The 72,089-nt window shown below is 37.7% G+C and overlaps 2 protein-coding genes across 6 annotated transcripts; one reads left to right on the top strand and one right to left on the bottom strand.

The window, feature by feature from the left end:
• The first annotated feature begins 38,413 nt into the window (after positions 1–38,413).
• Positions 38,414–40,342, top strand: LOC113281756. Of its 2 annotated transcripts, none has more exons than XM_026530581.1 (6): positions 38,414–38,564; positions 38,723–38,820; positions 38,964–39,239; positions 39,314–39,722; positions 39,801–39,882; positions 39,966–40,342. In XM_026530581.1, exons 1-6 carry the CDS (start codon positions 38,539–38,541, stop codon positions 40,155–40,157), a joined length of 1,083 nt encoding a protein of 360 aa, XP_026386366.1. In that variant the 5' UTR covers positions 38,414–38,538; the 3' UTR covers positions 40,158–40,342. The 2 variants fall into 2 exon arrangements, with proteins under 2 accessions (XP_026386366.1, XP_026386367.1); XM_026530582.1 differs by having other exon boundaries at positions 38,464–38,564; positions 38,748–38,820.
• Positions 40,343–40,383: 41 nt separating this feature from the next.
• On the bottom strand, positions 40,384–44,721 carry LOC113281757 (EID1-like F-box protein 2). 4 transcript variants are annotated; one of them, XM_026530583.1, is made up of 5 exons: positions 44,441–44,721; positions 44,208–44,323; positions 44,040–44,104; positions 41,685–42,624; positions 40,384–40,765 (listed from the first exon to the last, which is right to left on the bottom strand). In XM_026530583.1, exon 4 carries the CDS (start codon positions 42,485–42,487, stop codon positions 41,732–41,734), a length of 756 nt encoding a protein of 251 aa, XP_026386368.1. In that variant the 5' UTR covers positions 42,488–42,624; positions 44,040–44,104; positions 44,208–44,323; positions 44,441–44,721; the 3' UTR covers positions 40,384–40,765; positions 41,685–41,731. The 4 variants fall into 4 exon arrangements, with proteins under 4 accessions (XP_026386368.1, XP_026386371.1, XP_026386369.1 ...); XM_026530585.1 differs by having other exon boundaries at positions 40,417–40,765; positions 41,712–42,624; XM_026530586.1 differs by lacking the exon at positions 44,040–44,104.
• Positions 44,722–72,089: the final 27,368 nt, after the last annotated feature.

Raw genomic sequence — 72,089 nt, 5'->3', positions numbered from 1 at the left:
AGTCTTCCTACCTCGGGATTCGGAAGAATCAACTAAGGAATAATCCTTTGAGGTATTTCCGAGACACTTGACATAGTTGAAAGCTTTAGGAGGCATTTTGGTATGCGTAAGAGATTCTGTCCTCAGACTCAGATTGCTACAAACACAACTTGTAAGGTCTTGAAGGTGTTTGCCTGCTCTGATACCAATTGAAAAAGCGGGGGTCTAACAACACCACCCAATATTTCACTTAGCAATCTGTATGGACAAACTCAAATATACTTTTAAGAGAATCAACAGACTCAATCAATTAAAGTATATCAAGAGTTATATCTCTCTCTTGTTTGATTTACTCAAGCAGAACTGCGAGTTCTAATCAAATACAAGGAATAACTCGGATGGTACCAAAGACCAATATCCGAGGATCAATCAATGACAATCAACAACCAAAGGTTGGATTACTCTAATTGATGATCTAACACACAACCTGTATTATTTCAATTATAAAGATAAAACAATATAATGCGGAAACTGAAATAACACAGACACCAGAAATTTTGTTAACGAGGAAACCGCAAATGCAGAAAAACCCCGGGACCTAGTCCAGATTGAACACAACTGTATTAAGCCGCTACAGACACTAGCTCTCCAAGCTAACTTCGGACTGGACTGTAGTTGAACCCCAATCAGTCTCCCACTGATCCAAGGTACAGTTGTACTCCCTACGCCTCTGATCCCAGCAGGATACTGCGCACTTGATTCCCTTAGCTGATCTCACCCACAACTAAGAGTTGCTACGACCCAAAGTCGAAGACTTGATGACAAACAAATCTGTCTCACACAGACAAGTCTATCGAAGGATTAATCTGTCTCCCACAGATAAACCCTAAAAGGTTTTGTTCCGTCTTTTGATAGTAATCAAGGTGAACAGAACCAATTGATAATCCGGTCTTATATTCCCGAAGAACAACCTAGAGTTATCAATCACCTCACAACAATCTTAATCGTATGGTAGCGAAAAAGATGTTGCGGAATCACAAACGATGAGACGAAGATGTTTTGATTACTTTTTATATCTTGCCTATCGGAGATATCAATCTCAAGCCAATCAATATGATTGTACTCGTACGATAGAAGATGCAAGATCAGATCACACAACTACGATAAAGTAGTATCGGTCTGGCTTCACAATCCCAATGAAGTCTTTAAGTCGTTAACCTGGTTTTAGAAGAAGAAAACCAAAGGTTAAAGGAGAAACGACTCTAGCACGCAAACTAGTATCACACGTAAGGTGTGGGGATTAGTTTTGCATTGATGCTAGATGTCCCCTTATATAGTCTTTCAAATCAGGGTTTGCCATTAAGTTACCTTGGTAACAAAGCAATCAATATCCACCGTTAGATGAAAACCTGATTTAGATTCAAGCTAATATTTCTCAACCGTTAGATCGAAAACTTAGCTTGTTACACACAATTGAAATGCACGCTTCTAGGTTTGTTAACCGTACCCAAACGTATGCACTTGTTGGTTCAATAATAGTTAACCAAAAGGTTAGCCATATGAGCATTTCATATCAACCATGTTCTTCTTCACCATAACTAGTTCACATGACTCAAATGAACTAGTTAGAGAGTTGTTCAATTGCAAGAATTCTTATGTAACTACACAAGACACAATTGAAGCAAAGATGATTTGATTCACTCGAATCGGTTCATGAACTTTTATAGCCACGGTTTGCAAACTGCATTCCTTAGTCTTTTTAAGTTTAAGTTCAGAAATCATCTTCAGATATATAACCTTCTTAAGTTCGCAGACTTGGTTCGCGGACTTAAGTTACCGGGCAGAGTTTACAAACTCCAGCAGAAATTCTCGGGATGAGAACTTCGCCGGTTCGCGGACTGGGTTCGGACTGAGTTCGCGGACTTAGCTTCACGCACTAGTTTGTCAACTCCAGCAGAAATTCTCGGGTTTGAGAACTTCGGCAGTTCGCGGACTGTTCGCGACTTGGCTCACGCCATTCTTCCGGTTCTCTTGATCAACAAAGTTCGCAAACTTTGGTTCAAGGAATAGGAATACATAATAAATGTTTCCACAACAATGCTTATGTCCACATTGGTTATGTAATCTAAACTCTCATTCCAATCATTGAAACATTCTTCGTCAAAGCAATTTTCAAAGTGATTGAAACATATCATGACTTTCGTCACTAGGTAAAGATAAACTTGGTCGAAGCGAAAAGCTTACCAACATATTTCGAGATATAGATAGGCGAGGTATACTCGGCTCGAAATACCAACTGTGTATAATCAAAGTCTATATATAGCATACGACTTTTTGTCTCAAGAAGTAGGAGATAGAATAGATAGACTTTTGAGTGATAGATAAGTTCAAGTCTTCACATACCTTTTTTTCGAGAAGTTCCACCGGTTCCTTGAGTAGTTCTTCTTCTTGTATGATGAATCGCCATGAAGTTCTTGACTAAGCTATAGTAGACTAGAAATCAAGACTTACAGTTTTGATCACTAACATTGGCAACCATGCTTGAGATAGCAACGCATGCGAGTTCGACCGAGCAATGCTCTAACAATCTCCCCCTTTGTCAATTTTAGTGACAAAATTATCAATACATATGGAATACAAAAAAGATAATGAAACTTTAGTATCTCCTATTCCACATGTCTAATCTTCAACGTTCCTCGAAATCTTCGTCATTTCCAAGTACTCCAATGATCTCAAAGGTTGTAAGTTTAGCATCACCGTTGTTGAAGATCCGTAGTTATAACAATGAGAAAACATAATTCTCAATCATTGTTATACAATGTCATAGTATTATTACACAGTGTCAAAGTTCAATTGTATCACAACTTCAACAATAATACTATGGTGATATGTATCACTCCCCCTTAGTCAATACTCCATCTCACATGGAAACCACTCCCCCTTACACAATGATCCGAAAACCATATGTATTTGTAGTGTGAACTACATATTAATTCTCCCCCTTTTGTCAATAAAATTGGCAAAGGTACAAGAACGGGATCATAATGAAATTTCCATAAGAGATTTTCATGACTAAAAGAAAAAATACATACCAACTAATTTAGATGCAATCATAAAGACGAAGCTAAATGCATTCACCAAGGAGTTTAAAGATACAAGCTAACCCCTCTAAAATTCCATAGCCGCACACCCCTCAAGTTATGACCATTAAGCACAAGTTCAAAAGAAATCTCCCATATTTGATGTCATTCCCGAGAGATCAACAACGAGCGACCTTAATTTCAAAAGAAAAGAAGGATTTTTATTGGACACTAAAACCATAAGAATGATTTTTATATCCAAAAACTCAATCAAATTAATCACAAGTAAACCCATGATTTAATTGGAATACGCAACCAAATTATACACAAAAAAATGATCAATTTAATTGATTATGCTCAACATAAGTAAACTTACAGAGCTACGACTAAGTTTAACCATAAGGAATGATTAGCTTAACCGTTCATATACTCAACACAAGAATAACTTATGGAGTAATAACTAAATAACCAAACAAGATGATTAATTTAGTTCATAATACTCGACATATAGTACCTTACGGAGCAACAACAAAGCCAATAAAAAATAATCAACTTGGTTGTTTGGTGCTCAACATAAGACACATTACGGAGCCTCACGGTATTACATAAAATATGGATCAGTAAAGATAAATACTGTGGAATACAAAAGAATTCATTCTATCTTCCATCACTATTCGCATAACGTCATTCAATAGACACAAGGATTCATTCTATCTTCCAAAATCTCAGGATTTCACAGAATTCTGCACTGAAATTCAACAAAAAAAAATAGTAAGTGGAAATTCAATGAAGGTTTTGTTTCTTAAACACGGAGAATTTATTTTGAAAGAACTAATGCAAAAATTAAACTAGGGCTTGTAAAACAAATTGAGGAATACTAAACATGTATCAACAGAACAGATGAAAATTGACTTCGTGAAGGAAGAATAGGAACCCAATTTGAATATAGAAGTTAGGGTTTCATCACTTCTTCCTCTATTCTTCTGCTTTAGTTGGTGAAGTTAGGCTTCTCTTATTCTTTCTTATGAATCCACACAGAGAAAACAACAATAAGATGTAAATCGATAGATATTTGTAGAAGACGTGAAGAACTGGAGATAAAGAGAGACTAACTAACATTGAAGGTCGCATGTTTGTTTGATTTGCAGGAGATGAAAAAAAACTTTTAGGTAAATCATTTCTTCCAGTTTCGCTTTGAGTTTCAGTAGATTAGGGTTTTTGCAAAGTTCTGCATCTTCAATATTCTTCACCTATCCACAGATAGTAGCGACTGCATCTCCAGAAACAAAAAACGTTATCCCCAATGTATAGATCTGAGATTACTTTGTGAAAATGAAAGAGAAACAATAAGAGAATCAAAAACAAATAGTTGAAATGATCTGAAATAACTATCCGTCTCTTCAATTTCCTGTTTCAATCGAACAAAAATGAAGGTAGAGGCGTTATAAGTTAGGGTTTTTTCTGCGAGGAAGGGGAAAAGTGATGAAAGAGATTGAAGAGAAAGGGATGAGCGAAAAAGTAAACAGAAATGAGAAGAGAAAAAAAAATCGAGTTTTATATAAAATATTTTGGACGGTGATTAAGATATTGTCATATTGTCATACGGATTCTTGAAATCTTTGGACGGTACATATTTAGTTTGGGATTGTCGCACGGATTAAGGGAAATGTGCTTCTCTTTATGCTAATACAAACTCATGTATTCTGTTATTTTATCAACCTACAACACGAAAAAAAATCCAAAAAAATATTAATAAATTTAGGACATTGTTATCGACATTCTGATATAAAAAAATCCAAAAAAATATATAAGAATGAAGCTGAAAATTAAGAAATGAATAATTGGCGTGTTTCTTTGTGCTTTTGTGCTTTCTCTTTGTGATTTCGGTTTGAATTTCGACTAGTTACATAGGTCATGAAGTAATTTCGATTAGTCATACAGGTCATGAAGTAGTTTTAGTTCACATTGGTAGACTCAGGTTATAAGGTTACTAAAGATGGACCACGAAGCTCCGGATGAGTTCTGACTTCAAACTTAGCATGATACATCATCGAAATCGATAAATATGAGGGTCAGTGTCGATTCGAACTTCAAATGTGGTATATCGACATACAAACTATGAACCAAAAACTATGAGAGGGTTTTGACTTCAAACTTAGCATGATACATCATAAAAATCGATAAATATGAAGCTCAATGTCGATTCGAACTTCAAACTCGGTATAATGGCATACAATATATGAACCAAGAAGCTCTGGATGGGTTCTGACTTCAAACTTACCAGGATACATCATCGAAATCAATAAGTATGAAGCTCAATATCGATTTGAACTTCAAATGTGGTGTAACGACATACAAACTATGAACTAAGAAGCTCTGAATGGGTTATGACTTCAAACTTAGGAGGATACATCATCGAAATCGATAAATATGAAGTTCAATATAGATTCAAACTTCAAATTCTGTATAATGGCATATAATCTATGAACCACGAAGCTCTGAGAGGGTTCTGACTTTAAACTTAGCATGATACATCATCGAAATCGATGAATATGAAGCTCGATGTCGATTCGAACTTCAAATTCGGTATAGCGACTTACAAACTATGGACTAAAAAGCTTTGAGAGGGTTCTGACTCCAAACTTATCATGATACATCATCAAAATCGATAAATATGAAGCTCGATGTCGATTCTGACGACTTCAAGAAGGAAAGTGGCACCGAGCTCGAAACTTTGCCGCGAGATGACTACTATAAGTCCGAAACTTCGTAAGAACGAATGAATCCAACCATTTATAGGTAAGATTCCATGAAATATTCTCTAAAACCTTAAACAAACCCTTTTCTGGAGACTTCGTGAAAAAAACTGGCTTTGAACTCGAAACCTAGCCGCGAGTTGACTACTATAAGTCGAAAACTTCGTAAGAACGATGATTCCAACCATATCCAGGGAAGATTCCTTTAGAATATCCCCCCAAACCTTAAACATATTCGTTTTCATCAACTTCGAGGCATGAACCTGCCTCTGAGATCGAAACCTGGTGGTAAGTGGACTACTATAAGTCGGAAACATCGTAAGAACGATGAATCCAACCATATACAGGAAAGATTCCTTTAGAATATTCCCCCAAACCTTAAACATATTCGTTTTCGTCAACTTCGAGGCATGCACTTGGCTCTGAGATTGAAACATGGCGGTAAGTGGACTACTATAAGTCGGAAACTTCGTAAGAACGATGAATCCAACCATATACATGAAAGATTCCTTTGGAATATGCCCCCAAACGTCAAAAATATTCGTTTTCATCAACTTCGACGCATGAACCTGGCTCTGAGCTCGAAACCTGACGGTTAGTGGACTACTATAAGTCGGAAACTTCGTAAGAACGATGAATCCAACCATATACATGAAAGATTCCTTTGGAATATTCCTCCAAACCTTAAACATATTCGTTTTCGTCAACTTCGAGGCATGAACCTGGCTGTGAGATTGAAACCTGGCGGTAAGTGAATAACTATAAGTCGGAAACTTCGTAAGAACGATGAATCCAACCATATGCATGAAAGATTCCTTTGGAATATTCCCCCAAACCTTAAACATATCCGTTTTCTTCAACTTCGAGGCATGAACCTGGCTCTGAGATCGAAACCTAGTGGTAAGTGGACTACTATAAGTCGGAAACATCGTAAGAACGATGAATCCAACCATATACAGGAAAGATTCCTTTGGAATATTCCCCCAAACCTTAAACATATTCGTTTTCGTCAACTTCGAGGCATGATCCTGGCTCTGAGATCGAAACTTGGCGGTAAGTGGACTACTATAAGTCGGAAACTTCGTAAGAACGATGAATCCAACCATATACATGAAAGATTTCTTTGGAATATTCCCCCAAACCTTAAACATATTCGTTTTCGTCAACTTTGAGGCATGAACCTGGCTCTGAGATTTAAACCTGGCGGTAAGTGGACTACTATAAGTCGGAAACTTCGTAAGAACGATGAATCTAACCATATACAGGAAAGATTCCTTTGGAATATTCCCCCAAACCTTAAACATTTCCGTTTTCGTCAACATCGAGGCATGAACCTGACTCTGAGATTGAAATCTTGCGGCAAGTGAACTACTATATATAAGCCGAAAAATTCATAAGAACGATGAATCCAACCATATACAGGAAAGATTCCTTCCGAATATTCCCCAAAACCTTAAACATATCCGTTTTCGTCAACTTTGAGGCATGAACCTGGCTTTGAGATCGAAACATGGAGGTAAGTAAACTACTATAAGTCAAAAACTTCCTAAGAACGATAAATCCAACCATATACATGAAAGATTCCTTTGGAATATTCTCCCAAACCTTAAACATATCCGTTTTCGTCAACTTCGAGGCATGAACCTGGCTCTGAGATCGAAAACTGGCGGTAAGTGGACTACTTTAAGCCGAAAACTTCATAAGAACGATAAATCCAACCATATACAGGAAAGATTCCTTTGGAATATTCCCCTAAACCTTAAACATATCCATTTTCGTCAACTTCGAGGCATGAACCTTGCTCTGAGATCGAAACCTGGCGATAAGTGGACTACTAATTTTTTTTGCAGAAGTGATAAATATTTTGCCGGAGTGAGAAATTTTTTGTAGAAGTGAGAAAAAATTGTCGTATCCTTACGACGACTTTTCTTAAGAGTTGTGGAAGGGGATGTAGAAAAACTTTCATCACAACCATCCATTTACATCTACAACTGTCCATTAATTTATTTATTTTTCATTAATACTTTATAATAATCTTGTTTTCCATATTACATCATATTTATTATTTCCTTATCCATTTCAATTTTTTTTTCCTTCACAGATCGAGCTGCAACTTGGCTTATGCGATGCCAATGCGTAAAAGTGCAGCTGAGGTTTTAGCCAATGTTTTCATCAACTAATAGATATGAAATAATATGCATTGTCATTGTAGAATGTATTTTATTGTTTATAGAGAAGAATGTATGTGATTTTTTACAGAGTAGGCTTCACGCTGTTTGCGGCTCAGTCACCTGAGCATTATTTTTGAACATTATATTTTGTTTTACAACTCTTAAAAAGGGTTGTCATAAAGTTAGTATATTAAAGAACCACAAACTTGACAGAATTTGTGATAGTGTAGGAATGGTTAGTGGTGTAGACTTCCATATGCAGGAGGCTGAGGATCAAATACCCCAACCTCATTTTTCAACATTTTATATTTTTACTTCAACAACTCTTATAAGTGTTGTTATACATTTTTATTAAAAAAACACAAAAAAGAAAAACTTTTGAAATGTAAGGATAGTTAATAAGTTAGACTTCCACGCAATAGGTTCATGTTCGAATCTCATCTCTAACTAGGGCTGTTCATGGTCAGTTTTGATTCGGTTTCTAGCCAAACCAAAACCGAAACCAATACTATTGGTTTCTAAAAATCTAAACCAAACCAATCCATTAACCATTGGTTTGGTTTCCAAATGGTTCCAGTTGGTTTCGGTTTGTCCCAGTGGTTTTTGGTTAACCAATAATTATGTCAAACCAAAAAAAAAAAACACAAATCTACAGATAAAAAAATCGTAGTTGCCGATAGTATTGGTTTACACAAATTTACAGACAAAAAAAAATACAAAAAATATCAAGAATAATTAAAGCTTACTCTAATTCTAGAGATCAAAATAAGATATATAATATATCTTAATTTAGTTATTGACAAATAAAAAAGAAGGAAGACGGGAAGAAAAAAGTCGAGTAGCAGTGGCTGTAGTTGGGGGTGGAGAAGGGAGGCGACTGAGAGAAGGAGAAAGAGAAAGAGGGAGAGTATCATAATGAAATATTAGATTTAGGGTTTCTATTTATCCTCTAAATCAATGGGTAGAATCTAATACTTGTAAATTAAAGGTAGAAACTAAGTTTAAAAATTAATCGATTTTCTAATGGTTTTTGGTTCGGTTTTAGAGGTCAAACCAAACCAAAACCAACACTATCGGTTTTCCACTTTCTACACCGTAACCAATCCATTAGTAAATGGTTCGGTTTGGTTTCTTCCTAATTGGTCTGGTTTGGTCCGGTTCCAGCGAAAAACCGAAACCATGTTCAGCCCTATCTCTAACACTATTTTTCATTATCATATTTTGGTGTTCTTCAACAACTCTTGTGAGAATTGTGATAGGCTAAGTCACTACCTTTATGGAACAAAGTTGTTATAGCTAAATGTCGTCACAACTCTTTTGCTTAAGGAGTTGTCGTTTGTTTTCTTAGCGCAATCCCTTGTTCCTAAGGGTTGGTAGTGATGATATACGACAACTCTTCCTTTGAAACCAGTTGTAAAATATAGGACTTTCTACAATGTTTAGCAAAGAGTTTTAAAACTCCAGTTGTAGATGTATATTTTTCCCGTAGTGTAACTGTTTGAAATCAAACTTGACAGAACTAATACCCTTCATCCAATCTACTCCTAACACCATGTCACATCCCCCCAAGGCTGGGACATGGCTTCACACTCAAACTTGTATCCTTGCATGCTCCATGAAAATCTAGGGAATCTAGCCTCACTGGTAAGTTTATTTCCATCTGCTACTTCTACATGAAAAGTTGTTGTAGGTTTTATAAGGGCACCACTGTACCTAGCCATTTCAGGGTCTACAAAAGTGTGTGTACTTCCACTATCCACCAATATGGTCATGGGTTTGTTATTTCTAGTTACACCCTGAATTCTGATAGTGTTTTGGGGTTTAATACCTGACAGGGCATGCAAAGATATCTCAACTTCCTCTTCCACTTCTTGTATTATTGGGGAGCTGACTGGTGAAGCTTCCTCAGATGTACCTTTATCCTCATCTTCCCCTACTAGAATATACAACTGATGCCTGATGCATTTGTGTCCAGTGGCATAAACTTCATCACAGTTGTAACATAACCCCCTGTCACGTCTCTCAGCATAAGTGAGCTTTCTAATGGGTGGTAGACTTGAGCTAGCCATACTCCTTGGAGAGGGAGAGCTTGTTTTTGGAGATGCCACAAAGCTTTTGCTGTTGTTTCTAATTGGAATGGAAATATGAGGAAACTTATATGCTGCTTTAGCTTTTTTTATGGTCTTCTCCAGTATGGCCTCTTGCATCCTAGCTAGGTACATGGCTTTCTTAAGGCTTGTTAGGGAAAACATTTGTACTGCTAGCCTTAATTCTTCCTTCAACCCACTCACATAACTGGATGTAAAATAGTCTTTAGTCGGGTGTTTATTCTTAGCAAGCATAAGAGCCTTCAGTTCTTCAAACAATTCCTGGTACTCCAGCACAGTTCCTTCTTAGCTCAACTTATGAATTCCCCAACTATGTCATCATGTCCCAACTCCTGAAATCGAAAATTGATATCGACAACAAATTCTTCCCATAAAATGGTGTCACTACCTTCTTGATAATCTTGGAACCATACATCATCTCTTCCATCCAAGTATAAAGAAGCTAACATAAATTTTTTCTCCTCATCCATAATATGCAGTTGGAAAAAAAAATTACACTTGTGAATCCAAGATCTAGGGTTATTGCCATCAAATCTAGGAAATTCAATTTTAGGCTTGTGGTGCTTAGTAAGTTGACTAAAGATCTGTCAATTACCTTGAGTGTCGTTACCTTCACCTTGTTTGTTTCGTGAATGAGCATCTTTAAGAGTTTGCAATAGTCCATTGCCAACTTTGAGTTTGCTGACGATTCTATCTTCCATGGATCGCATCTCAGTTAACGAGTTTGAAATGCTACCTTGGGTTTCATCAAACTTCTTAACAATTTCTTCATGACTCTTCATTAGTGCATTGAATTTCTTGTGAAGATCATCGAAGTCTTTCTGATTAACCATGGTTCACAAGTAACACAGATCGACTGCTCTGATACCAATTGTATGGACTAGCCTTACAAATTAGCTCAAAAACTAAGTGAATCCCTAAGGATCGAGAGTAGAAATGGAGGAACAGAGTTTAGAGAGAAGAATTTTTAGATTTACTTTTTCATGCCTTTCATCACCGCACAATTGAGGATAAGAAGGAAACACAAAACCCACTCATGCGACTCGCACGAGTAATGACTAACGGTCCGTACAATTCAAATGACCTAATGGGTGCCGATAACAAGTGGTCAGCCCTTAACAACTTATTCTCAAACATAACTAAGGCATAAATAAACTTGGGTTCTAACAATATGTTGTTTACGTCCGTGAACCTTGACTGTCCCATACTTGTTCAAAAGTTATCTCTATTACATGTCGGTATGAAAGTATTGATAAAAGATAGAATGAACTTTTGACTACAAAAGTTAAGCCTTTTATGTAATTATGCAAGTATTGATGAAAAAACGGATGAACTTTTGTTTACAAAGATTAAGTCTATTATATGTCATTGTGCAAATAGTGATGAAAAATAGAATGAATCTTTGTTTATTCCGTAGTCTTGGTCTTTCACTGATCCACATCTTTGTGCATATACTGTGTTGCTCCATAAGTTCTCTTATGTTGAGCATGACCAATTGAATTGATCATGTTCTTTGTAGTTAATTCAATTGATATTTTTGGATACAAATTCAGATTCTTATGTTATTTGTTAATGTCCAAAGAAATCCTTCTTTTCTTGTAAAAGTAAGGTCGCTCTTGTTGTTCTTTCGGGAATGACATTTTATGGGGGAGAGTTCCTAATTGAACTTGTGCTTAGTTGCCAAATCTTTGTGGGGAGTGCGGCTGTAGAATATTATAGGGGTTATCTTGTATGTTTATAAACTCCTTGATGAATGCATTTAGTTTCGGTTATATGAATTTGTATCCAGAAAACTCAATTAAATTAACCACAAAGGAACCTCAGTGATTAATTTAATCGGAAATGCTCAACATCAGAGAACTTACGGAGCCATACAGTACTTTCACATAGAAGTGGATCAGGGAACGATCAATACTGCGGAATATTCAAAATTTCATTCTATCTTTTATCAATATTTGCATAATGACATAATAGACTTGTTAGAGCATTGCTCGGTCGAACTCGCAAGCGTTGCTATCTCAAGCTTGTTTGTCAAGTTTAGTTGCTAAAACTATAAGTATTGATTTCTACTCTAGTTATAGCTAAGTCTCGGATTAGGATAGCAAGTGTAGTTGAGCTTTAGACTCCACGACGTTCATCGAAAGAAGACGAAGAACTACTCAAGGGAACTTATGGAACTTCATCGACAAAAGGTATGTGGAGACTTGAACTTATCTATCACTCAAAAGTCTATATACTCTATCTCCTATTTGATACAAAAGTCGTATTGCTATATAGACTTCAATTATACACATTTGTTATTTCGAGCCAAGTTTATCTCGCTTATCTATTTCTCGAAATATGTGTTGGTAAGCTTTCGTTTTGGCCAAGTTCATCTTTACTCGTGACGAAAGTCATGTTGATTATTTCAATAACTTGAAAATCGCTCTGATGAAAATAGTTTGTGGATAACAACTATTTTAACATCCTCTAAGAAAGTTTCAATGATTTAAATGAGAGTTTAGAACAAGCAACCATGTTTGGATATAAACATAGTGTGTTCTCACATTTGTGTAAAAGTCCAAAATCGGGAACCTAAAGTATGTGTACCCGTACGCGTACCGGCGGTTGTTGGAAATCCGGGTAAGTATGCGTACCCATACACATACTGGCGGAAGTTTAACGTCCATGAATTTCTGCTAGATTTTGGAAGTAAAAACAAACTTAATCCGGTCACTTAAGTATGCGTACCCGTTTGCATACCTAAGCAGGTTACTTTCTAAAATCGGTTTGTTCATGAACTTAAACATTTATATAATAAGGAATGCAATCGATTGTGACTTGTATACTACTATGAGATCTAAGCAATTGAATAACTCTCTAACTAGTTCATTTGAGTCATTTGAACTAGTTATGGTAAAGATGAATAAGGTTAATATGAAAGTGTTCATATGGCTAACTATTGGTTAACTATTGTTGAACCGACTAAGTGTACACGTTTAGGTACGGCTACTCAAACCTAAATGAAGGTACATTTCATTTGTGTATAACAAGCTGAGTTCGATCTAACGGTTGAAAGATATTAGCTTGAATCTAATCGGGTTTTCATCTAACGGTGAATATTGAATGCTTTGTTACCAAGGTAATTTAGATTGCAAACCCTGATTTGAAATCTATATAAAGGAGAACTCTAGCAACTAGGAAACCTAATCCCCACACCTCTTGTGTGATACTAGTTGCATAAGCTAGAGTCGGTTCTCCTTTAACCTTAGGTTTTTCACGAAACCTTGTAGGTTAACGACTTGAAGACTTCATTGGCATTGTCAATCCAGACTCCCAACTATTTTCTCTGTAGTTGCATGACCTGATCTTGTTGTTTTCTATCGTGTTCGAGTACAATCGTAAGATTGGCTTCAGATTTATATCTCTTTTAGGCAAGATACAAAAGTAGTCACATACACATTCGTCTCATCGTTTGTGATTCCACAATATTATGTTTCGCTAATCGATTAAGTTTATTGTGAGGTGATTGATAATACTAGGATGTTCTTCGGGAATATAAGTACGGGTTATCATATGGTCCCTGTTCACCTTGATTTATCAAAAGACGGAACAAAACTCGTAGGTATTTCGGTGGGAGAAAGATTTATCTATTCCTATAGACTTTTTTGTGTGAGACAAATTTGTTTATCAAGTTTTCGACTTTGGGTCGTAGAAACTCTTAGTTGTGGGTGAGATCAGCTAAGGGAATCAAGTGCGTAGTATCCTGCTGGGATCAGAGATGTAAGGAATGTGACTGTACCTTGATCAGTGTGAGATTGATTAGGGCTCAACTACATTCCCACCGAAGTTAGCTTTGTAGTTGGCTAGTGTATGCAACGGATTAATACAGTGTGGTGTTCAAATCTGGACTAGGTCCTGGGGTTTTTCTGCATTTGCGGTTTTCCTCGTTAACAAAATTCTGGTGTCTGTGTTATTTCTTTTCCGATTATATTTTGTTATATAATTGAAATATCACAGGTTATGTGTTGAATCGATCAATTAGTAAATCGAACCTTTGGTTGTTGATTGAAATTGATTGATCCTTGAACATTGGTCTTTGGTACCATTCAAGTTATTTCTCTTATATTCAATCAGGATCGCAAATTCTTATTTGTTTGATTGCGGATTGAATTGAGAGATTGAGATATAACTCCTTGATCTACTTTTTATTAAGATTGAGTCTGACTGTCCAGTTGATTCTCTTGAAAGTATATTGGAGTTAGTTCATACAGATTACTAAGCGAAATATTGGGTGGGGTTGTTAGACCCCCCGCGTTTTCAAGACTTAACTTTTGACATATATGGGACAATCATAGTTCACGGACGTAAACACACATATCCCATAATATTTTTACAATATATAAAATCAATAAAGATTAACACTGCAAAATCATCTTCCAAATAACTTAGAATCTAAATAAATAAATCTAAAACATTGCAAGATGAAAATGTTGGCAATAGCTACGTGTGATCACAATATTTTCTATTCTAAACCCTAGTTATCCTTCTTAAAACAGAAGAATAAATTCTCATAAGAAGTTTCCTAGACATTAAGATTCTTGAAAAATTATTTATCGTCCCCGAACTCCTTGTCGTCAACATACATTGAAACATAAGGTTCATGAAGAAATGAGTCAATTCCAACGAACCTTCTAGACTGATGCCGAGCCAGGGCCTTCTGAATTTCAAGAGTTCTTAGAACAACCTTTATTTGCTGAATCTCCTTCCTTGTTTCATTCAACTCTTCAAGAACACCAAAAAACTTCTGAAGATTTAAGGGGATAGCCTTTGGTTTCTTCATAGTCTTCCTTTTTCTCTTCAAAGTTGTAGATGAAAGAAATTTATGATTGATGGATTAAAAATCATATTGGCATCTTTTCCTTCAGAAGATATGATGCTTGAAGTCTCCATTCAAATATGGGATTGTGAGAGAAATACACAATTGAAGCTCTACAAGCAATCTTGTGATAAAAAGAGTTTTCAGGGAAGGAAAAAGTAATGTAGGGTTATGGATCCTTTATACAGAGTAAAAAGGATTCACGTACATAAAACTCTCAACCCTAAAAAAAGGTAGAATTGTAGTTTTTAACCCTCTTTTGATGATCAAACAGGGAAACCATTTTCAATACCAATTTAAGATATGAAAATATCAACATAATTCCAAAGAAAAAACAAAAAGAAAAATAAACAAAAATTTTATTTTCCTAAAGCCTGCTTTGTGCTTAACTCTCGTCTCTTTGAAATCCGGCACATGAGACAAGATGCACCTTCAACACAATTAAGTTGTGTTGGGGTAAACAATAATCTGTCCACCATACACTTCTTGTACGGAATCCTTAATACCCTTTTTCACAGAATGTTTAGACTTTGTTCTTTTCTGTAGAGGTTTAACTTTTCTTTAGAAATTAACTTCTTCGGAGAAGAGTTGAGTTTACATACCTCAGATGAATTCGACTTCTGAACAAGTTTGAGCTTGTTTGCTAATGGATTGGCTCTCTGTTGAAGTGTGTTGACAAATCTTATTTTATGTTTGTACTTGAAACACTTAGGGAGTTCATGGACCGTAAGAGTACAATAAGAACATGTCAATGTGGAGGACGGTTCAGACACCATATTTGAGCATGATGCTAAAAAAATTGTGGTACCTAAAACATGTGAGATATAATTTTCAGTAGACAGAGAAAAATCCATTTTATCCTCCACGGTGGTTGAAGAAGTTTCTCCAGGAAGAATATAAAGATTGATGTACGTATTACTACAAATATCAAAATCAATATTTTCACCAAGGAGTGCAACACTTGACTTTTCATCTTCATTTGGGTCATAGTGATCAGACATTTCATCAAGAGTTGCAGCAAGACCTTTGTTCCCAGTGTATTTTCTACGATTTGGACACTCATTAGCAAAATGACCAAAACCTTTACACTTAAAGAACTATGGCATATCCTCATCATCAGTATCGACAGTGCCCCTGTTTTTAGGAGACTGAGTTTTTCATGAGGTTTGACTGATGACCTGGGTTTATCTCTGATGAACCATTTACTTCTCTTCAAAAGAAGATCTCTAAACTGTCTTGTGATCAGTGAGACTGAGTTGTCAAGATCTTCATCTGACGAACCAGTCTCAATAGGATCAACAACAGAGTTGCCAACACTTTTACTTTTGTCAAGTAATTTAGTGTTCTTTTGTGTTTTGAAAGCAATATCCTTTCCGGATTTGGATGTATGGTCATGATCAAAGATCTTTAACTTCCCAACAAGAGTATTTCTGGAAAGTATATCAAGGTTATTTCCTTCAGCGATGGCATGTTTCTTAGAATCGTATTTAGCTGGTAACGATCTCAGAATTTTCATCACAATGTCCTTTTTAGGAATAGTCTTACCAAATGCAAAAGATGCATTAACAATTTCAGACACTTTACGATTAAACTCATCAAATGAATCTTCATCAGCCATACGAAGGTTTTCCCAATCAGAATTTAGGTGTTGAAGCCTAGCTTCCTTTTCAAAGGTATTCCATACGAATACAGTTTCTAAGATATCCCAAGCATCTTTAGACCGAGTACACGTAGTCACACGGTGCTGAAGATCTGGGGTAATGTCATGTATGATAGCATTTAAGTCGTCTGAATTTTGCTTTGCAGCGAGAATCTCGTCGGGCTCATATCTACCAATATCCTTTGTATCAGTTACACCATCTACTGTAACCATGAGAGGATTATATCCATTAACAACATAAACCCATGATTGAAAATCACGTGCTTGGAGAAAGGCACGCATAGCAATTTTCCACCATAAGTAATTCGATCCATCGAAGACTAGCGGTACGTTTATAGAGATAACGCTTCTGTCCGTAGAGTCAGATTGCTACAAACACAGAATGCTCTGGTACCAATTGAAAAAGCGGGGGTTTAACAACCACACCCAATATTTCGTTAGGCAATTTGTATGGACTAACTCCAATATAATTCCAAGAGAATCAACTAGACAGTCAGACTCAAGCAAGGAAAATATATCCAAGAGTTATATCTCTGTTTCTCAATGTAATCAGCAAATCAAACAGATAGGAATCCGTAAGCCTGATAATTATGAGAAACAACTTGAACGGTACCAAAGACCAATGTTCAAGTGTCAATCAATTCCAATCAACAACCAAAGGTTGGATTTACCAATTGATTGAACTATGCACAACCTGTGATATCTTAATTATACAAAAAATATAATTCAGAATAAAAATAACACAGACACCAGAAGTTTTGTTAACGAGGAAACCGCAAATGCAGAAAAACCCCGGGACCTAGTCCATATTTGAACACCATAATGTATTAAGCCTCTACAAACTCTAGCCTACTACAAGTTAACTTCAGACTGGAATGTAGTTGAGCCCTAACCAATCTCACATTGATCAAGGTACAGTCGCGTTCCTTACGCCTCTGAATCCTAGCAGGACTCTACGCACTTGATTCCCTTAGCTAATATCACCCACAACTAAGAGTTGCTACGACCAAAGTCGAAGACTTGATAAACAATTCTGTCTCCCATAAAAAAGTCTATTCTGATCGATAAATCTGTTTCCCACATAAATACCTATGAAGTTTTTGTTCCATCTTTTGATAAATCAATGTGAACATGAACCAATTGATAATCCAGTCTTATATTCCCGAACAACATCCTAGAAATATCAATCACCCCACAATAACTTAATTATATGCTAGTAGAACAAGTTATTGTGGAATCACAAAGAATGAGATGAAGATCTTTGTGATTACTTTTTATATATTACCTATCAGAGATAAATCTCGAGCAAATCTTAGAAAAGATAGTACTCAATACGATAGAATAAGAAAGATCAGACCACACAACTACAAAGAAAATAGTTGGGTATGCCTTCAGAATCCGAATGAGGTCTTAAAGTCGTTAACCTATAATGGTTTTAGGAAAAACCTAGGTTAAAGGAGAATCGACTCTATTCGTAACTAGTATCACACAGGAGGTGTGCGGATTAGGTTTCCCATTTGTTAGAGTTCTCCCTTATATAGTCTTCAAATCAGGATTTGATAACTTTGGAACAAAGCAATCAATATTCACCGTTGGATGAAAACCTGATTTAAGATTCAAGCTAAGATTGCTTCAACCAAGATAATATCTCTCCACCGTTAGATGGTCTTAGATTGTTACACACAAATGAAATATACCTTCATTTAGATATGGGTAACCATACCTAAACATGTATATTGAGTTGGTTCAATAACAGTTAACCGAAGTTAGCCATATGAACACTTTTGTATTAACCTTATTCATCTTAACACTTCTAGATCAAATGATAATCAAATGAATCTAATTGTGTTACTCATGGAGTTGTTCAATTGTTTATATTCTCATATAAGTACACAAGACACAATTGAAGCAAAATTAGATTGATTCAAAAGAATCAGTTCATGAACATTTTAGCCACGGTTTGCAAAGACTGTATTCCTTAATTTATAAATGTATTTTTTCATGAGTATGAAATCATACTTAACTGATTTTAGAACTTAACCTCATAAGTTTGCAAATGGGTACGCAAACTTAAGTTCCAGACTTTGATCTTTTCCGACGGTTACTTAGTTTCCTCAGTATCCATGTGCCTTCGACTTCTAGAGTCACGCACGTGAATTGCTAGTCCTTTGGATCGTATTCCAAACAACAAAAGAATGAATCTGTTTAGTAACCAATCTAATCAATCTTTGGTAAAAGATATGTATGAGTTGTTGACAAAGGCTCTTCCGTTTAAACTAATAAACTCCTTTGTCTGGTTAGATCAATCTAAAACTATGATTACCGAAATAACCAATATTTAGATTCGCAATCAATCAATATAGAACTCAAAGAGTAACTATAAAGCGATGCCGATCTTACACAACTAGACAATCAAGTCTATCAAAGATAAACATGATTCTAGTTGGATCCCAGCCGATCAAGGTATGTGCACTATATTCACAAGATACGAAAACTAATAAGAAAATCTTCTTCTTCTTCAAATCTTCAATTTCCTTCAATAACCTGCATAACACAACTTGGATCATCTTGTGATCAATCGTACACCGGATGAAGTCTGTTAACAATGGATTATCACAATATATCTTTAGATCTGCAAATTGAAAATGCGGGGGTCTAACAAACACACCCAACAATTCGTTTGGCAATCTGAGAGGACTTACTCCAATACACTTTCTAGAGAATCAATTAGACAGTTAGACTCAATCTAGAATAAAGTATATCAAATAGTTTAATATCTCTAACTCTTAATTCAATCCGTAATCAGCAAATAGAAATTTACGAGCCCGATTGAATATAAGAGGAAGTACTTGAACGGTACCAAAGACCAATGTTCAAGTGTCAATCAATATAAATCAACAACCCAAGGTTGAATATTCTAATTGATTGATCTTAACGCACAACCTGTGATATTTCAATTATATAACAAAATATAATGCGGAAAAGAAATAACACAGACACCAGAATTTTGCTAACGAGGAAACCGCAAATGCAGAAAAACCCCGGGACCTAGTCCAGATTGAATACCACATTGTATTAAGCCGCTACAGACACTAGCCTACTACCAATTAACTTCTGACTGAACTGTAGTTGAACCAAAATCAATCTCACACTGATTCAAGGTACAATTGTGCTCCTTACGTCTCTGATCCCAGCAGGATACTACGCACTTGATTCCCTTAGCTGATCTCACCCACAACTAAGAGTTGCTACGACCCAAAGTCGAAGACTTGATAGACAAATCTGTCTCACACAGAAAAGTCTATAGGATTGAAATAATTTGTCTCCCACAGAAATACCCAATAGTTTGTGTTCCGTCTTTTGATAAATCAAGGTGAACAGGAACCAATTGATAACCCTGAGTTATATTCCGAAGAACAGCCTAGAATTATCAATCACCTCACAATAAACTTAATCGACTAGCGAAACAAGTTATTGTGGAATCGCAAACGATGAGACGAAGTTTGTTTGTGATTACTTTACTATCTTTCCTATCGGAGATATAAATCTCGAGCCAATTATTTCAATTGCACTCAACATGATAGAAACAACAAGATCAGATCACACAACTACAAAGATAATAGTTGGGTCTGGCTTCACAATCCCAATAAAGTCTTCAAGTCGTTAACCTGCAGGGTCTCGAGAAGAAACCTAAGGTTAAAGGAGAATCGACTCTAGTTATGTAACTAGTAACACACAGGAGTTGTGGGGATTAGGTTTCCTAGTTGCTAGAGTTCTCCTTTATATAGTTTTCAAATCAGGGTTTGCATTCCAAGTTACCTTGGTAACAAAGCATTCAATATTCACCTTTAGATGAAAAACCTGATTCAACCAAGCTAGTATCTTTCAACCGTTAGCTCGAACTTAGCTTGTTACACTGATGATATTTTTAAATGATGTTGTAGTAATGAGGTTCAAACTCTCGGACTCGTGAAGATTAAATTTAAAGATTTGATAAAATTATATATACAAAAATATTAACAATGGGTGAGAGGTACTAGGACTAAGGATTTGGCTGAATTCACTACACAAGGTTCATTCATATATTCTTTGACAATTAAAACTCAATAAAATTAACATGGACTCTGATTTTGCCAAGATAGATTCTTAAAACATTGATTGTAAATCCTAAGCATGATGTATCAAAACACCTAAGATAAGCATACATCATCAAATTAAATAACAACCAATTAATTCAAATCATATTTCAATTTTAAATTAATGCAAAAGTCATAAAAAAAGAATAAAATAAATTTACCCGTGTATGAAATTCACCCTCCTCCATCGTCTCAGTGTTGGGTTTAGCTCATCATGATAAAAACACGCTCAAAATATTTATTTATTGCTCAAATGGTGTTTACAATGAAAAGAAAAAGAGAAAATGGTGTAAATCGGGTGTTTGCAACGTTTATAATCGTTGCATAATCCGTTACAAAGAACGATACATATGAAATGATGTAGTCTTTGGGAAACTATGACCCACACTCCACTGTCGTTGTCCTTGTTAAAGAACGACAGTCTCTTACAGTCTATTGTTCTTCGTGTTCATCTTCATGCAGCAGCAGAAACAGAGTTTTGTTAAACTCTGATTTCGTCTTCTCTGGCTCTCCCTAGCTCCCAAAACTCTCGACCCCCCTTCCTTGTACCTGGAGAAACTTATTTATACTCAACAGGGCCCTCGAATCTCTCCATAACTTCAAAATATTTCCCATGACTCGGCATTAAAGAGAAAATATTCTCGGATTGTTTTCTTTCCTTTCTTGCCTACTCACGCTGTCAACCAGTGTTTACACGCTCCAAACATGCTCCCAGATCATCAAGGAATGTGTCAAGATGTTGCAAACGCATGCCATCTTCCATACAACATCGACACAATCCCGAGTATCTTTTCTCAACCACGTATTCCCTGATTTCTTTAAACCGAGAATCAAGCCCAACTGGATCGATTCCAACAACCAAAATAGCTTCCCATATCCATATCACGTCTACCCAACAAGAATCAGAGGTTTAGTCTACCTCGAACCCCTCCAAATATCCGATTGAAATCTGCCAGGAAAGAAAAAAAAATTCCCGCCAAAACTGAACTTTGAATTTGAGAAGAAGGACACCCCTTATCCAGTGGTCGCCCCTTATCCGCTGCTGGAGTCCGAATAACACATGTCCCTTGGGGTGTATTTAGTAATTTTTCTGGGGTGCTTCCGGTGCATTTCTGCGGTGCCTTTAGTACTTTGTCCTGGGGTGTAAAACACTACTTTTCGAGCCCATTTCTCCGCAAGGACTTATTTCTATAAAATTTCCTACAAAGACATAAAATAACACAATAAATACAAAATCGAGCACTAACAATCCATACAAATGAGACATATTAGACACATAAATGCGTCTATCAACACCCCCAAACTTATTATTTGCTAGTCCTCGAGCAAAACTAATATGGAAAATAAAATCTTAACTCACTAGGTGTCCCTAGTGACCGAGTTAATCTCGGGAGGGTTTACCAGAGGTGTGCCCACAAAACCATTACTCCAGACCCTATCTATCTATGCAGAACCTTGGAAGGCACTAAAGAATCTCCTTGGTTGGCATACTTATTGACTACAGGAGGAAGTACCCTGATGCGAAATTCCAATTGTTGTACACGAGTTTGCACTCAAGCATACTAAAATTCATATAAAGTGACAGAGTTCTACTCAGATAGTTTCTGGACATCATAAACCGGAGTCAACCAATCACATGGATAGATTAAGAAGATGGATGTAGAGAAAAATGTGGATGATGTTGACTAAGGTGAACCTATCCTAATGGACTGAGATACTGGTCTGGACTAATATCAACACACTGGCAAATACAAGGGAACCAGTGGTCGATAATCCTAACTCTAGGTCAACTCAGCTGCCATATACAAGGGTACCAGTGGTCGACTTTATTGTATTTATTCCGGTTGGTCTGGTGGTCTGGTCTCAAATTTTTTTTTCATCTCAGTCACTCTATTTCACCCTAGTAATGGTAAAAAGAAGAAAGAAAAAAGTGATCAGGATTCTTTCGATGTTTCCATCACGAGGATATGGCGAAACTACCATGTTTTCTTTTTTTTTTTAATTCTAACACCTGAGCTCTGTGCTTTTATGAATAGACTCTTCTAGATGTTTCCATCTAATCAGATTGGTTCCTCAACTCCTACAACCAAGATGTTCCCATCCACTTAGATTGGTTAGTGCAAACCTTAATAGGCATAAATTTCTAGGCTCTGGAGTTTAATAATTGCAACTAAAAAGTTTCTCCCATACCCCCAAACTTAAATCTAACATTGTCCTCAATGTTCTAAAGATGAAACTAAAAGCATGAACAAGGAGAAACTGCTACCATTTGAAGTGAAAGACTTAAGGAAAGATATTACCGTGTTGCATGAGCATGGGATACCTCCCAAGAAGTGCTAAGTTTAAAGTCTTCAGCCATACTTAGGAAAGGATTAGTCAACTCGAACCATAAAGTAACAGTCGAAATAACTGTGGGTCTTCAAAACTAAATAGAGCTGACCAAAGGAAACTGTAATGAACCAAGAAAGTGAACAAGACTAGCATGCCCTTACTTAGTTTCCTGATTAATAAATTTATATTTAATTGTGGTTCAGGTTCAGGTTCTATGAAAGGGTCTAAATAGAAAATTTTCATTGGCTGCATTTCTTCATAGGTGGGATCCGAATCATTAGGTCCTAGAGTCTGGAAAAACTCAAATATGATCTTAGAAGCGCACAATAATAACCTAAATAACCGAGGATCCTCTAAGTCAATAAGATTTGACTTACATAATTGACCACAATGAGAGTAGTGGTCATTCTTAAGCAAATGTGTCGATTCTAATTTCCTAAAGCATTTAGGTTTAGTCTCACAACTTAATATTCGACACATTTGGAATATAAACGTTCCCACAGTTGGAAGAAAACTATTTGGTGGGAAAACAAAGTCAATCTGGGGATCATATCCTGGGAAAACCACATCAACCAGAGGATGGGTTTCTAACGACTGAACTTCTTCCTAGACAGCATTAGGTTCGGGAAAACGAGTATGAAGGTAATCTTGTAAAATTGTCGAGGCAGAGATATCAAGTCCTAAGTGAAGGGACTTTCTGAGAGTTAAAGGTAAGGCACTAGGAAGGTGATAATCACCCCCAAACTTAGAGTTTTCAGTGTCTCTAGATAGACTAGTTACAATCTCCCTAATTTCTGGATCATTAGATTCTTGAAAATGGTCAATTGAATCTTCTAATTTATTATCAGGTAGTGCATCTTTACTCATCTCTACGGGTATATCTTATTCATCTAATACTATTGTTTCTAAGTCGTTAGACTCTAAAACAGCATTTTCGGAATAAACCCGTTCCTCTAAACCACTATCGGCTTCGTAATCAAAAGGAAAAACTACATCGTCTAAAACGGTGGCATCCCTAATCAAATCCTCGTCCTTTTGAATAGGAGAATAATCATAAAAATTATTTGGATTTGAACTAGAAATAATATAATCATTATAAAGCTCAATTGGATTAATAGATTCCTGATCACTATGCCTACGTATTTCAGATTCTTCATTACTACTATCCTCATCATCATAATAGTACAAAGATGATTGAACCTTATCTAAATAAGTAGTGTCTTTTTTTCTAGCCTCTTCCTCTAAATTAGGCAAATATTCACTATTGATATCAAGGGTAGAATTAGAAACCCTATTTTGGAAATTTAGATTATTTCGAGCAGCATTAGCCAACTGTTCATTTTCTGCCTCTAGACGTGCCTAAATTTCACTGAGCATAACACTTATACGTTTACCACTCTCGCTTATCATCTCAGAATATCGTGTACACTCTTCTTTTGAACTATTCATTGCAACTAAACGTTTATACGTCCTTTCAATCCGTTGTTGGGTCTCTTCTAGAGATGAAACAGGTTCAGAAATATCATAATCAGGACTAGTTTCCAAAAACGAGTAACCAGTACTACAGTGTTCCTGATTTTCTTGCTCGTAAGACCAATTCGCGTGTGGATAGTAATTGGGCTCACCATGGTATGAACCATAACCTTGAAAAGGTTGGCGTTCCCAACTACTATTCCCACCATGGTCATAAAAATGATGATGTCCAAATTCAAATTCAGATCGATACTCATTATATTGGCTTCTGTCATACCAGTTCGACATTCTTAATTGCAAGGGAATTCTACACAATCACAAACAAAGCTGACTCGACCAAATCAAACCTACTGATTTCTAGCAAACAAAAAGCATGATGGCTCCACTTAGATTGTTTCTAGACCAGCTTTTAATCCTTCGAAAGGGAATTCGTTACAATTTAAGCAAACCCCTCTGGAATCAATCCGAGTCAAAGTAAGTTGAATTGAGGCGAGGGAAGCTCAGTGGAGCTTTGATACCCAAGGCCTCACCGCTATCACAAGGCGGCGCAATCACGCATTCAACTCACAGAAACCATCATGAACTTCGAAGTATGCTAAAAGAGTAACCAATATTTTTCGAACGAATTTCCTACTAAGCTCGTTACCCTATAGGTCTCGTTCTAGTCAAATTTTTAAGCTTAGGTTCGCGTTTGGTTTCGTTTTCCTAAAGCGGGCAAGAAGGAAACGGTGATGAAATCCGAGTCCTTATCTTAATTTGGCCAGGCCTTGCCCTTTACTAGGAAATTAAAACAACCCTATTCAAATCCTCAGCATATATTCACCTTAAGTCATACAATAAACCCGCTGACAGGGGATTCGCGGGTGTTTCGAAAGCTTACCTCCCGTACCAGACGGGCGCAGAACCGCTGAAGTCGACTCGGGCCACTGACTCCGGTGTCAGTGTGCAAACCCGAGGGGCCGAGACGATATTGTAATCGTCGTCCTTCCCTGCAAACAGTTTATATTTAATTATTTTTTTTATATACCCTTCCGTAGGGTTTAAAATTAAAATAAATTGTCCAAAGTCCAGTCCAATGAAAAGAAATACAAAAAAAAAAAAATAATAATTACAAAAAAAAATGGAAAGTCTCTTAAAAAAAAAAATAATAATAATTCTCTCTCTCTCTCTTTTTTCTCTCTTTTTTCTTTATTTTTTTGCTTTGTCTTTTTTCCTTATCTTTTAGCTTTAAGCTTTGATTCCAAGGTCTTTAGTATCCAACTTCAAACCTGTAATACAAAGACACAACCAAAGAGACGTAAAAAGAACAAATGGAATAATAAAAATAATAAAAACCTAAAAATTCTACCTAAGCACAAATCCGCGTCGGCGGCGCCAAAATGTGATGATATTTTTAAATGATGTTGTAGTAATGAGGTTCAAACTCTCGGACTTGTGAAGATTAAATTTAAAGATTTGATAAAATTATATATACAAAAATATTAACAATGGGTGAGAGGTACTAGGACTAAGGATTTGGATGAATTCACTACACAAGGTTCATTCATATATTCTTTGACAATTAAAACTCAATAAAATTAACATGGACTCTGATTTTGCCAAGATAGATTCTTAAAACATTGATTGTAAATCCTAAGCATGATGTATCAAAACACCTAAGCTAAGCATACATCATCAAATTAAATAACAACCAATTAATTCAAATCATATTTCAATTTTAAATTAATGCAAAAGTCATAAAAAAAGAATAAAATAAATTTACCCGTGTATGAAATTCACCCTCCTCCGTCGTCCCAGTGTTGGGTTTAGCTCATCATGATAAAAACACGCTCAAAATATTTATTTATTGCTCAAATGGTGTTTACAATGAAAAGAAGAAGAGAAAATGGTGTTAATCGGGTGTTTGCAACGTTTATAATCGTTGCATAATCCGTTACAAAGAACGATACATATGAAATGCTGTAGTCTTTGGGAAACTACGACCCACACTCCACTGTCGTTGTCCTTGTTGAAGAACGACAGTCTCTTACAGTCTATTGTTCTTCGTGTTCATCTTCATGCAGCAGCAGAAATAGAGTTTTGTTAAACTCTGATTTCGTCTTCCCTAGCTCTCCCTAGCTCCCAAAACTCTCGACCCCCCTTCCTTGTACCTGGAGAAACTTATTTATACTCAACAGGGCCCTCGAATCTCTCCATAACTTCAAAATATTTCCCATGACTCGGCAGTAAAGAGAAAATATTCTCGGATTGTTTTCTTTCCTTTCTTGCCTACTCACGCTGTCAACCAGTGTTTACACGCTCCAAACATGCTCCCAGATCATCAAGGAATGTGTCAAGACGTTGCAAACGCATGCCATCTTCCATACAACATCGACACAATCCCGAGTATCTTTTCTCAACCACGTATTCCCTGATTTCTTTAAACCGAGAATCAAGCCCAACTGGATCGATTCCAACAACCAAAATAGCTTCCCATATCCATATCACGTCTACCCAACAAGAATCAGAGGTTTAGTCTACCTCGAACCCCTCCAAATATCCGATTGAAATCTGCCAGGAAAGAAAAAAAAAATCCCGCCAACACTGAAATTTGAATTTGAGAAGAAGGACACCCCTTATCCAGTGGTCGCCCCTTATCCGCTGCTGGAGTTCGAATAACACATGTCCCTTGGGGTGTCTTTAGTAATTTTTCTGGGGTGCTTCCGGTGCATTTCTGCGGTGCCTTTAGTACTTTGTCATGGGGTGTAAAACACTACTTTTCGAGCCCATTTCGCCGCAAGGACTTACTTCTCTAAAATTTCCTACAAAGACATAAAATAACATAATAAATACAAAATCGAGCACTAACAATCCATACAAATGAGGCATATTAGACACATAAATGCGTCTATCATATACACAAATAAAATGTACCCTCATTTAGGTTTATGTAACCGTACCTAAACGTGTACACCAGGTTGGTTCACAAATAGTTAACCGAGGTTAGCCATATGATTACTCTCATATCAACCTTATTCATCTTAGCCATAACTAGTTCAAATGAAACTAGTCAAAGAGTTGTTCAATTGTATAGAAAACACAATCGAAACCAAATTGGTTTGATTCACTTGAATCAATCATGAACATTATAGCCACGGTTTGCAAAGATTGTATTCCTTATGGTATTTAAATGTTTAAATCCATGAACTGACCGATTTGACAAAGTAACCAGCTTAAGTATGCGTATGGGTATGCGTACTTAAGCAACCGGATTTTGAGTTTGTTAAGTTTCCAAACTCAGCAGAAATTTTCGGTTCAAAAACTTTCGCCAGTATGCGTACGGGTACGCATACTTATCTTGTCTCCTTCACCAATTTCGTATACACACATATGCATACTCTTGGTTCCCGGGTTATGGATTTATACACTAATGTGCGAACACACTATATATGCTTATATCTAAAAATGGTTACATCCTCAACTCTTTATTTCAATCATTGAAACATTCTTCTATAATGACAATAGCCGTTTTCACACACTATTAGCATCAAAGCAATCTTCAAGATATTGAAATAATCATTATCGAAACATTCCAAGCCTACATCAAATGATTGTATCACACAAACCACGTAAGATGTTACTCGGCAATTTTCTCATGATATAAGAAAAACTTGGTTGAAGCGAAAGCTTACTAACACATATTTCGAGAAATATGTAAGCGAGATATATTCAGCTCGAAATCTCAAATGTGTATAGAGAAAAATATATCGTAACACGACTTATGTCTCAATATAAGAGATAGTAGAAATAGACTTTCCAAGTCATAGATGAGTTCAAGTCTCCACATACCTTTTGTCGAAGAAGTTCCACAAGCTCCCCTTAGTAGTTGTTCGTCTTCAAGAGATGAACTCCGAGAGATCTAAGCTCAACTACATTATCTATATCCTAGTTCGAGACATCTATAAAATAGGATAGAAATCAAGACTTATAGTTTTGATCATTAACATTGACAAACATGCTTGATATAGAAACACATGCGAGTTCGACCGAGTAATGCTCTAACAGTCTCCCCCTTTGTCAATTTTAGTGACAAAACTGTCAATACATATGGATTACAAAATAGATAAAAATTGTAGCTTCCCATCCACATGCTTGATCTCCTTGTCATCTTCAACACGACTCGAAATCTTCGTCACTTTCAAGTACTCCATGATCCTAAAGGTTGTAAGTTCAACATCATAGTTGTTGAAGATCCGTAGATATAACAATGAGAAAACAAAATGCTCTCAATCATTTTTATACAGCGTCATAATATTATTACACAACATCAAAGTCCAATTGTATCACAACCTTGACAACAATACTATGATGATATTCATCACTCCCCTTAGTCAATACTTTATCTCAACATGAAAACCACTCCCCATTACATAATGATCCGTAAACCATATGTATTTGTAGTATCACACTACACATTAATTCTCCCCCTTTTTGTCAATATAAATTGGCAAAGGTACGAAAACTAGTGGGATCCTCATGAAATTTCCATGGAGATACTTCAAGAGAACACCATACCATCTTATTTAGATGCCATCATAAAGCCGAAGCTAAGTGCATTCATCAAGGAGTTAATAAAGATACAAGATAACCCCCAATATTCCATAGCCGCACTCCCCACAAAGATTTGGCAATTAAGCACAAGTTCAATATGAACTCTCCCTCATATAATCTCATCCCCGAAGGAACAACAAAGGCGACCTTACTTTCACAAGAAAAGAACGATTTCTTTGGACAGAATCAAATCACATGAAAACATGGATTTGAATCCAAATAATTCAATTGAAATAACCACAAGAGAACCTATGGTTAGTTCAATCGAAAAATACAACCAAATTTATCACAAGAAAACCCACGATTAATTTGATTGAAATACACAACCAAATTAACCACAAAAGTGATCAATTCAATTGGTCACGCTCGACATAAGAGAACTTACGGAGCAACAACTAAAATAACCAAAAGAGAATGATCAATTTAGTTGGTCATGCTCAAACTTAAGAGAACTTACGGAGCAACACAGTATATGCACAAAAATGTGGATCGGAGATCGACCAATACTGCGGAATAAGCAGGCATTCATTCTATTTTCCATCACTATTTTCACAATGACATATAATAGACTTAATCCTTGTAAACAAAAGTTTTATCCTTTCTTCCATCAAAACAATGACATAAAAGGATTTAACTTTTGTAATGTCAAAACTTCATTCTATCTTCTATCAATACATTCATACCGACATAATAGAGATAACTTTTGAACAAGTATGGGACAGTCACAGGTTCACAGACGTAAACAACATATCCCATAACAGTTTGCAATATATAAAATCATAAAGATTAAGATTGCAAAAATCATCTTCCAAAAACTTATAATTTAAATAAATAAATCTAAAAACATTGAAGATGAAAATCATTGGACATAGCTATGTGTACTCACAATAATGGCTATTCCAAACCTAGTTATTCTTCTAAAAACATAAAAAGAAGATTTACTAGATATTGAGACCTCTGAAGAATTCTTTATCGTCCCCAAACTCCTTGTCGTCAACAGCCATGGGAACATAAGGTTCATGGAGAAAGGAGTCAATTCCAACAAACCTTCTAGGCTGATGATGTCAAATCAGGGCCTTCTGAATTTCGAGAGTTCTCATAACAAAAGCCTTTATTTGCTGAATCTCTTTCCTTGCTTCCTTCAACTCTTCAAGAACATCAGAAAACTTCTGAGAATTTGAAGGACAACTTTTGGCTTCCTCACATTCCTTCTTTTTCTTTTCAAAGTTGGAGGTAATAGAGATTTTTCTTTTTCCTTCATGATTGATGGCTTAACAATCATATTAACATCTTTTCCATTAGAACACATGATGCTTGGAGTCTCCATACGTGTATGGGTTTGTGAGAGGAAATCACAATTTAAACTCAATAGGCAGTCTTAGGATGAAAAAAGTTTCATAGAAGGAAAAAGGAATATAGGGTTACATAACCTTTTAACCACATAGGTTCACGCACACTCAATTCACGACCCTAAAGAGAGTGGAATTGACGAGAATAACCCTCTTTTATTGAATACACGGGGAAGTCTCTTCCAATATCAATTGAAAAGGAACGAATTCCAAATTTGCAAATCAAAGCAAAAAACAAACTAAAAAGAAGAAAAAAACTATATTTTTTTTCTTAAAGCCTGAGGTGTGCACAATCTTGTCTCTTTTTGATCAGGCACATGAGACAAGATGCAATAAAACAACACAATCAAGTTGTGTTGTGGTGAACAACAATTTGTCCACCATACCCTTTTTGAAAGGAATTCATAGAACCCTATCTATCAAATTGTTTAAACCATACTCTTTTCTCTAGTGGTCTTGACCTATATTTGGAAACCAACTTCTTTGAAGAGGATAACATCTTACATACCTCAGCAGTTCTTGTTTGCTAGGCGATTTTCTCTTCATTGAAGTCTCTTGACATGTCTCATCTTGTGTTTGTACTTGAAACATTTTTAAAGTTCATGACCCTTGAGTGAACAATAAGAACATGTCACTGGATAAGATAATTCAGACGCCCGTGATGTGCAAGCTGCTAGGCACAAAGTGGAACCTGAAAAATCAAAAATAGAGTTTCCAACAGAAAGGTTAATTTCTTCTTCCAGATTGGTTGAGTCTTCTTCTGGAAGGATATCAAGATTGATGTATGTATTGCTACAATTATCAAAATCAATATCTTCACAAAGAAGTGCAACACTCGATTTTTCGTCTTCACTGGAATCATAGTGATCAGACATTTCATCAAGATTTGCAGAAAGACCTTTATTTCCAGTGTATTTTTTACGATTCAGACATTCATTTGCAAAATGACCAAAACCTTTACACTTAAAGCACTAAGGCATATCCTCGTCATCAGCCTCGTCAGCATCCCTGTTTTTAGGAGGAATGCAATTATGAGGTTTAACTGATGACATAGGTTTGTCTCAAAACCGTTTAATTCTATTGAATAAAAGATCCTTAAACTGTCTTGTGATCATAGAGACTGATTTGTCAAGATCTTCATCTGATGAATCGGTCTCAGAAAGATCATCCTCAGAAACATAAACACTTTTACTTTTGTCAAGTAATTTAGTGTTCCTTTGTGCTTTGAAGGCAACATCCTTTCCAACTTTGGATGTATGCTCATGATCAAAGATCTTTAGCTTTCCAATCGGCGTATTTCTGGAGAGAGCATCAAGGTTATTTCCTTCAACGATGGCATGCTTCTTAGAATCGTATCTAGGTGGCAGCGATCTGAGAATTTTCATCACAATGTCCTTTTCAGGAATATTCTTACCCAATGCAAAAGATGTATTAACAATTTCAGACATTTTGTGATTAAACTCATCAAATGATCTTCATCTGCCATAAGAAGGTTTTCCCAATCGGAATTAAGGTTTTGAAGCCTAGCTTCCTTTTCACTGGTATTTCCTTCAAATACGGTTTCTAAGATATCCCAAGCACATGGTACATTTAGTCACATGGTGCTGAAGATCTGGGGTAATGGCATGTATGATAGCATTCAAACCATCGGAGTTTTGCTTTGCAACAAATATCTCTGCATCATCGTAGGCACCAATGTTCTTTGGAACGTTTGCATTACCTATTGCCACAACGGGAGCCTCGTAGCCATTAACTACATAAACCCATGATTGAAAATCACGCGCTTGAAGAAAGGCACGCATAGCAATTTTCCACCATAAGTAATTTGAGCCATCGAAGACTGGTGGTACGTTTATAGAGATAGCACCTCTGTCCATATCAGATCGCTACAAACACAGACTTGTAAGGTCTTTAACGTGTTTGCCTGCTCTGAAACCAATTGAAAATGCGGGGGGGTCTAACAACCAGACCAAATAATTCGTTTGGCAATCTGAGAGGACTTACTCAATACACTTTCTAGAGAATCAACTAGACAGTCAGACTCAATCTAGAATAAAGTATATCAAAGAGTTTTATATCTCTAACTCTTAATTCAATCCGCAATCAGCGAATAGAAATCTACGAGCCCGATTGAATATAAGAGGAAGTACTTGAACGATACCAAAGACCAATATTCAAGTGTCAATCAATGTAAAATCAACAACCCAAGGTTGGATATTCTAATTGATTGATCTTAACGCACAACCTGTGATATTTCAATTATATAACAAAATATAATGCGGAAAAGAAATAACACAGAAACCAGAATTTTGCTAATGAGGAAACTGCAAATGCAGAAAAACCCCGGGACCTAGTCCAGATTGAACACCACACTTTATTAAGCCGCTACAGACACTAGACTACTACCAATTAACTTCGGACTGGACTATAGTTGAACCCTAATCAATCTCACACTGATTCAAGGTACAATTGTGCTCCTTACGTCTCTGATCTCAGCAAGATACTACGCACTAGTTCTCTTAGCTGATCTCACCTACAACTAAGAGTTGCTACGACCCAAAGTCGAAGAATTGATAGAAAAATATGTCTCACACAAAAAAGTCTATAGGATTGAATAAATTTGTCTCCCATAGAAATACCCAATAGTTTTTGTTCCGTCTTTTGATAAATCAAGGTGAACAAGAACCAATTGATAACCCGGACTTATATTCCCGAAGAACAGCCTAGAATTATCAATCACCTCACAATAAACTTAATCGACTAGCGAAACAAGTTATTGTGGAATCATAAACGATGAGACGAAGTTTGTTTGTGATTACTTTTCTATCTTGCCTATCAGAGATATAAACTCTCGAGCCAATTATTTCAATTGCACTCAACACGATAGAAACAACAAGATCAGATCACGCAACTATAAAGATAGTAGTTGGGTCTGGCTTCACAATCCCAATGAAGTCTTCAATTCGTTAACCTACAGGGTCCCGAGAAGAAACCTAAGGTTAAAGGAGGATCGACTCTAGTTATGCAACTGATAACACACAAGAGGTGTGGGGATTAGGTTTCCCAGTTGCTAGAGTTCTCCTTTATATAGTTTTCAAATCAGGGTTTCCAATCCAAGTTACCTTGGTAACAAAGCATTCAATATTCACCGTTAGATGAAAAACCCGATTCAACCAAGCTAATATCTTTCAACCGTTAGATCGAACTTAGCTTGTTACACACAAATAAAATGTACCCTCATTTAGGTTTATGTAACCGTACCTAAACCTGTACACCAGGTTGGTTCACAAATAGTTAACCGAGGTTATCCATATGTTTACTCTCATATCAACCTTATTCATCTTAACCATAACTAGTTCAAATGACTCAAATGAAACTAGTTAAAAAGTTGTTCATTTGTATAGGAAACACAATCGAAACCAACTCGGTTTGATTCACTTGAATCAATCATGAACATTATAGCCATGGTTTGCAAAGATTGCATTCCTTATGATTTAAATGTTTAAGTCCATGAACTGATCGATTTGACAAAGTAACCATCTTAAGTATGCGTACGAGTATGCGTACTTAAGCAACCGGATTTTGAGTTTATTAAGTTTCCAAACTCAACAGAAATTTTCGGTTCAAAAACTTCCGCCAGTATGCGTACGGGTACGCATACTTAAGGTGACTAGTTTAGGAGTTTGTAATTCCCAAACTCATCAGATATTTTCGGTTTGAAAACTTCCGCCAGTATGCGTACGGGTACGCATACTTATCTTTTCTCCTTCACCAATTTCGTATACACACATATGCATACTCTTGGTTCCCGGTTTATGGATTTATACACTAATGTGCGAACATACTATATATGCTTATATCCAAAGATGGTTACATCCTCAACTCTTTATTTCAATCATTGAAACATTCTTCTATAATGACAATAGTTGTTTTCACACATTATTAGCATCAAAGCAATTTTCAAGATATTGAAATAATCTTATCGAAACATTCCAAGCCTACATCAAATGATTGTATCACACAAACCATGTAAGATGTTACTCGGCAATTTTCTCATGATATAAGAAGAACTTGGTTGAAGCGAAAGCTTACCAACACATATTTCGAGAAATATGTAAGCGAGATATGCTCAGCTCGAAATCTCAAATGTGTATAGAGAAAACTATATCATAAAACGAGTTATGTCTCAATATAAGAGATAGTATAAATAGACTTTCCAAGTAATAGATGAGTTCAAGTCTCCACATACCTTTTGTCGAAGAAGTTCCACAAGCTCCCTTTAGTAGTTCTTCGTCTTCAAGAGATGAATGCCGAGAGATCTAAGCTCAACTACACTATCTATATCCTAGTCCGAGACATCTATAAATAGGCTAGAAATCAAGACTTATAGTTTTGAGATAGCAATGCATGCGAGTTCGACCGAGCAATGCTCTAACACAAATGGTTCTAAAGATCCCGTCGATACTTTGATTTAGTTTGGGTGACCCTTATATCAGAAAGAAGGTTCTCAAGAATAAACAAACAAGGTGCAATCAGAGTTTCAACAACCGTTAGTCAATCAAATCAATAATCGAAAACTAAAATAACAATACAATTATCTAGTTTCCCATCAATGGTACTCGTAGAGCTTCTTGATCCCACAGATGTCTTTAAACGACCGGTCCTAAGAGATTTCACATAATTAGGGTACTTTCCTCTCCGGATAGACGACTCAACCAGAAAAAACAAGAATGAAGTTTGCCTGGCTCTTAGGATAGTTCGCAAGAAATGCAAACTCAAGTACTTATAGACCAAGGTTGTTTGGACAACAATGAAATTCCAAAACCGAAAATATTCTCATTATATGCATTAAACTTCTAGTATAACACATTAACTAATAATATTTTCCAGAGGATATGCTTTAATTGTTGGTAATTAAAACATATATTATGAAAATTATAATTAAATGCTTTTCAATATTTCGGTTTGGGATCACCTTGAGTATGAAGGAATATCTTTGAACAATTAATGACAAGAGTTATGTACATGTTCAAATAATGTCGATATCTAGAAGTTTCTCTCAGCAACCCTAATTCCAAGATCACACAAAACATAAAGAGATATGTGAATATTGGAAACTCGGTTTTTCTCCTTGGGAACAGTTGTATTATGATTCACAATTTAAGTTGTGACCGGTTATACCATGTTTCCAAAATAGGTTGTGACCGGTTACACCATGCTTTCCAAAGGTAGCTTGTGATCGGTTACACCTTACTTTTCAAATTAGCTTGTGATCGGTTACACCTTGCTTCCCAAAGTAGCTTGTGACCGATTACAACTAACTTCCCAATGTAGCTTGTGACCGGTTACACCTTGCTTCACAAAGTAGCTTGTGACCGATTACAATATGCTACACATTATAAGTTATGACCGGTTATACCTCAATTCTCAACATAAGTTAAGATAGGTTCTACCTTGTCATCTTGTATTGGTCTCAAAAGATATTCAATAAAGAACCGGACCAATCATGATTTCCCTTTTGATTATGAAACAAGTTCATGCATCTACTTCCTTAAACCAATGTAATAATACATAGTTTCCTAGGATTAAATCACACCCATATCTTACACATAATATGGGTATGAAGTAACTAAATACAAAGATTATGTTGATGTTGTATTTACGAAGTTCCAAAAGATAAGCGTTTATACTTCGTAATTCAATAAATTCCTTGACACTTTGATCATAATGATAAGACCAAGTATAATCACTAGAGAGTATTATACATATATACAACTTCACATGTTATGTTTTCAATATAATACGACTTGAAAGATACATTAGGAATGGAAGCAAGTCAAGTCAGTATTACTAACCTCAAGTGGAAGGATGATGTCTTCATCGCAGTCGTTACTTCTTCTCATTCTTTAGGTCTTCAGAAGAATACTTGTACGTCTCAACATTCCTAAACTTTCTAGTCTAACCTAAACGAAGTTCACTCTAGTATTTAATCAAGTGACTCTAGATGAATTTTGGTATTAAAATATGACAACCAAACTTGACATACCAACGCTTGGTGAGTTCAACCGAGCTATGCTCTAACAAGATACAAGAAAAACCTAATGAAACAACAAAAACTATTGTCAATCGCATTAACACCAAAAGTCCATTTATTATGATGTTTCTTACAATTATGGATTGACAATTAAGGACAATCAAAATTCCAATTATCGCCATGCTTCCTACAATGAAAATCAAGCTAGAGAAATGCCTATCCATTTTAAATTCAATTGGGAAAAGCTAGAATTATTATGTCACAAAATCAGCATCTCAATACATAGTCCAACGAATGAAAATGAAATGGCAGGTTTTAGCTTAATTCTTACTGATTATGCTAGACATTGTAAGGGGGAAGCTGGATCTCCAGATTCCTTCACCATCAAAGAAGATCTGATTCGTCAAGGAACAACATCAGCTTTTCAATGGGCGGGAGATCTGGGACACAAGATGAAAAGAATTATGCATCTCCTGATTGAAGAACACGTTGTTGTTAAAGGAGGAAGATTCAAAAATACTATCAATTGCAATGAGAATGGAACTCTAATTAGAAAATATTACTTATTAAATTAAATCTTATAAATTTTGTAACTAATAGAGTTGCTAGAAACCCTGTGAAAATTTGTGGGCAATATCGTGGAATCGAGGACTAGTCTGGATTCAACCTCATCTCTCTTATCTTTTGTCAGGACAGTAGTCAGTTAGATATAAATTTGGAGACTCAACCCTATGATATCGACACTGTAAATAGCGAGGTGGTTAGTATTGGAGTGGTATAATGCGCTCTTGATTTTCTCTCTTTTCGGATTTTAAAATAAATAAATAAAAAAAATCTTATTGTTGTGATTTTTAAACCAATCATAAGTATGTCTAATAGAAGGTGAAAATATTATTTTTTAAATGACAAATATGAAGATGTTAAAGAAAGTATTAGCTACACCTTCGGAACGGCCTCAAGCTAATTCCATATCATCAATTTTATTTTAAAAAAAATTTTTTTTAATAAAATCATGCTAAAAAGTTATCTTTATGTTTATCTAAATCAAAAATACATGGCACAACCTTAATTATTGGAGATAAATATTAAGAACAGGGTCTTATTTAGGCCTAGCTAAACCACAACAAATGGAGGTTTAACAATGACCACCACATGGATCTTTTTGACTACTATTGAAGATGCTATTAGCAAATACACAAAATTTGATTTCGATTGCTGTCATTTGTGAAAAAAAAATGGCTACAATAGGAATCTCAGCCTTATAGATTTTGGCGTTGTGGTGATCCATCAAAATTACGAGTATCACACATTAGCCGACTAAATTGGGGATATGCTTGTTGAAACTTGAAAGAATTTCGCCTACCGGTGGGCTAAGCTGAATGCGTTGCTCCCGCTTGATTAGACTGGAATAATGCATTATAGTGGAAGGATGATGACCTTTACACTTCTCATATTCTTGGAAATGTGATTCTATTCTTGCCAACAAAGATGACTTGTGGGTAAGTTTAGAACCAAAAATGGAAACATAGTTTCCATCTTATAGGAAGACAAATAAGATGGACGAAAAAAGACTGCTTTGCAAACAATATTCATCTTCTTTTTGACTTTTCTATATTATTTTTGCTGATCAAGAGAAGCAAAGTAGGAACCAAAAAGGCCTGGACCAACCGAAAATATTGTAAACCAATTGTTGTAAGCACAGCATCAAAGTAAATTTATATGCAAAGGAAACGGATTAACATAATTAAATAGATCGAAAACCTTAGCATCAAGAAAAAGGGGAAATCCTTTACTTCAACAGTCCTTAACATGCAAAGTATATCCAACTTTGCTTTGTAATCACCCTCTCATGCACCAAGTTCACCAGCAAGGCCTAAGATTAAAATAAACTATCATAACTTCACTATCTTGGGTTTTCTCATCCTTCAAATAAACACCCCTTGTGTCTGTCTTTGTTCATTATACTTCCAGAGAAAACATACACAAAAATTATCAAAGAAGTTTAAGCAAGAAATGGAAAATTTGGTCAAGCAAATGAGGTAGCGGAACCTCCATCTCGCAGTGTTAAATTATTTCAGTTAATTTCTCTTTAGCCCAAGTACTCAAACTTCATCCTTCAAGGATTATGTATTTTCCTACAATTAGTATGCACATTTCTATAAGTTTTGATTGTCCAATGGATTAACGAAATTATTAGGGAGAGATTTTCTGGTTTTGGACAGGATAATCAGGAAGGAGTAAATAGCACAAGACAGAGACGGTTAACACCACAAAAAACACAATCCTTCAAAGGAGGTAAGTTTCTCTTACAATTCCTTTACTAACCTTGCACTGAACTAATATACTACTTAAAAGCTTTCTGAACAGAAAGCCATAATCTGAAGTAACTAATAAAGCTAAGATATTGTAAAGAAAACTAATTCGATAATTTACTACAGATAGAAAAAACTGGTTCCAAAGGCAATTTTCAGGGCAAATGAATCCAGATAAAGAATCAAGTGAAAGTATAGAGTTTGCAACCGTAGTTGCAGCCGCAGCATTTGCTGTAAGCTCACTCGACGAAGCCGCAATGCACGACCAGAAAAAGACAGGGCTAGAGAAGGCTTCGACCAACAAGAAAAGAAAAGAAGAAAACAGGATTGTATTGGCAGAACAAGGTCAATCTAGACGGTTTACGGGGAAGGAGATGGTAAATGTAGAACAGGCAACAGCAGGTAAAATCAACAATCCATCAACTTCTATAACACAGCTTGACTTAATGGATAAACAATGAGGTGATTTGTGCCAGGTAAGGGCTCTACGGAAATTGTAGAGATTGAAGATGTAGATCAACAGATGCCAAAAGAGAAAGCTTTACCTCTGCCACCACCAATTCTCAAAAAGACTCCAACTTTTGCTAACCAAAAAGAATCTGCTGGTCGATCCCAAACTATGGAAAAGACTCCAACTTTTGTTGTTCAAAAAGGGTCTGCTGGTAGATCCCCGACGATAAGAAAGACTCCAACCTTTTCTGATGCACACCTGAACGATACTACCTACAAGAGAATTGGAATAGCAGAAGAAAAAAGGCCAAGTGGAGATCTTGTACTCTCAACCACAGGTGATGGACATCAAAATACAAACACAATGGCTAGCGGGGGTCCAGACATGCAAGCAAGAGCATGGGAGGAAGCTCAGATGGCAAGAATAAAGAAACGGTAACTTCATACTTTCAGTGGTAACATCTACAAAACTAGATCTAAGTTTTATTCATTTCACTAACAACAGAAATCCAGGTATGACAAGATGAAATCCACCATTGATTCATGGGAAAATGAGAAAAAGACGAAAGAGAGACTCAGAGTTGATCGAATAGAGGTCTGTTAACTTATATCTCGGAATCCATTTAGATTAATAAAGCTAAATAACGTGAACTGATCGCTAATGTCATGAAACTGCAGAGCCAATTGGATAAGAGAAGAGCCAGAGCTTTACAACATTATCGTGCCGAGATCTCAAAGATTGATCAGGTAGCTGGAGGAGCTAGAGCGCTTGCAGATGAAAGAAAAAAGAATGAAGAAACTAGGGCAAAAGAGAAGGCGAAAAAGATTAGATTAACAGGAAAACTTCCTGCTACATGTTTCTGCTTCTGAATATTAACCAGTAGTGGTGGCTGATATTCAGGTGTAAGGAACAATACTGTAAATTTGTAATACACAAATGTCTAACGAAATGTATGTAATTATTGTGCCCAACAGCTGCACCTCAAACTATTAATTGTGGCATAAAGTTGTGATTTATAAATTATCTAAAAAAGCATTGAGCTTTTTGACGTTGCGAGAAATTGATAATAGCAGAACTTTCATGTACCCAAATATAAAGCTAACATGCTAATCAATCATGGATCGGTGATATAAATTCTACAGACGTTGATGCTATTTCAAATATACGGATCATAGATGTACAAAGTCTACAGACAACATCATAGTTCAGAGTAACACAAAACACACAACCTATAATGAAAAAAAAAGGTCAGCAATAGCTCCAAACCTTTTTGACTGGGCAGGCATAATACTAGCCACAGTAAGACAGGATGCATCTTAGTGTAAGAAGTTCTTCAAACTCTTGTAAGAAAACAGCGAACAGGACTCCATGGAGAGTTAAAGAAATTGAATAAGGCCTCGCTTCAGCTTCATCGCGCCATGTATCAAAATATCCACAGCATCAACAAACAAATCTCAAGCTTACAATGGTTAATGATCTGTAGAGGAATAAAGAAAGAAGAAATATCCCATTACGTAAAATCAACAATAATCGGTTCAACCGAAATAAAGAAAGAAGAAATATCCCATTACGTAAAATCAACAATAATCGGTTCAACCGACGACGATGATAACTATATAATCTATCCCGTACCTGAACCACCGAAACCCAGAATATCACGTTAATGGACTCTTAATAATAGAAGTTTATTAATTTGGGGGGATTTCCTTGAATAGATGCTAGTCTCTAATATAAGACACAGTATGTTTCACAGAGTTCTTCACTTTCCAAAATTGGCACTTCTGGTGAAAATGTCCTCAATTTCCAAACATAGCAACATGACAAGCTTATCAACAGGTTACATAATTGGACGTAATCTGTAAGGGTTCCTCTTTTGAGCAGGGAAAGGCCTAATAAATCTTAAACCATTGAAACCTTAACCAGCTACTGCTCCAGAAGTTTGCAAGCTGAAGCAGAGTAACAAGGCTGTGTGCTACCGTAAATGCTAGCAAATGGGCAAAGAAGGATAACTAGAACAAAACACGAAGCAGCATCCAGAGCCACTGTCGTACACACAAGACAATGTGGCTGCAGTTCTCTACTTAGTGGGTCTCACCAACCAACCACTGAAGCAAATGTGATTTTTGATCTTCCTCATGAAACTAGGCACTACAATGCCCTAATAAAAAGTGAATATGGTTGACTAAGGGTGCAAACTTGAGAAAGAATAGTTAGCCTGTTATATAAGCAAGAACCCTAACACTACACAGCAAAATTTGCTAGATCGCCAAAAATAATTGATAACTGATACTAAATGATTCACGTTACCAGGTGTCCAAACATGGGAAATAAAACGAACCCAATCAAAACAAAACACAAGGGCTAAGTAGCAAGCGAATAAGGATATGAGGTATTACATATTATGTCTGATTAAGAGCCCAAACCTGAGCATTCCCTAGCACCACTATACTTCAGATGCACCCTCTGAATCAGACAGAGGTAAGAGTGTGCAGATCCCGAGCATATGTCCATTGAGGCATACATAATATTCAACACATTCATCATAAGCACCTAACCTGCCCCCAGCACTACGTGGAACCATGTTAGCTTGTAGCATGCTCCACAGCTTTGCTTTGCAGTATGGGCATACTTCTGTTGGGTGGAACTTGGCATCTCTATCAATCAGCATCTTTCTAACTTTAGACACTGAAAATGATTTAAAAATTCCTCGAAAGAACCCAAGATCACCCTCGTCTCCCTGATCGAGATGCTCACATGGGTCTGACACGTACAACACATCTGATCGGCACTGGGGTAAAAGAAAGCTCTTTCCTGATGTCCTGGAAAAGCGAGTCCTGTACACAAAGTGCCCTGGGACTTGTACATTATTGAAAAGGCCTCCCTTGGTGCACCCAGAACAGTACAGGAGAAGTTTCCCAAGTGCCTTCCAGCTTCCATCCACGCTGTGACTCCCACTAGATGCCAAATCTTCCAACATCTTTGGGGCTCTAGTATGGCAGAATTCTTTCCATAGAACTCTTTTAGCAAAATCATCAAACCATTTGCAGACACAAGACAAGGTGGCAATCATCCTAGGGTTCCAATTTAATTGTTGAAATGCGAGCAAAATCACATCTTCACTTAGATGACCTTTTGTACATGGACAACTCGATGAGTGTATACAACGGTACTGCTTCACATGTAGCTTTGTGTGGGGCATGACGAACTGATCAGGATCACCAAGAAATCGAGAATCTCTGGGGTCAAGAACTTCAAATTTCAAACTCAAAATCACACCTAAAAGTGATGATTTTAAGGCTTCTAGTCTCGATCAACAACAAAGATCAAATACCGAATCTGAAACATAAAACTCAGTTAGAAATTTTAAATAGAAAATAGGATTCATAACTTCAAAAGTTCAATTAATACGGCAAGCGTAAGAATTGAGATTGCCCCATTCAGCCATCTAAGACATGCAATGTTGTGCCCAGACTCGAGAGGTTCATATTGTTCCTCAAGGCTTCACAGGATCAGGCATCAGAAACGAAAACTAAACATTCAACGGAAGCTAATGCACATAGAACACACAAGACACAGAGATTTACGTGGTTCGGCAATGGCCTATGTCCACGGGGAGCAGAAATTCACTTCATTCATATATCAGAGAATACACAATGCACATGACACCCAACACCCATTCTTCTTCTTCACATTCTCAACTCACTTTCAACTTTCTCCCAACTCTCCTAACCCTAAAGCTATGAGAGGATCTACATCTTGCTAATGGAGAGATTACTTCTCTTTTTAGTGAGGAGATTTCTACAACCTAAGGGTTTAGACAAGACTAGTGTAGATGATGTAGATACCTATAACCTAAAGGTTATGCCTTTATTTATAGGCTTACAATACTTCAATTAGGAAACCAAGCTTTACTCTAATTTAGGAAATCTAAACTAGCTAAGATAGGAAACCCTTACTTAGATAGAAGTCTAAACACAATTCCAACATGCAACTCCTACAGAAATTATGCACTCTGGCAATCTTATTTATTATACCAACCAGAAACAAGAAAGTAGAATTTCTGCTGCAAATATCTTTTAGTACAAAAGAAAAGCAGCTTCACTTTTAAGTTGCAGATACCAAAACTTTTCTGTCGGAGCGACCACGTCTGGATTTAAACTAGATATTAGGATGAAATGACAAACAGTACTGTACCATAAAAAGGCTATCTCCTTTCTAGTTTATCATTCACTAATACTTCTTACTTCAGTAAGGTCTCTAAATCTTGAAAAGGTCCAGACAGGTAAAGGGCATAAGATTGTTATGTTAACCCGTTACATATCCTAAACATTATAATTAAAAAATTTAGGCTGCACTACAACATTTCTTATCCCAGGGGAAGTCTGTTCATCCAACAAGTAACCAGTAAATGACTTACAGAAGCGAATAAGTGAAGCAGTAGCAGAATATGTTAGGAAGTAAGTTGCCAACATGCAACACTTGCTTTCCTTCGTCTAACAATTGAAACACAACTAATCCATAACAAGGACATTAGAGTTTCACAAAATGTCAGCTGATCTTCGAGGTCCCCTCAATCTCCTTAACACCAATAACATATTCTATCAGTCAGGAGCTATCTATTCCAGCAAACTCATTAAAACAAAATTTTCTTTCTCATCCGTTTCACACTGAAGACAATAGGTCCAACAATGCCGATTACCATAACACATAGTATGCCTACTAACAAAATGAAGACTTTCAAAGTGTCTTACCTAAGGTTTTCATTCGTGTGATTTCCAAACACGGCACAGAGTGTTGGTATTCGGTTTAAGATTGGCTACTCGAAAGAAGTTCACAAAATATAAAACCGAATCAGTATCGAAATACGGTTTCAAGGCATAATCACTTATGACAGCTAAAGGCATAGTTTAAGTTCATACCCCAAGAAAGACATCCAATGAAATCTAACAAAGTCTAAAGAGAAAGTGGCCACAAAGATCTAAAATCAAATAACTGGATCCAAATTGAAACCAACAATCAACCCATTTACAAAACCCTGAAACAAATCAAAAATCAAACAGAAAACACTGTTGATATTGTAATTAACATGCAGAAATTCAATCAAAAGATTCAATTAATCAGATAATCGAAAAGAGGAACAGAAATTTCTTACCTCATCAGCAGAAAAGGTGGTTTTCTTAATATTTTTTCCAAACCCTAGATAAATGGGGCTTTCTTCTTCTGCATGTACTATAAAGGAAGTCAATCTGAAAGTGAGGTTTTTGTGGAGTGAGGTTGCTAAAATGATTGAAATTTCTAAACTTTTATAAGGGTATTTGTGTCTGTATAGAAATTCTTCAACTGCTGCTGTTGTCTTGTGTGTCGATGTTTTTGCCTCTTCTCACATTTCCCAGTTGATGTGAGGGAGACACAAAGAGAGAGGGAGGAGGCCAGTTTACACTTTAGATGTGAAAAAATGAAAATTATAAAAAAAAAAATCAAAAAGATATATCGGCAATAATGGGATTTTGTCAGGACTAAAAGCCATTTAAAATGATATAGAGGTCGTATACTCGTATTCGTGCACAAAACGAACCGTAATGGCTAGAGCCTTTTATATATATATTTTTTAGGCAAAAGAAATGTAAGTGTAAATAATCCACGAGTCTAGGTGGAGTAATCCTAAGTAGTGAAGCGTCGATAGTAGATGGACCGCGAAGCACCAAATCATATTACCTGGTCTTGGCGCGAGAAAAGAGATATCAAGGGAATCCGTGAAGGCAATACGTGTAAAGGTCGGAGGTGACTGAAGAGATGGCCATCGAGTACAAGAGCAATAAATGCACTGACAAAGTGGTTGAAGAGAGAAGAAGAATCTGGTCAAAGTAAAACTCGGCTAAATATATCAAGGGCGATATCGACACTATTCATTAAGCAGACAATGTCGGGCAAGGGAACATCGGGAGGAAGTATTGCTAGGCTCGGCTCAGAACCTCGGGCTAAACCCTATTCCTAACCCGAGAAGAACATCAAGATGGATGCACCACAGCTTACACTGTAACTTAGATGTATCATCACTCACGGTTATAAATAGAGGGTCATGTAGAGAGTTGAGAGGTAAGTAATCAGTGAGGGAAGAGAGAACACCAAGAGCTTAAGAGTGAGACTTGAGAGTTTGTAAGAAGAGACGTCATTTGTAACCTTGAATCAAGTAATAAGATCATCCCTTTATTCCCGTGGACGTAGGTAATCATACCGAGCCACGTATATCTTGTGTTCTTGTGCTTCTCTTATTTGTTTACTTCATTAGGAGTGTGTATGCTTATCTTCGGATGTAGTTGTAGGGTTTTCCGTGTCTACATTCTGGCGCCGACTAAGGGGACCATGTAACATCTTTTGATACCTTGCATCAAAGCCATTAAAGAGAGATTCAAAAGCTCCTAAAAACATCTTTTGATGTTAGTTGAAGCTAAGTGAAAGACTCTTATGGTTGAGAAATATGAGTTGATAGATGAGTCTTTAAAAACTTTTCTTGTTTTTCTTTCTTTTTCGAGACTCGGTTTTGTTACTTTCGTTTTCATCTAATTTTCGTCGAGTTTGTAAAGTTCTGATTTAGACTCAGCAAATACTGTCAACAGTCAGAGCTTTTTTGCTCTTGTAAAACAAGATTCTCGTTGCATATTAATCAAACTTTTCTTTATCTTACGATTTCGAGTCAAAAAAGCTTGTGATGTATGTTTTTTGAAAACTTTCTCTTTATGTCAAAACCCTTGAAATAGTTTTGATTAAGAGTTCAGATTTAAGTTTTGATCGGTTGTGTTTTCTTTTTTGACTAAAGCGAGTAGTTAGAAGGATTTGAAACTCCCAAAAGAATCATCTTTAATGCTTGGTAGAAGCTAGAAAAAACTCCATCTCGCTGGTCATGTTACGTCATGGGTTACTTCATCATAACGGTAGCAGCGGCAAAATTAGCTCGAAATCATTGAGTTAGGGTTTTCCAAAGCTATGGCTATAAGGGGTACGATGAGCACTTTGACAATAGTCTCATCTTAACCCTGTCACAAGATCCCTACAACATCATCACAAACCCAAAAGGAAGAGGAAACTCGTTTGGACAACTTGTGCTGTTGAGACACCGACAGATCGATTGACGGAGGTCATCACCACAAATCTTAGTCAAGAAAGAAATTCTCCAACCGAACACGGATAATTAATGATTTCTGGCATAAAGAATGTTAGGACAAATGATGATTAATGCATACTAAAAGTATCGAAAGGGACGTAACAAAACAGTATTTCAAAAGATTATCTTATTTGTCAAAACAACCTTTTTTGCTGAGTTCAGCAAGTTGAAGTAAAAAGGAATCGTACTTGGATGAACTTTTTCCTTTTCTGAAATTCAGAGCTGCTGTACTTCATCCTTAACTTTTTCAAAAACAGTCCAAAGTGAGGCGCTGTCTATTTTTCTGGCGTACGTAGGGAAGGGCGAGCCAAAGAATATCAATCATACCCGAGCCGATGGCGAGTACTTCCATCACGGGCAGTATCCCGAGGAATCAAACTGTAACAGGAACTAGCGCGCAGGAAGGAGTAACGGACTCTCGACAACAGAACAGTCGACAACATCAACAAGAAGAGTCTCGGGCACCAGGTGGAGGTATGGTAACTGTTGATGAGGAAGTCGACTTAGGCCAAGACGATGATCTCACCCCGAGAGAACTAAGGATCGACCTGAGTCAACTGAGGCGAGGGGAGATGATAGATGGAATGACTGCATCAGAAACTGAGGAAGACGAGGAAGCAAGAATGATGCGAGAGGACCGTAGACGAGCTAGGCAACGTGCAGAATATCGGATGGCTTTGGAACAAGAAGGCGAGAGGCTTAGGCGAGTGCACCTAGAATTGGGTAACACCACCCGAGACATCCCACCAATCGCAACCGCTCCCCCCGTAGCTCCTCAAGTGGCATCACTGATCGCTGTCGTATGCGTCAAAAATAATTTCACTTTCTCACTCTACTAATATAAATGAAGTACGTTGTAAGAAATAGTTCGTTCCCACAGAGAGGATTTTGTTGTTATATAAATTTCAGTTTCTTAGTAACCAAGGGGGGAGATTTTTGTTTTAGCAAAACAATAAAAGTAATTGAAAGCAATAAAATAATTAGAATAATCAATAAGGAGAAGATATTGGTCACGGGATAGTATCATTCACAAACATATATTTTCATCAGTGACTAGAATTGATAATTTAATCTCTCATTTACTAAAAGTCCTAGGATACCTTGATCGCAAGTATACCCCGCTAATTCCCTGATTTCATCACAACCACATTAAAAGATGTATATGTGAATTCTTCCTAGAAAGCAACCTAAAGTGTAAAAGCAAAATTAAGTTTAACTCCCTAAAAGCATTAAGTTCTATGGAATAAGACTAATCAAGGCAATCAAACGTGTAAAAGCACTAATTCGATTTAACCAAGGTTATGATTCATTTGTGACTAGTAGGATATATCACTACAAGAACTACCCACAATTATGCTACTTAGAATCAGGGATAAACAACTTTTTCGTATTGAAAACCCTAATATAGCTTTAGAAACGAATGCAAATCGGATTGATTCCGGACTCAACCAAAAAAATAATCAAATCATATGATAATATAAACCTTGAATCATAAACATTAAATTATTGAGACAAAACTAATTCATTGAAGCAATATCATGTTGTGAAATCAACTTTATCCCATAACCAATAATAGTATTTAGCTACTCATAGCTTTTGACTTCATCATAATCATAATCAAAAATGAAATGAAGAAGATGAAAAATAAACGAAAGCAAACCCTAGTTGTCGCTCTCCAAAACTCCAAGTAGAAAATACGTGATCCCCAAGATGATGAGATGAAATCCAGGATTTAAACGAGTTACAATTCCTTTTGCTCCAATGACTCCAAAACACCTATAAAATTCAAAACCAAACATAAGAGATGCAATTCACAAGGATAATAGCAAAGAAAGCATAAATACTAGATATAAAATTAGGTGTTTTACAACACCTATCAAATTCCCCCACACTTAGACTTTTCTAATCCTCGAGCAAATCAAACAAAACAAAATATAAAACATACATACAGCTCTGTGTCGTCGAGGCTACGGTCACACTTAGCACATATAACAAGACTTTAAACCCCTAGGTGTCCCTAGTGGACGAGTTATAGTCTCGTGAGAGTTTACTAGAGATATACCCACAAAACCTATTTTCCAACTTACTAGTTCTCCGAAATGATAGCATCCAACGCGCTAAGAAGACATAAAGATTCTGCACACTAGTAATAAGAAGTTAGACACATAAATGAACACAATCTCATCCTTAAAAGTTGAGAGAGAAATAACCATCCCTTATCGAAAGAAATTCGGGTTCGGAGTGATCGAAATTCTCGACTCTGCCTCACAAGAAAGGGTTTTATGAAGTTGCTCTCAATAATAAACAACTTTTTATGGGTCACACATGTGTCCAGGTAGGAATGAAGAGAGAATCCTGCGACACCTTGAATGGTAGGAAGGAAAAAACCTCCGAATTGTTTTGAAAATCCACATCTTTTATTCATTTTGAAAATCCTTTTTCCTGACGATCTCTAAGAAAGGAAATCAACCACTTAACGAAGGTGGGAATATGCTTACTTACCTCGTTACAAAACCAATGTGATTCTTGAACTTCGTAGAATCTTGATAATGTGATTCTTTCCTCTAATTCCTTGTTGCTTGAAACTCCATTATAAATATTTCTTCTTCCATTGCAATAAATATATATTTTTTTTTCTTTTTTTTCATAAGATGCAAGATAAATAAATTAAATACAAAATGAAAACAAACAAAATATTAAAACTAATGATGAACCTAATAAAATTGTCTCTTGTCTCTTTTTTTCCATATCCCAAGTTTTTTTCTTATTTTTTTGTTTTTCTTTTGAGATAAGAGAAAATAATACAAATACAAAATAAAGATAAAATAAAAATGCAAGTACAAAGGCCATAGTGTAAGTACTTTACCGCTTGATTCTTCACAAATTGTATGTCTCGATATCATAAACTTCTTGAATTATCATCTTGATAATCTTCACTCTTGTACAATAGTCTTCAACTTGTAAAACTTCTGCTCCTTGTCTTGTTGCTATACTTGAATCTGAATCTGCTCATTTCTGTATTGTTGCTTGTGAACCTTGAACGTATTCAACTTTCCTTCGAATTTGTGATGCTCCTCTTGTTGATGATGATGGTGTTTCTATGGATCTGTTGGTGTAGAGAGAGATAAAATGGATGGTGCTAATTGCGAACAAGATTACAAGTGGTATGTAAGTTAGCAATTCGATGTCACCATTCATGATTGATAAAATAGCACTCAAGAGATCAAAATAGTGCTTCTATTGGTGGGAGGTTGGGTAGCTCGCCATTCTACCCGGAGTTTACGTACGGTGACACATACTCTAAAAGCACATATTTAGACAGGTACAAAGAAGTGAAGGTCGGTGCCTCTCATGATGTAACATGGGTAGTCTCCACTATAGGGGACCACTACTCTAATACCGAATTCATTCTGCACCTCATTTTCCACTGGGATGGTTAAATCCAACTTTAACTCTCATACAAGTAAGAAACCCGATCATGTTCTCTGTCATCTCTAAGTTCAGTCACTCTTATGAGAATCTCGATGTAATCTTAGCGACATTATACTATGTGACTCTAAACTAACCACAAGTTGGAGTTTTCTTATTCACTATTTTACACAAAAGTTGAAAATTTCATGAAAAATTTACAATGCAAATGCTTAACCACTCCCCCACACTTAACTTTACATTGTCCTCAATGTAAATTGAGTCGGCTAAAGAAAGTCAAGATGGGAAATCCTATATCATAATGACAAGAAATCAGAAAAAATAAATAAAAATAAAAACAAAACAAGACGAAAAAACTAAAAACAAGACATGAGATAAATACAAGACAAGAAATACTCATCCTATGGGTTGCCTCCCATTTAGCGCTTGGTTTAAAGTCGTCAACCCGACTATCTCCTTGCTTTCTATGACTCCTCCAGAGGGAGTGCATCCACAAAGTTAGCTCCTTCCACCACTTCGGAAGTGAAATTCTCATAATATGGTTTCAACCGGTGCCCATTAACTTTAAGTTCCTTGCATGTAGTTGTGCTACGAATTTCTACTGCACCATGAGAAAACACATTAGTAACAATAAAAGGTCTGATCCACCGTGACCTTAATTTACCGGGAAATAAATGCAAGCGAGAATTAAACAAAAGCACTTTCTGCCCAATGCAAAATCGTTTCCTAGAAATCATGTTATCATGAAATGCTTTCGTCTTTTCCTTATAAATGCGCGAGCTTTCAAATGCATCATTGCAAAGCTCCTCTAGCTCTTGGAGTTGTAACTTCCTTTACTTTCCAGCCCCATCCATCTCCATATTGCATTGATTAATAGCCCAAAACGCCTTATGCTCAATTTCAACGGGTAAGTGACAAGGTTTACCATACACAAGCCTAAAGGGAGACATCCCGATAGGTGTCTTGTATGCGGTTCTATAAGCCCACAAAGCATCATTAAGTCGCATGCTCCAATCTTTCCTTGTTAGATTCAACGTCTTCTCTAGAATGGATTTCACCTCCCGGTTAGAAATCTCGGCTTGTCCATTTTTTTGGGGATGATAAGGTGTTGCAACTTGTGCGACACGTTGTACTTCTTCGACAAGCTTTGTAAGATTCTGTTTATGAAGTGAGAACCCCCATCGCTAATTATGGCTCTTGTAATTCCAAACTTTGCAAAGATATTAGCTTGTACAAAATCTGAAACCACTTTACAATCATTAGTTGGGGTGGCCTTAGTTTCCACCAATTTGGAGACATAATCAACATCAAGTAAGATATAAAAATTCCAATGAGAGTTGACAAAAGTACACATTAAATCAATACCCCATACATCGAAAACTTCAATAAATTGAATAAAAGTTTGTGGCATTTGATTTCGGGTACCTAGATTGCCTGTTCTTTGGCACCTATCACAAGTTGTACAAAATATATATGCATCCTTGAACAAGGTTGGCCAATAGAAACTGCTTTCAAGTACCTTGTGAGTGGTTCTCTTACTCCCAAAATGTCCTCCGCAAGCATAGGAGTGACAAAAAGACAATATAGAATTAAATTCATATTCAGGAACGCACCTTCGTAATACTTGGTCACTACCTTGTTTCCATAAGTATGGATCATCCCATATGTATTGGTTCCCTAACCTCTTAAGTTTGTCCCTCTCATCACGAGACAAGATCTTTGGGATTTGTTTAGGCACCAAGTAGTTCACAATGTCAGCATACCATGGTTCTCCAAAGGCAATTGAGAATAGTTACTCATCCGGGAAACTTTCACGCAATGGGATAACTTCTTTTTCCATAGCAAGACGACTCAAGTGATCCACAACGGTGTTCTCAATTCCTTTCTTGTCTTTTATTTCAATATCAAACTCTTGCAAGAGTAAGATCCATCGTATAAGCCTCGGTTTCGCTTCTTTCTTCATTAGCAAGTACCTAAGTGCTGCATGATCAGAAAAGACAACAACTTTTGTACCAATTAGATAAGAGCGAAACTTTTCCAAAGCAAAAACAATAGCTAATAACTATTTTTCAGTGGTTGTGTAGTTTTGTTGGGCCTCATTTAACGTTTTAGAAGCATAATAAATAACATGAGGTATCTTCCCCACACGTTGCCCAAGCATGGCACCAACCGCATAGTCACTTGCATCACACATGAGCTCAAAAGGCTTGCTCCAATCCGGTGGTTTAATGATAGGGGCTGAAATCAAAAGTTCTTTCAAACGATTGAATGCCGCCATACACTTTTCATCAAAGTTAAAAACCACATCTTTTTGCAATAAGTTGCAAAGTGGTGATGCTATCTTGGAAAAATCCTTGATAAATCTACGATAAAAACCTGCATGACCAAGAAAAGAACGTATCTCCCTCACCGTAGTGGGAGGGGTTAAAGCACGAATAAGGTCTATTTTAGATTTATCGACTTCCAAGCCTTTAGAAGATATTATATGGCCTAAAACTATGCCATGAGTTACCATGAAATGGCACTTCTCCCAATTTAGCACAAGATTTGTTTCAACACATCATTCAAGGATTAGTGACAAGTTGTGCAAGCAAATGTCAAATGAATCACCAAATACACTAAAATCGTCCATGAACAATTCAATTATGTTTCCAACATATTCTGAAAAGATACTTACCATACACCTTTGAAAGGTAGCTGGAGCATTGCACAAGCCAAAAGGCATCCTTCTATAAGCAAAAGTACCGAATGGACAAGTGAAATTGGTTTTCTCTTGATCCTCCGGTGCTATCACAATCTGATTATAACCTGAATAGCCATCAAGGAAGCAATAGTAAGAGTGTCCAGCTAACGTTCAAGCATTTGATCAATAAAAGGCAATGGAAAATGATCCTTCCTAGTGGTGGCATTCAATTTTCTGTAATCAATACAAACCCTCCAACCGGTTTGCACACGAGTTGGGACAAGTTCGTTCTTATCATTCTCCACCACCGTCACACCTGATTTCTTTGGTACTACTTGTACCGGGCTCACCCACTTGCTATCGGATATGGGGTAGATAACACCCACGTACAAAAGCTTGAGTATCTCCTTTTTCACAACTTCCATCATGGGAGGGTTCAAACGACGTTGCACTTCCCTTGTAGGCTTTGCATCGTCCTCCAAACGGATATTATGCATACACACGGGAGGGCTTATACCCTTGATATCAACAATTGTCCATCCTATGGCCGTCTTGTACTTCCTTAGAACCCTTAGAAGTTTATGCTCCTGTAAGTCTTCCTTGTCACCCAAATACAAGTACTTTAGGTGATCGGGAAGAGGTTTCAATTCTAATTTTGGAGATTTAACAATGGAAGGTACAAGCTTTTCATCACTGCATGGTAAAGAAATAAAAGCGATATTATGAGTTTCTGGGCATCCTTGTAGTGAATTAAGATCACCAAGGGCTTCCTTGACTTCATTACCACACTCTACACCATTATCCATGGATGTAGTTAAAAACGGTTTCCAAAGCATCAACACCATTCAATTCAAACACTTGTTGTGCCAAAGTATCCATAACATCAAAGGAGAAATAAGAATGGACATCACTAGGTGATAAGCATGTAAATGCTACATTTTATACCATATTTATATTATCTAGGATACAATATTTTAGTTATTAATACTATTTTAGTGCTTTTGTAGAAAGTACAGGTGAATTCGATCATCCAGCGAATAAACAACAAAATGTGAGACTTAATGGTGTTTGCGACGAAAATGGCAAAATGTGGTTGGCCTGGTACTTCCATATATCAACAACCACAATGATGAAATATGCTGGCCTGGTATTTCTATATATCAGCAGTACTTATTATGCTGGCCTGGTATTTCCATGTATCAGCAGCCTATTATGCTAGCCTGGTATTTCTATATATCAACAACACTTACTATGCTGGCTTGGTATTTCTATATCAGCAGCACTTATTATGCTGGCCTGGTATCTCCATATATCAACAACACTTATTATGCTGGCATGGTATTTCTATATGTCAGCAGCACTTATTATGCTGGCTTGGTATTTCCATGTATCAGCAGCCGGGTTGGTCTGGTATTTCGATATATCAGCAACCACAATGATGAAATGGGTTGGCCTGGTATTTCCATATATCAGCAACCACAATGACAAAAAATGACAAAATGTAGCTGGCCTGGTATCTCCATATATATCAGCAACATAGAATTATTTCAGAGCCGAGGCAGAAACGCAGCAAAGGAATTGAAATCAAAGTGGGGTTGACACATGGAAACTGAAAATGGGAACTATTTTATCTTTCTTACTTTATTACAAATATATTCCACCGAGAAAGATAATTTCTTTGTCATGTCAAGAATTAATTGAGGAATATTTACACGTGACTATTTTGGAAATAAAATAACTCTTTCTTCATTTTGGAGATTTTGGAAATAAGGGGAGTTAATTATTTCATTGGAAGAACGAGGTGGCAATACTATTTGGGGAAAGATACTGATGACGACATCAACTTACATGCAAGATATTTCATAGAATAATTTATTTTGATACTTTGATTAATGAAATAAAAGAAAAGGAAGGTGTATAAGAAGGTGGGTGACTATTTGAGAAGGGAGGAGGCCCCCGGCCATAGTGTCGCAAGGAGAGAAGGGTTTTGAATTTTTGTTTTCGATTCTTCATTTTTCATTAGCTAGAGTTTGATTTTAATATGTTTATGTCTTTTGAGAAAGCCATGTCTAGCTAGAGTCATGTTAGGGTTTAGGTAGAGATCAATTAATTGTGAAAACTCTACATTGATATATGCTTAATAATGATTTGATTGATTAATAGTTTTTCTTCATAAAGATTCGTGTTTAATCGTTTATGTGATTTTCTTGATTATTTATGATTTTGAATTGATATTTCGTGCTTCGGTTAAATCCCTAGACGTGGTATGCAAGGATTGATAGGTAATGCTTTAGAATCACTACCCATGAAGCGAAGAAAACTATAGCGGAGAAACATTATTTGAAAATAAAAGCATGGAATATATTTTTAAAGATTAGTAGAGTTTGCATAGTTATTTGGTGGAAACCGAAAATCCTAATAACCCTCTCTCATTCCGTTTATTGTTAAAAATTATTTATTATTTCATTTTGTCCCGAATTCTTGAAAATCGTTAAACTCACCTTATTGATTTGTTGATTCTTGGTATTAGTTAGTAGAAGTATCTCACACTCCTCGTGGGAACGACCTGTACTTGCCATTGTCTACTAGTTAGACGCTGTGCACTTGCAGTATTTATTGTAGGTTTCTGAGCCTACCAAGTTTTTGGCGCCGCTGTCGGAGAGTGGTTGCAAAATACTCTCTGACTGATATCTTTTTGTACATAATTTTTTTTTGTTTTTCTTTTAGATTTTTTTTTGGTTCTTTTTACGCATTTTATTTGATTTTTTTAGGTACCTTAGCCTGAAGTGTTGTGGGCGAAAAGAAAGTATGCACTCACAAGCCTTTTGCAAGAGCCCCTCAGAAGATCCATTAGAGGTTTGCTAGCTCATTTTGGGTATGGTTTTGATGATGATAGTGTTATTTATGAAGTCAATGCTTTGTTAGATTCAACACCGCTGCTAGACACTAATAAATGGAAGCCCAAGCTAGAATCTTTAATTCTTCCCGAGTTTCGACTAGTTCCATTAGTTGAGAAAGCTCTGACCTTGACCTTAATAATGAAATCGTTATAGATGATAATGGGCCAATTAGTCACAATATCATTGTTCCGTTGAGCACTTGTTTCTCAGATCGTGATTTTCTAAAAGCTTATGTGAATGTTCCCTATAAGACTGAGTTCAGTTTTTGCTCTCTGAGTACTAATCATCATTGCTGCAGGATCATCTTTTCATCAAAACTAATTAGTTGGGTTGATCCCCAACTTTTCAGACTGTGTATATATGATTTGCAGCGTACTTTGGGTTACCAACCTCATCTTGTTTGAGAACGTGCTACTGAAAGCAGGGAACCAAATACATTTCGCTTCATGGGAGTCAACCCATCATATTTGTTCCCTCTACTCTATCTCTTATTTTTTATTTTTTATTTTTTATTGTTGCATTTCCCATCTTAATTTTTCCGTTGGATGACTTAGTTACATTGAGGACAATGTAATGTTTAAGTGTGGGGGAGTGGGTTATTATCCATATTTTTGCAAAAAAATAAATAAAAATCAATTGCATAATATCTCTGTTTTGCTCGAGGACTAGCAAAATATAAGTGTGGGGGTGTTGATAAGCATGTAAATGCTACACTTTATACCCATATTTATATTAGCTAGGATACAATATTTTAGTTACTAATACTATTTTAGTGCTTTTGTAGAAAATACAGGTGAATTCGATCATCCAGCGAATAAACAGCAAAATGTGGGACTTAATGGTGTTTGCGACGAAAATGGCACAATGTGGTTGGCCTGGTACTTCCATATATCAGCAACCACAATGATGAAATATGCTGGCCTGGTATTTCTATATATCAGCAGTACTTATTATGCTGGCCTGGTATTTCCATGTATCAGCAGCCTATTATGCTAGCCTAGTATTTCTATATATCAGCAACACTTACTATGCTGACCTGGTATTTCTATATCAACAGCACTTATTATGCTGGCCTGGTATCTCCATATATCAACAACACTTATTATGCTGGCATGGTATTTCTATATATCAGCAACACTTATTATGCTGGCCTGGTATTTCCATGTATCAGCAGCCGGGTTGGCATGGTATTTCGATATATCAGCAACCACAATGATGAAATGGGTTGGCCTGGTATTTCCATATATCAGTAACCACAATGACAAAAAATGACAAAATGTAGTTGGCCTGGTATCTCTATATATATCAGCATCATAAAATTATTTCAGAGCCGAGGCAGAAACGCAGCAAAGGAATTGAAATCAAAGTGGGGTTGGCACATGGAAACTGAAAATATGAACTATTTTATCTCTCTTACTTTATTACAAATATATTCCAACGAGAAAGATAATTTATTTGTCATGTGAAGAATTAATTGAGGAATATTTACACGTGACTATTTTGTAAATAAAATAACTCTTTCTTCATTTGGGAGATTTTTGGAAATAAGGGGAGTTTATTATTTCATTGGAAGAACGAGGTGGCAATACTATTTGGGGAAAGATACTGATGACGACATCAACTTACATGCAAGATATTTCATAGAATAATTTATTTTGATACTTTGATTAATGAAATAAAAGAAAAGGAAGGTGTATAAGAAGGTGGGTGACTATTTGAGAAGGGAGGAGGCCCCCGCCATAGTGCCGCAAGGAGAGAAGGGTTTTGAAGTTTTGTTTTCGATTCTTCATTTTTCATTAGCTAGAGTTTGATTTTAATATGTTTATGGCTTTTGAGAAAGCCATGTCTAGCTAGAGTCATGTTAGAGTTTAGGTAGAAATCAATTAATTGTGAAAACTCTACATTGATATATGCTTAATAATGATTTGATTGATTAATAGTTTTTCTTCACAAAGCTTGGTGTTTAATCGTTTATGTGATTTTCTTGATTATTTATGCTTTTGAATTGATATTTCGTGCTTCGGTTAAATCCCTAGACGTGGTATGCAAGGATTGATAGGTAATGTTTTAGAATCACTACCCATGAAGCGAAGAAAACTATAGCGGAGAAACAGTATTTGAAAATAAAAGCATGGAATATATTTTTAAAGATTAGTAGAGTTTGCATAGTTATTTGGTGGAAACCGAAAATCCTAATAACCCTCTCTCATTCCGTTTATTTTTAACAATTATTTATTATTTCATTTTGTCCCGAATTCTTGAAAAATCGTTAAACTCACCTTATTGTTTTTTTGATTCTTGGTATTAATTAGTAGAAGTATTTCACATTCCTCATGGGAACGACCTGTACTTGCCATTGTCTACTAGTTAGACGTTGTGCACTTGCAGTATTTATTGTAGGTTTCTGAGCCTACCACTAGGATATCTCATCGTCTCGAAAATTTTGAAACATATTGTTTCTCCATCAAACTCCATAGTTAGCGTTCCCTTGTCCACATCAATAATGGTTTTCGCCGTTTTCATGAAGGGAAGCCCAAGTAGCAATGGAATAGACGATTCCGGTGACCCTTCATTCATCTCTAACACGCAAAAGTCAGCTGGAAATACAAGTTGATTAACCTGCACAAGAACATACTCAACAATACCCATTGGGTAAACATTAGAGCGATCGTCTAATTGCAATACAATTCCAGCCTTTTTAAGAGGACCTAACTCAAGTGAATTGTACATAGATGCAGGAATAACATTAACGGATGCACCTAAATCCAACATAGCTTTTTTAAATGTGGTGTTACCAATTGTGGTTGGAATGTCAAAGCTACCGGGATCCTTACATTTCAGTGGGAGTTTGTGTTGTAATATTGCCGAAGCATTCTCCCCCACACTTAGCACTTCATTACCTTTGAGCCTTTGCTTATTGGTACACAAGTCCTTCAACACTTTTGCATACTTGGGAACTTTCTTGATCGCATCTATGAGCGGTATGTTCACATGGATCTTTTTTAGAACGTCTAAAATCTCCTTTTCTAGTTCCGCCTTCTTGGAGTTTGCAAATCTGCGAGGAAAAGGTAAAGGAGGAACATAAGTAAAAATCGGAGTTTTAGAGTTAGGAATAGGTACCTCAAAAGTTTGTGGAGAATCATCACTCTTCTCCTCCAAAACAGGTTCCTTTGGTGTTTCCACCTTTCCCGAATCAGTAACCTCGGGTTGCACAAGTTGTGTACCACTTCTCAACGTAATAGCATTGACACCCTCTTTTGGGTTAATAGGTTGAGAAGGGAGTTCCCCACTATTTTGTGCCTTCAATTTGTTTATATCAACCGCCATGGAGCTCATTTGTGTCTGCAACTCCTTGATAGCACTCTTAGTTTCTTGTTGACTTTCTTTAAACATGATAGAAATGTCTTGGATAAACGTTTGAAGCTTTGCATCGATATCGAAACCTTGATTTTGAGTTGCTTGTTGTGTTTGTGGTTGCTGAAATTGTTGTTGTTGCGGTTGGAATTGTTGTTGTTGTGGTTGAAATCCACTCGAACGGTTGAAAGTAGGTTGTTGGACCGCTCCTTGCTTGTTGGCATAACTAAAGTTGGGATGATCTCTCCATCACGGATTGTAAGTGTTGGAGTAGGGATCATACCGTCTTTGCTGATCTAAAAAGACCGCGCTAGCTTGCTCCAACTCTTCACCATATGAAGGTAAAATAACTGCAGCCATCTTTTCCATCATTTGCTCCATATATCCATAATTTGATTACGGTGTGATGATGAGTCTGTAACTTCATGCACTCGCCTAACCATGCTTTCAATCAACTCGGTAGCCATGCTTTCAATCAACTCGGTAGCTTGGGCCACCGTCTTGTTCACTAGAGCTCCACCACCCGCTGCATCAAGAAGATATCTATCACTTGTTTGGAGGCCTTCATAAAAGTATTGGATTATCATAGCGTCACTAAATTGGTGGTGTGGACAGCTCGCCACCAATCTCTTGTATCGCTCCCAACATTCATACAAAGATTCTCCTACGTGTTGCTTTATCCCACAAATGTCTTTGCGAATTTGAGTAGCCTTTGACGCAGGAAAATGCCTCTCTACAAAAAGGTTCTTCAACCCGTTCCATGTAGTGACACTTCCGGATGGTAAATAATACAACCATTCCTTAGCATTGTCCGCCAAAGAGAATAGAAAAACTTTCAACATTGCACCATCGGCATTAGTCTCCGGTGGTAGCATGGCCGTGACTATGGTATGGAAATCCATGAGATGCTTGTTTGGATCCTCGTTCGCCATGCCATGAAACTTCGGTAACTCTCTAATCAACCCCGACTTGATCTCGAAGGTTGAATTTGTTTGGATACACCATCGTTGTGTATCAAGCCTATGAGAAGCCAAGTCCTTGAGGGTACGATCACCCATTTCTTCTTCTTCAATTAGTGGTTCTTCTTCAACTAGTGGTTCTTCTACGAATGGAACCTCTTGTTCTTCTTCTAGTTGTAACTCTTCTTCCACTTCTAACTCTTGTTCTTCAGTTGTGTCTTGACTTGGTTGGAGTATTGTGCCTCTTCGAGTAGCTATCCCGCACCTTGGATAGTTCCAATCTTTAGAAGCCAGGGATTAGGTACCTGGAAACAATTCTTGCAAACAAGTGAGAAACAAGACAAGAAAACAAAAAGCAGAGATAAAATCAGAAATGATGATAAGAAACTAAAAACTTAATAACAAGCCGTATGCCTCCCCGGCAGCGGCGTCAATATTTGATCGTTGTCGTATGCGTCAAAAATAATTTCACTTTCTCACTCTACTAATATAAATGAAGTACGCGGTAAGAAAGAGTTCGTTCCCACATAGAGGCTTTTGTTGTTATGTAAATTTCAGTATCTTAGTAACCAAGGGGGGAGATTTTTGTTTTAGCAAAGCAATAAAAGTAATTGAAAGCAATAAAATAATTTGAATAATCAATAAGGAGAAGATCTTGGTCACGGGATAGTATCATTCACAAACATGTATTTTCATCAATGACTAGAATTGATAATTTAATCTCTCATTTACTAAAAGCCCTAGGATACCTTGATCACAAGTATACGCCGCTAATTCTCTGATTTCATCACAACCACATTAAAAGATGTATATGTGAATTCTTCCTAGAACGCAACCTAAAGTGTAAAAGCACAATTAAGTTTAACTCCCTAAAAGCACTAAGTTCTATAGAATAAGACTAATCAAGGCAATCAAACGTGTAAAAGCACTAATTCGATTTAACCAAGGTTATGATTCATTTGTGACTAGTAGGATATATCACTACAAGCACTACCCACAATTATGCTACTTAGAATCAGGGATAAACAACTTTTTCGTATTGAAAACCCTAATATAGCTTTAGAAACGAATGCAAATCGGATTAATTCCGGACTCAACCAAACAAACAATCAAATCATATGACAATATAAACCTGAATCATAAAGAATAAATTATTGAGACAAAACTAATTCATTAAAGCAATATCATGTTGTGAAATCAACTTTATCCCATAACCAATAATAGTATTTAGATACTCATAGATTTTGAGTTCATCATAATCATAATCAAAAATGAAATGAAGAAGATGAAAAATAAACGAAAGCAAACCCTAGTTTCCGCTCTCCAAAACTCCAAGTAGAAAATACGTGATCCCCAAGATGATGAGATGAAATCCAGGATTTAAACGAGTTACAATTCCTTTTGCTCCAATGACTCCAAAACACCTATAAAACTCAAAACCAAACATAAGAGATGCAATTCACAAGGATAATAGCAAAGAAAGCATAAATACTAGATATAAAATTAGGTGTTCTACAACACCTATCAACCACCAGTCCCACAACCCAATATGGTAGGGAACCAAGGAAATGGTCATTCCAGTCACGAGAGCACCGACCCGACACTGCTGGAAATTTTGGCCAATCAGAGGAGACAAGAAGATATGATGAGGGAATTACAGAGAAGGAACCTGGCGCTGGAGCACGAAAACTATCAACTTCGGAATCAGAGATCTGGGTTACGAGGGTCATCGAGCCGAGGAGCTTATAGCAGCCACACCCGATCAGAACGAACTCACACTCCTCCCCTGGCCCAAGGACGTGTACCCGACTCTAACCGAACCAGAAGCGGGTACGGTCCACCCGAGAATTCTTCGACCGATGAAGAAGTGCATACTGGGAGACCCGAGGGGGAGACTGAGGATAAGCTTAAGAAACTTGAGGAGATGGTTAATAAATTGTCTAGAAGTGGCGAGGACAATAAGTTGGCAGAGGTGATTAGTGAAGCACAGAAAACTCCCTTCACCAAGGAACTTGAAAGAGCACCGTTCCCTCCAAAGTGTACACTCCCAACTTTCTCATCCAGGTTTGACGGCACCGGCGACGCAGGAGAGCACATCAAGATGTATAGCATGTCCCTATTACAATGGAAGAACTACGACGTAGTTATGTGTAAGTTCTTCCCAGCCAGTTTGGAAGGCGAGGCGAAAAATTGGTTCTATACTTTGCCCGATGAGTCTATTGGAAGTTATGGCGTTCTAGTGGAAACATTCCTCGAAACATACATGCATAACAGTATTTCTCGCCCAAGAGTGAACAAACTGTTCACACTGGCACGAAGATTCAGGGAACCATTAAGATCTCTAACGGACAGATGGAGGAAGTTGTGCACCGATATCGGGAAAGTACCAGTCGACCAACAGATTTTCGGGTTCGAGAATTCTTTAGGAAAATCTAACCCTATTTGGATAGCAATGTATACTGAGAAGCCGCAGACATTAAGGGAGATGAGGAAGATGCAAGAACATTACATTGCCTTGGAAGAAATACAATAAGGAGCACAAGATAGAGGAGTACAAGAAGCCAGTGCGTCGGTGGAACCTGCTCCTCGAGAAGACCCACAGCCAGGCTCGGCAAAAAAGAATGGGTCGAGAAAGGAAAGAAGCCTCGCCACGAACCAAAGACGTACACGCCCCTGAATGCACCATTGGAAGAAATATTCAAGGAAGTGGAAAAGTGAAACGACATCAGATACCCAAAGACTAGGGGAATCCAGTTTGACGAGACAAGAAACCATCCCGAGTTCTGTCATTACCACAAATACCGAGGCCACTCGAGTAATAACTGCCGAGAGGTAAAAGACATTGTCCAGCATTTGATCCGAGATGGCTACTTACGAAATTTTGTCAAGACAACGCCGACATCCACCCAACAGCCCGATGCTCCCGTGCATCAAGTGAGGATCGACCGAGGAACTCAATTCACCTGCAACACCATTTCACACTCGGCGACCCAAGGATTCGACTTATGGGGCAGTATCACTTCTAGAATCCACAAGAGAGATTGTACGGGAAAATAAATTCTTAGTGTATCTAAAACCTTGCCTATGAAACCCTGGATGATGCAGCCAATCACCTTCTCGGCCAAGGACGTCCCATCGAATGGCCAAGCACATGGAGATCCCTTAGTAGTTACCTTACTCATCGAGGAGGGGGGGGGGGTGAAAAGGATACTGATGGAAAGTGGGAGCTCAGTTGAGGTCCTATTTTACCACACGTTCAAGAAGATAGAGCTATCAGATGATATTTTGATCCTCTCAACATATCGGATCTACGGCTTCAACGGTACAGTGACCGTGCCAAAGGGGGAGGTCACTCTCAGAGTCTCGGACGGACAGGGATACTTGGATACACTTACCACCTTCTGCGTAGTGGATGTCGTATCTCCTTATGAGGCTATTCTTGGAAGGCCTTGGATCGCGGGTATCAAAGGTGTGGCATCGGTATACCATCAGAAATTAAGGTTATCATCTTACCAAGGGGTTGTGGAGGTACTAGGCGACCCACAGGCTGCAAGGCAGTGCATGCAGCTGGATATTCAACAAAATGAGGAAAGACGGTCAAAACAACGCCGAGAAAAGAACAAAGCCAAAGAGATTAAAGCAGCGAAAGAGTTGGAGAATGTGCTCTCACAGGCCATTGCGGCCTACGAAACAGACACGCAAGAAATTTTGTAGCAATCAAAGGAAGCGACGTCGGTCGAAGAATCAAAGCCAACTTCTCGGCCTTATAGACTACCCAACAAATCAACCTAGGGACCGAGGAGTAACCTAAGGTAGTAAAAATTGGAACCTTACTATCAGACGAACAAACAGAACAACTAATAACTTTGTTAAAAGAACACCTGGATGTGTTCGCCTGGAAAATGCATGACATGGAGGGTATCGATCCGGAAGTATGCTCACACCACCTAAGGATAGATCCTAAATTCAGGCCGATCCGACAAAAAATGCGGAGAATAGCACCGGAGTTGCAGGCAGCGGTAGATGCCGAGTTAAAGAAGCTACAGATATGAGGGATCATTCAGAAGGCTCAATACCCCCAGTGGATATCTAATATGGTGATAGTCTCCTAAAAGAAACGGAGGGGTCATAATATGCATCGACTTCAGTGACTTGAACAAGGCCTACCCGAAAGACAATTTTCCCCTCCGTAGCATCGATCAATTGGTAGAGTCCATAGTCGGGTACAAGGCGATAACATTGATGGATGGATACTCGGGGTATAATCAAATTCTCTTAGAACCCGAGGATCAATAACATACGTCTTTCTTCACACCTAGGGGGCTATATTGCTACACCAAAATGCCATTCGGATTGAGGAACGCCGGCGCCACTTATCAAAGGTTGGTGGAGGACATGTTCGAGGAGAGAATACATGACACCATCGAATTGTATGTGGACGATATGTTAGTCAAAAGCAAGGTAGCATACAATCATATTGACGATCTTAGGGCCATATTTCGAACCATGAGAAAGTATAAGATGCGAGTGAACCCGGCCAAATGCACCTTTTGGGTTACATCGAGTAAGTTTCTGGGATACATAATCACTGATAAAGGTATAGAGGCCGATCCAGAAAAGATTAGGGCTGTGTTGGAGATGTCGTCCCCGGTAACAATCAAAGATGTACAACGGCTGAACGGAAACTTGGCGACACTAGGTCGATTCATCTCACGATTTTCAGACAAATGTAAGGATTTCTTCGGGACGTTAAAGAAGGGAGAAAAATTTAATTGGAGCGAGGAATGTGAGGATGCATTTCAAAAGAATAAGCTACACCTCGCGAGCCTACCAGTTTTACAAAGACCCGAGCCCGATGAAGTGCTTACCCTATATCTCGGGGCAACAGGTTATGCCATAAGCGCAGTTTTAGTCAAGAGTGTGAGGACCGAGGAGAAGCCTGTGTACTTCATAAGCAAAACCATGAACCCGACGAAGATAAATTACACCAGAATTGAGCAGCTAATACTAGCCCTGGTATTTGCAACACAAAAACTTCGAACGTACTTCCAGACCCACAAAATTCGAGTGCTTACGAAGTCTTCCATAGAATCAGTGCTCGACAATGCAGCAAGGTCAGAACGGATTTCTAAATGGAATGCTCAAATCAAGCAGTTCGATATCTTCTATGAGATGAGAACAATAGTAAAGGCACAGGCAGTGGCCGACTTTCTCGCAGACTTCCCCTTAGACGATGAGGGAGAAGTTGAAGATATCCCGGGCATGGAAGAAGACCGAGAAGACCCCTCCGACCTCCTTGAAATCTGCAACCCGACACGATGGGAAGTCTTCGTCGACGGGTCGTCCAATAAAGATGGGTCAGGCCAAGGGTTAGTCTTTACCACACCAAAGGGGAAGAAGATGGTTCATTCTTTCAGGCTGGAGTTTAAGGCAACAAACAATGTCACCGAGTACTAATCCGTGATACATGCTTTACGAATGATACTGGAAATGGGGATCCACGACGTGAGACTAACCAGTGACTCCCAGCTAGTCATTAGGCAGATCACCGGGCAGTATGCTATACATGATCCAGTGTTACAGAAGTATTGGGAGCTCGCCCAATTCTATATCGGCCAAATACCAAACATCAAATTCCAACATATTTGTAGGAAAGAAAACCGACATTCATATGCACTGGCATATATCGCCTCCATGCTAACGGACTCAAGCATTGAGGGCATCAGAGTCATGAGAATCATGATGCCATCCGTCCCTGAGCCAATAGACGCAAGAGCATATGTAGCGGTAACTACAGCTGATAAATACGAGAGCGGCGATTGGCGTAAACCCATTCACCGATATTTGGAAACGGGATAAATGCCTAAAGGACGGCCCGAGATCAACAAAATTAAAAGAAAAGCAGCGGCATACGAACTACGAGACGGTGTTCCGTATAGGAAATACTACCTAGGACCACTATTGAGGTGCCTAAGAAAAGAAGAAGGACACTCAATCCTGAATGAACTACATTATTGGGCGGCGGGCAATCACAGCTCGGGTCGAAGTCTGGCAGCCCGAGCTAAGACCATGGGATATTTCTGGCCATACATGAATGATGACGCAAAACACATGGCATTAATCTGCGATGAATGCCAAAAATTTGGAAAAAAGATACATGCACCTGCAGTAACTTTGAACTCAGTAATCAGCCCCTGGACCTTTGCCAAGTGGTGGATCCATATCGTGGGACCCTTACACGTCGGGTCGGGGCAGAGAAATACTTGACCGTCTCCACTGAGTACTTCATCAAATGGGTGGAAGCGGCACCTCTAAGGCACATTCGAGATAAAGATGTCTTTCGCTTCATATGGGAGCACATTATCTGTCGTTTTGGCGTGCCGGCGGCAATTGTCTCTTAAAATGGAAAACAACTCCAAGGAAAGAACATCGACATGTTGTTTAACACCTATAACATCCGCAAAAGCAAGGCTACGCCTATTTACCCGCAAAGTAATGGGCAAGCCGAGATCACAAACAAAACCATAGCTGACAACCTAAAGAAGAAGTTGGATGGAGAATATGGCGAGTGGTGCGAGGAGCTCTAAAATGTTCTATAGGCATATATGACCACCCGCAGGGACGCAACCGGCTTATTACCCTTCATGCTAACATATGGGACCGAAGCTATCCTCCCAACTGAGGCACTGATACCTACTACAAGGACTGAGGCGTGGAGAAGGAACATCTCGGCAAACCTCATTTTGGCTAATATGGATGATTTAGAAGAAACTAGAGAAATGTCCCTACAAAAAATGGAGAACTACCAAAGGAGGTTACAACGTGAATACAACAAACGGGTTCGACCGAGAGAATTTCAACCTGGGCAATTGGTATTGAAGGAGCTACCCAGTTATGAACGTGATAAGAAGGGTGGGAAGTTGGCGGAAAGATGGGGCGGACCCTACACTATAGTGGAAAAAGTCGGCGAAGGAGCGTATAAGATATTGAAACCAGACGGAACACCCGAGTCGAGACCGTCCATGAGAGGTGTATCAACAGGTATGATATTCTGTCATTTATTTCCTTAAAAATCCACGTGGGGTAGGGAGTGTGACAATTTCGTCTAATGGTCATTCGTACTCGGGGCGACGACAGTGTGAAAGTGCCGAGGTGACTTACACTCGAATGGACATTCGTACTCGGGGCGATGGCAGTGTGCAAGTGCCGAGGTGTCTTACACTCGATGGGCTATTCGAACTCGGGGCAGTGGCAGTGTGCAAGTGCCGAGGCAGTCTAAGGGCCCTGGTGGTTGGAAACCAGTGGTCGATTATCGGGGCATGAGTACCCGATAGTCGAGCATACAACATTGCTCCCATCACAAGTGGCCGAAATCACTTGCCCAATCTAGTTAATTGATAACTTCTTGGGGTATCGAGCCAATAAAACCTAGGAATGGCCGAATACCCTACCACTAGATCTAAATGACGGTGATGAGATAACTCAATCGGGACATGGCATTGGGCCCGATGACCCTCCCTATTGAGTGTGTTCGACATAATTGGACTTTATACTAACTAGTTCAACCACTTTCATGCAGGAAAACGTCGACATGCTTTGACAAAACAACGAAAGATAATCGTAACAACAAGCATGAAAATTTCAGAAGTTCAGTAAACAAACTGGTTGGCGACGCAACACCCATTAAAAAGAAAATGTTAGAGAAAATAAGGATGTTCAAACGATTTACAGACCAACATAAGGAGCATAATAGTGGTGCAAAACTACAAAAGATCTACTCAGGCCTTTGGCGGAACTGATCCCGAACCAGCCTTCTTAGCAGCAACATCAGCTCGCTTCTTATCCATGACTGCCTTCACACCTTCTTTGACCTTGACGATAAGCTCAGTATTAAACTTCTCTTTCTCGGCCGCAAGATCCTGAGTCAATTAAAGAGATGTCGCCTCGGCAATGGCTACCTGCCCGAGTAGCTGGGTATCTCTTGCCTGTAGCTGGGTCTCTCTCGCCTTTATCCGAGCAACTTCCTCCTCCAACGACTTCACTTTTCCTTGTTCAACTACAAATAAGAAAGACGACTAGTAATAGGGGCACCAACATCATAACACCAAAACACGAGCAAACACAACACAATATGGGCTACAACACCTTCTAGCAAAGGAAAAACTACTTTAACGGTCTCCTCGGACTTAAGTAGACTACAATCAAGAGATGAAATCTATGAAGTTAACTCATGATAACGTTGTTCATTAAACTCATTTGTGGGGCAATATTTCTTATGATCACTCCAATCGGCCTTATGTCGATCATGTGCCTTCTGCAGACCTAACAACTGAGCCCGAACCCATTCTAACTCTTCGGATACTTGGACCAAAGTTTGAAGCCTCCCTTGTAATTCCTGATTGGACCTATCAACAAAGTCTTTTTCCTCTAAAATGCGCTGACAATCAGCATGAAAATCCACGCTCTGACGCCTTAAACGTTCACACTGGCCCTCCAAATTATCGACCAACAGAGCTCTATCAGCGGCAACACCTTGAGCACGGGAAAGACTCGCCCGCATATTATCTATCTCCTCGGGCACATATTCGAAGGTCTCATAGCGGTATAGTTTGTCTCGGAGCTCCTCAAGTTCGGTTTCTTGACGATCAATTTTGTCATCATTGTTAACGATTCTTTGGCGGAGATTCTCAACATGGCTCAACTCAATATCCGGTTTTCTCTTTAACAAACGATATTCAGAAGCTGCATCGGCATCTATACTAGACATCTCGGCTAACAAGATAATACTAAGTTCAGGATATTGGCACTACGAAAATCAATCATAACTACTTAAGTTCTAAACAAATACCTTGGGTCTCGGCCAATCGTTTCTCTAACTCTCGGGCTCGGTCCTACTCTTGCTTTAATTGGAGACGAAGACTCTCCTTCTCTGCCAGTTCCTTTCGCCGAAGAGCAGCCTCCAACAACTCCTTATTGGCAGCCTGAAAACACTATGAATGTCAGCAACCACTCCACGTTATAAATGTATGAATAAAGAAACACAACTCACCATTTGATCAAAAGTTCCCTTCATACCTGCAGAGTACAAAGATATAGCACTGATCATCTGATCATCAGACAATGAGGCAAAGTCGGGAGAAGTGAGAGCCCCGAGAGAATTGCACATCGGACCCGAGATAGTAAAGAAGGTATCCCCACCCGAGCTCGGTGCATGAATAAAAGGAGAGACCTTTTCCAACAACACACCCTCAGGGGTAACATTTTCTTCACCAGCACCAGACTCATCCTCTTTCTCGCCCACACCACCAGTACTATCCTCCTCTTCAAAAAAATCGTCATCATCCTCACCATCAGAAACAAGGAGAACAACACCATCGGCAAGAGTGACACTTATACTAACAGACTGCTGGGGCATAACTTCCCCTGGGGCAGATTCATCGACCTTCGATTCTTTTCCCCCTCCACTAGGCTTACCACCTACAATGGTAGAAGAAATATCAGAAAATTTCTGAGACAACTTCCTCAGAAAATGAGACAAGGGAAGCCGCTCGTCGGGGTCCTCACCCTCAATCGCCGGAGCATTCTCCACATCTCTCCCATCAACTTTCGATTTCTTCACATGAGTCTTCGTTAGATCCATTCAAGGCAACAAATAGGGGCAAGTACATGTATTGTAGGAAGAGCAGTATATTTGTTACCTTCCCTTCCTCTCCCTCGACTCTTGTGCTAGGACCCCTATCCCTCTTCTTAGAAATCGAAGCTTTAAACTGACTACTTTGAGACTGAGACTACAAAACAACAATGAATCGAAAAATGGCCCATCTGAATACCCGGGCCGACAAAGTTAAAACTGTTGAAGCGACTTACTCGATCAACATTGACTACCCATAACAGGTAGGACTCGGCTGGAAGAGGAAATTGGCCATTAAGAAGAGGAACGTAGATAGCAAGCGAAACTCGGTCCCAAGCCACATCACTGGTATGTCGGGCATGCTTGTTAGTCGTCTTCCCCACAGGGTCCTCGTCCAGGAGAAGCTTCTTGAAACCATCAGGGATAGTCTTATTACGGTGAGGACTAGCAGCAAAACCGGCGAGGTCACCATTAGTGGAAGTCCCACTCCGATAATTGGAAGCAAAACTGGCGGGGGTATAGTCGCCTTCTTTGGACGGATCATAGGTTGACCAGGACGTAGGAGTGAAACTCCCCCGACTTCGTCTCTCCCACTCGTTTATGAGACGAAAAATATTACCCTTCCACTGAGCTAAGGCATGATGAGGATGAAGCTTTGAAAGATCCTCATACATGAATGGACGTCTAGGGTTGTACAGAGGGAAGCGTAGCCCGAGATCCAATTGACCTTTGGTGATGATGGTCGCCTCGGCCGAGAAAGGGAAATTCACAACATCACTTCTCTTCAGAACGCCCCTTTGGCCCGACAAGAGTCTGATGTCGTAACCATGAAGATCAAAATCACTCTTCAACTTCTTGATGAACTGTTCATCAGTCAAGTCTTTGGCAACTTTCTTGTCATTCCTACATAGAAATGAAGGAGAACCATCAGAGAGGATAAAATTAAGGGCACGGGAATCATGGTTAGAAGGAATGTCAATAAGAAATAAGGAATCAAGAGGAGCGACATCATCATCAGAAAAGGTATAACTCACACACCTCTTTTCTGTCATGGAATGGGTTGAAGAAGCCATTGAAGAACAGAAACAACAAAACTCGAACCAAAAGGTATGAAGATAATCAGCAAAGACACAAGGGAAGCAACAAGGAGAATCACAAAATAAACAAAGGATGATTCACTCTCTCAAGAAAATCAGAAGATGAAGAAACAATGGAGCAGCAGTTAAGGGAAGAAGGAGAAGGTTGTTCTCTGAAAAAGACGAAGTGGAAAATTAAGAGTTTAAGGGACGATTTTATACCTTCAGCAGTTGTAACTGATGGAGAAGGTCAATCAAGTCATAAAGACAATCGTAGTGGGGAACAACATGGCGTGAAACACGGCATAGAAGCGGACGTGGTAGACGAAGAAATTTCTTCCCCTCGTGTCGGTCACACAAGTGAAAGAAGGGGAATAAATGTAGGTGTAAATAATCCATGAGTCCAGGTGGAGCAATCCTAGATAGTGAAACGCCGGTAGCAGATGGACCGCGAAGCACCAAATCATATTACCTGGCCTTGGCGCGAGAAAAGAGATACCAAGGGAACCCGTGAAGGCAATACGTGTAAAGGTCGGAGGTGACTGAAGAGATGGCCATCGAGTACAAGAGAAATAAATGCACTGACAAAGTGGTTGAAGATAGAAGAAGAATCTGGTCAAAGTAAAACTCGGCTAAATATATCAAGGGAGATATCGACACTATTCATTAAGCAGACAATATCGGGAAAGGGAACATCTGGAGGAAGTATTGCTAGGCTCGGCTCAGAACCTCGGGATAAACCCTATTCCTAACCCGAGAAGAAAATCAAGATGGATGCACCACAACTTACACTGTAACTTAGATGTATCATCACTCACGGTTATAAATAGAGGGCCATGTAGAGATTTGAGAGGTAAGTAATCAGTGAGGGAAGAGAGAACACCAAGAGCTTAAGAGTGAGACTTGAGATTTTGTAAGAAGAGACGTCCTTTGTAACCTTGAATCAAGTAATAAGATCATCCCTTTACCCCCATGGACGTAGGTAATTATACCGAACCACTTATATCTTGTGTTCTTGTGCTTCTCTTATTTGTTTACTTCATTAGGAGTGTGTATGCTTATCTTCGGATGTAGTTGTAGTGTTTTCCGCATCTACAAGAAACAAACTTACACAGCACCAGATGGTGCTCTTCTGAAATCGCCGCACAGGGCAGGGATTAGCCAAACTGGTGGCATAGACTAATTTCTAGGTGGAGATATCCAGGGGTAGGTACTGGTTGATTTTGAATTACTGCTGAGATTCGACTAAAGACGGATATTTTAGGACTGTTTAACATCATGGTTTTAGCTCTTGAAAGTATTGTCGTTGGTTCTTCTTGTTTATTGTCACGAATGATGCTATTTTTTTTTTGTCCAGATGGACCATACGACAGCAGCAATCAAAGGAAATTGTTCCGCTCTAGATGATTGATCTTGATAAGGATACAACTGCAGCCAGTATTTGGTCCACTGAATGAAGGTAAAATCTTGGAATTGACCACTTTGAATGTCTATGAGTTTCCACACCTTTGTTAGCTTTTTACATGTAACTAAGGCATCCATAATTGCTTCTGTCTTCTATTTACATTTAGGACAAATGTATTCAGATGTGTGAATTTTATTGTGTA

This window comes from Papaver somniferum, chromosome 5, assembly GCF_003573695.1.
Source record: "Papaver somniferum cultivar HN1 chromosome 5, ASM357369v1, whole genome shotgun sequence".
Lineage (NCBI taxonomy): Eukaryota > Viridiplantae > Streptophyta > Magnoliopsida > Ranunculales > Papaveraceae > Papaver > Papaver somniferum.
Note: the sequence above shows the minus strand (reverse complement) of the source record. Positions and strands in the feature narration are given on the sequence as shown.

Excerpts from the sequence above, each read along its gene's own strand:
- LOC113281756 (XM_026530581.1), top strand. The coding sequence starts at position 38,539 with ATGGAAAATTTGGTCAAGCAAATGAG. Across the intron at positions 38,565-38,722 it reads AATTTGGTCAAGCAAATGAG|GGAGAGATTTTCTGGTTTTG; the intron begins GTAGCGGAACCT and ends CGAAATTATTAG. Across the intron at positions 38,821-38,963 it reads AACACAATCCTTCAAAGGAG|ATAGAAAAAACTGGTTCCAA; the intron begins GTAAGTTTCTCT and ends AATTTACTACAG.
- LOC113281757 (XM_026530583.1), bottom strand. The coding sequence starts at position 42,487 with ATGCCCCACACAAAGCTACATGTGAAGCAGTACCGTTGTATACACTCA.